Genomic DNA, 60,948 nt, shown 5'->3' with positions numbered 1-60,948 from the left:
CGATATACAATACAACGTAGTAAATTGTGATGACCGTAAAGTCTGAGTAAAAACTGACTGTGACAAGAATAGAAAAAAATCAGAATTCGATTACAAAAATACGATAAATATATTAATTAAGTACTAGTTTTATATGTTGTTTTATTCTATACCTATTTTATCTATCCAATCGCGAACGTTCATTTGCAACACGTGACCGTACAATATATTACAGTATTTGGATGCACGTGCGTACAAAAATCCTGTATTTTCTGTATTTGGACGCACGCGCGTACAAAAAATCCTGTATTTTCTGTATTTGGACGATTCAACAGTCCCATGTTAAACATACGATAAAGCCAGAAACCCGTGAAAATGTTCCGAATGTAAATCGGATGAAGTAGGCGCTCTATGCACAGAGTTTGATTATGCGTCTTGAAATCTGGATTTTATTTGAGTTTTTTTTTTTTTTGTTTACAACACACAAAAACGATTCAAGGGATAACAATGCTATCTGGTTTAGATATTAAAACGTTCGTTAATAATCAAAAACTTAAAAATACAGTAAAAAGGATCATCAGATGTTGGAATATTTGAAATGTCGCTAAAAGAAGCCGTTCCTGACGAAACCTAGAAATTGGTATCAGTATTGACTGTCTGAATAGCTACCTCAGCAGTTTTTATTTAACGGTTAAGAAACAAAATGGAGAATATTATGAATGTCAGCGGACGGGCGGTCAGCATCCAAAACTTGTCTGCTCTATAATTAAGTTTTCGTCGGATCTTCACCAAACTTGCTGACAATCTCGGCCAATTTCGATAACCAGCCAAATTGTACCAGACACTCTTTGATTATAGTCCTTGAATTACTCGAAAAACGGAGAATTTAGCCTTGTCCGCTCTTTTAAGTCGAACAGTTTTCATCCGATCTTCACCAAACTTGCTAACAATGTTTATATGCATAATATCTCAGCCAAGTATTATTACCACACAAACCGCCAAATGGCTGTCGAAGGGAGGTTGCACCATATACTTTTTTCAATGATTATACACAGAAAAAACAACGTTCAATGAATTACGTATATTACGTATGAAGTGAAATAAATATAGAATAAAAAGGTTATTTAAGGTCTAACATTGTTCTGTATAATATATATTTGCACTCATATCAAGCTGGGAAAAACTAGAAAAGGCAGGAATACAATATTCAGTGAAACATTTTTAATTGAAACTATTATTATAGTAAGATTAAATAGATATAGAATAAAAAGGTTATTTAACATTGTACTGTACAATACGAGATATATTTGGACGAGTACCCAGCTGAGAAAACCATATTGAACTCGCCTAGCGGCTCGTCCAATATGGTTTTCTCAGCTGGGTACTCGTCCAAATATATCTCCGTATTGTACAGAACAATGTTAAATAACCTAATAGTACATCATTCTAAAGTTTTTATGTTAAATAATTTTCTACTCCTTCCCCGTGATTTTGAATACCATTACTTTTGTATTGTTTACATTTATTTTGAACTTCCGTTTGTCATCATAGTCCTTTAATGCATTTAGACACAGGGGCAATAATCAAGTAGGAATGGCAACGTTCACAGAACGCAGCCTCAACAAAACTCTACAGCAGCATATGTATGGACATCTAAACAAATGTACAAATAAGAAGTTAACAAATAAACAACAATGACAATGCAAACACATAAAGAGACTCTGTGGTAAATTCCGCTACTGGGTAATATAAGCTAGTAAATCTCCGTCAAGGTGTGAGTACTAGACAATGTCAAATTCCCATATTTAAATACTACAGGTTCTTTAAATACTAGATTACAGCAAGCTATAATTTTTCCATATTAAATAATTATTACATGCCGCTTATTATACACGAATGGGAAACCATTCAATAAGATTTGAATATGCAAGGACAATTTTTTGTCAATATGAATACAGGATCTACGTAAGACGTAAATGAAATGTTTCCCAAACTTTGAAAAGCAATATTATGTTTCATTGAGTTGGAATGTGACTTTCATACAAATAAGTAAATTGAAAGTATGGGAAAAATCAAGTTGATGTTACGCATTTATTATTACATGGCTCCAAATATAAATCGCCGTGTCACAATTTGTGTTGTTGGCCGATATATAGTTCAACACTAAATTTTGCTGGGCTAAAGAAGAAAACATGAAGAAAATAGTGAACTTTTATTATTGATACCATTTAATAAAACACTTATTGGATGGCTTGCTGGTCAATAGTCAAAGGTCCGAATAACCGACAAGCCATTCAGTATGTGTATAATATATTGTTTAGTTTTTTGTATAAATTGTTTAATTCATTTGTCTTCCAGAACAATTACAGCTGCAGTGTTTCAACAGTTCATGACTTAATTCGTAACTCAAAATTCATAGTTTTCACAATAACGTACAACAACCTTTGTTGTCACTAATATGATAACACTAGTCAAGAGGGTGCTGAAATAGACAAAAAGACACGTAATAGTTTAGGTAAGCAATACGTATACATAATATTTCGCATTAAGTCATATTATATTTGCCTATTGACATTTGTATATCACTTTTGAAACCAAATGGGAAACCATTCAAGGCCTTTATGTTTACAAAATGTCTGTACTAAAATACATGTAAATTAAATGTGTATGTGTGGCGTGGGCGGGGGTGGTAAAGGGGTGCAGACTCGTAACTTTAGAGCTCAGGAGTCAAAGTCAGTTACATGTAGGTAGGAAATTATACTTTAATCTCAAAACTTTGCAAGGCACGGAACGGGTAAATGTTGCTTTAGTATTACGCATTCCTATCTCGTCTAATTAACATTTCATGATCACCCCATTAATTCTGAAAGTATTTTAAAAGCTGAATATTTCTAATGATTTCAATGCAGTCTTAAATAAAAGGCAAGTTTTAAAATTGCATGTATCCTCAACATTCATTTATTTATTTGTAATATAGCTGTGTTGCACAACCAAGACAAAAGGTAGCTAATAGCAGTTTTACAAGCTTGCATATTTAATTAATGTCCGCTAAATATATAACTGCCAATGCAAATCTTTGACAAATATATTACAATCGCATGTGTTTACGCTACGCAGCACAACACCACTAATTATTGTTAGTAAATTAGTTATTGAATTAATCTGGGTGAGCTAAAATTGTTTCACTACAGATATCAACAGGTAGATCTCAAGCTCTTGGACTTAAGATTTCTAAAGTAAACGTTTTCGAGTGTTCCATTCCATACTATCTACTGATTTATTGGTGGTGCTGGGATGTCTGCATATACAGTCAATTCCGTCGTCTGGAAAGATCTCTATTGGGAAAAGTCATCGCTGGTCTTCTTGACTTGGTGGTCTCTTAAGATAAGTGAAGTATCTATTTTTATTAAACGTTTTGGGTGGTGGGGGGTGGGGGGGGGGCGTGTGGAAGAGAAAATAGAGACCTTTGTAAACGGGATTTATTGGGAGGTGTTCTACAGCACAGGTTTGACTGTAATTGTTGATGTTAAGGAGCTATATGTGTTTCTTTGCACCATGTATCAACCATGTTTCAGGAGTAGGAATTGGTTAAAATATGTTAGAAAAAGGTGAAACATTTTCACCGAGTTTCCGAGTCCTCTACGAGATCACAAAATCCGTACGACGCTCGTATGAGTCAACGATGTCCGTACGGACGCCGTACGAGTTTGCCAAAATTCGACTGAAAACCTTCTCGCGCGGAGCTCGTAACGTTATTGTAACCAGGGTATTAGTTGTGAAAACATCAATAAAATCATGTTCTCTATATTTTATTTATTGGCAGACCATCGACACGAAATCTTGAAAAAGAAAATCTGTGAAATTGGCGGCCTTTATTTGTCGTTTTTTTTTTTTGTGCAAAATCTGTGGAGCTGCCGTATTGTATTTCATTCGACCCGGAAAACACGGTAGCACAACAACAACGACAAATAAAGAAAGTGGTGTCGTTCTGTTGTGTTGGCGGGACGATCACACGGTAATACGACAGCTCGACAAAATACGGACACCAGAACGTTAATACCCATAAAAAATTGGACAAAAATATTAGTCGGGTTGTTTACCTGTATTGAGGTTTTTTCGTGAATTTACGTATTATCATTTTTGTGGAGCTGTCGTTTTGTCGTATTTCACTTCCAGCACTAAAGCGACAGAAAGACAGTTTTTGTTTTTGTCAAGTTGCAATTTGTCATGAGTTTTAAGAAAATTAGCCATGGCATTACTTTGTTATGAAAGATTTTTGCCATGGACTTGCCATGGCAGTTTTTTTACCATGGCAGAATTTTGGTAGTTCTTTGTCAAAGAGCTGTCATGGCGGAATTTTAAAAAGTAAGATAATGATATAAACAGTGATAATTCTTCCTAAACATATGTCAAAAAATAGAGAAAGTTCGAATAAATACCATGGCAAAACGATAAAATGTCTTGCCATAGCAATGTATTTTGTCATGGCAAAAGACCAATCTGCCATGGCAATCTTTTCATATGAATTTACAAAAAATAAAGTACTGATATGAAATAAAATCATACTCACTTTGAAACAGGTTAGTTAAGACAACAATGTTAAACAGTTTTCATTTTAAATTTGTGAATAAATATTGGCCGTATTTGCCAAAAGAAACAGGCGGCTTTTGTATACAAATTACTATCATCATTTAAGGAACCATCACATGTATATTTCTATTTAAAAACACAATCGATTTAAATGGCTTACTAGTTTATTTTGTTTAACCTTACATATTTGAGCAGATATTTCAAACGTTTATTAGGCTACATAGCAAACATTTTTAATTCGTCTGAGTTCACTAGATTTTATTATAAAATGTTTCTGTAACTTGAGTATTTTGAACAATGTACTAGTATGCTAAAAATAAGTAAACCTCAAATTCTCGTTTTGTTAGCACCTCAGGCGAGAACCAATACTTGTATACAAGTAAGGTTATATCATATATGCCAATAAATAAATGTGACTAAGAATAATTTCAAGTAACGTAAATGTAGTGTATTTTTTACGCATAGATACATGCAATGAGCGCTCGGTCATTACTATGATTTACCTGTAAAAAGTTTGTCATATCACATGGTGTCTAGATTTTGTTAAACTATAATATTTGTCTAAAATTATTTCAGATAGATTATATCAGTGATAGGAAGTTCACCGCTTTACATTTATATGCGCGGACATATAAAGTATTTGAATCATAATTCTCAAAAAAGCAAAACAGGAAATTTCGTCGAATTCGTCTATGAATTGTTTGTAAGCGATTTGTCCTCTACGAACTTCAGAGAAAGAATGTCCTTGTCCTTGCCTATGAAGAACCCGTGAAATTAAAGCTTGTCAGACTACTATTTGAACCGGCATGAACATATATATATATATTCATGTGCGGGTAAGAAGTAAGGCGTCACATTGGACAGACTAAATTAATGGTATTTATTTCTTAACAGAATGTATAATGTCATCTATGATGCTGTACCTTTTATGGGTCGGAGGAAAATATACTCTTAACTCAGATGCTATGGGTGGAATTGGTTGAAAGCCATTTATAAAGGGAAATTATTATAAGACAACAATTAAAATGTTTATATACGGTTTAGGCAGGGTCTTTTGGAGAGATTGAGATTATGGTATAAAATTGTAAAATGATACATTTCGAGTGAAAAGTATGGTATTATTTATTTATTATTAACATATCTCTACTTGGTAGACTATTTGTTCAAAGTAAAGGGACTTAAGCGTTCAGGCCAAACATCTGGTTGTTGATACCTGTAAATAATGAAACATCACGCACAGGCAGAAGAGGAATTAAACTTAGAACATTCGAGGTGTTTAGGACGGATTTTATTACTGAACGTCATGTGAAAATTGAAATGCCTCCTAGTTAATTCCGTGGAATGTAAAATTCATGTTGCTGCACTTTCTATTATGTGTTCAATATAGAGTATAACTTTTGAATTATCTTGATCAAGTCAATAATGTGTTTTAATACGTTGCCTGGGAATTTTGCGTTATAGTTACAAATGAAAATTCAGTGAAATTTACACACAATTGCTGCTTTAATATTTTAAAACAAAGAAGGCTTCTGCTACAGTTTAACTCAACTATTTGAATTTTTTCAATTGTAAATGGTGTCACCCTTCAGCTAATATGACATAAATATAGGTCCTCAGCATCGTAAGAGGACCGCACATGAGGCGTTCTCTAACACTTGTTAATTTTCTGCCAAGGTTTTAACATGAAAATTTTGGTTGACTCAACCATGTAAACATTATGCATGTCTATTTTGCTTAGGCACTGGTGTAAATAGCAATATGCATATATATAACGTTCATGAAATGCTGTGTGACAGGCATTTTGTTTAAGTCTATTCATGTAGCGACATTCCGTGAACGAGTGATGTAGGTCACTGGCTTCGAATCACTTCCCCTTCGACGCTCTGGGTTCGTTCGGAATCTTGCTTCGGGTGTATAATTCTATCATGAAAGGAAGACATTCAGCTGGATTGAGGAAGGTTAGTGGTTCTATTAAGCGTCCAACCATGCCTGAATAATGCTCGGGGGGACTCCAGGGGACTTGCTCCAGAGGAAAGTCGGCTCATGACCTATACCTGTGTCTGTGTGTGCTAAACTTATCAAAAACAAAGAACAAACTCTATATATGAAAGTAAACGTCTATTTCTTGGTCAGAATTGTTGTATTACTCTAAAGTTGATTACAAGAAAATTTCGATGTATACAATCAAGATGCAACATTGTTTTCAATGATATGCAAACTAATGATACATCTGGGTTAATTTCGTTTCTTTGATTGTTAAAAGATATTGATCCACTAAAATGCATATGTTTACTCTTGATTACATGGAACGGGTTTATTGCAATGCAATATAAGCATTCAGCCAGCAAACATGTCCACAGCAATCTGACGAAATACACAACATTTTACAGTGTCTGTGAAAAAGTTGGATAAGTCCGCCAACAATATTCCAAATGCTTCTAGCAAAAATGATATTTAGGCAAATCACAGTACGAATACAACTGGATTCACAACTGACGTGATATTGTGAAAAACACATTTAATCAATAAAATATCTTCGCAATACTTTTCCAAATCAATTGCGAGTATAGTTCAGGGGTTCATATGTACAGGGGTGTATTATGTCTGTTTAAATTGTAATATTGACTATATTAGACATAACAGACAATGACAAAAACAATGTTACGAAACCCAGTGGAATATGGCGGATTTTGACAATAAAGCTAGTAAATCACGAATTTGAATAATCGCATCACTTTGTGTATTTGGGGGATAAGTTATTTTATTCTATATCTATTTTATTTATGAACGTTTATTTGCAACACGTGACCGTCCAATATATTGCCGTATTGGACGCACGTGCGTACAAAAGAAACTGTATTTTTTCCACATTTGGACGGTTCAACAGTCCCATGTTAAACATACGATAATGCCCGAAACGCGTGAAAATGTTCCGAATGTAAGTTGGCGCTCTATGTACAGAGTTTGATTATACATTGTTCTGTATAATATATATTTGCACTCATACCAAGCTGGGAAAATACAGAGAAGGCAGAAATACAATATTCTGTGAATCATTTTGAATTTAAACTAAAATAAAACAGATATAGAATAAAAATGTTATTAGATATATTTAGACTCGTACCCAGCTGGGAAAACCGCATTGGACTCGCCAAGCGGCTCGTCCAATATGGTTTTCTCAGCTGGGTACTCGTCCAAATATATCTCCGTATTGTACAGAGCAATGTTAAATAACCTAATAATACAGTAGCAGCAATTCGTTTTAATAATGAGGGGTTTTCTACTTATTTTATTCGGTTATTTTTTTTTAAAAAAAAAAAAAAAAAAAAAAAAAACGTTTTTATTACAATGTTTAATAGTGAAAACACATATTAAGGTATTTGACACATTTCTGATATTTCACAAGGACAAAACTGCTCCAAGATATACGGCGCTCATTCAGGTAAGAAATCTTCACCACATTCCATTTGCCGCCACTGTCAAGGGACAGTGTCTAATAAGTAAGAACACACAATGTTCTATATAATATTAAAATGTACCTAATTGTTCAACATTTTTTTGAAGTAGTAAATATGTCACAGATTTATATTTCAGAAAATGTTCGAAAACGTAGAGACACTTATTCTTTCCTATGAGAGTAATAACCTCCAATGTAATGATCGGTTGACTTTTAATCAATTATTTACCCAATGTATTTGAATCATACCGTGAAGAAGCGATTGATCCCCTACTGCGCAAATGAAGTTAGAAGTTTTATTAGCACAGTAGTGTTCTTATTTAAGTTCAATGAATATAAACTTAATCTTTTGTACGTCCAATAAAAAATTCATTTTCAAAAATAGATCGTGGAAATTGGATTCCTTTTGACAAAGTTTTCAAAAGATTTTCTTTACAATCAAAACGTCTACAAATAACAAATTAATTTCAAGGATTTATTACGGGCCTTTCAAATGTTATAAGGCAGAAAATGAAAACAAGTCATAATTATTGTGAAATGTTAATCTGAAATAACTCCTTTTTTTAGATTTATCGATACACAATATGGTTGTACACCCGCATTGAAAACGATTCGTTTTAAAATGACTTACGTTATGTTTTTTTTTTTAAATACCTTCAACGAAACTATATGAAGCTATAGCATTTCAATGTACATGAAATGTAATAAACCTAAAGACAGAATCGTCCACAGATAACAATGCTTTAATAGCTGCGTTTGTATTTACAGAACACAACAGAAATTTATTTTCATATATACTTTCATATAGACTTAAGCATAACAGTTCATCGTCAAACCAACAAATTACAATGTACATGCAGGCACATAAATGCAAATCATTATACCATACATATTTAAAACATATTTATACAGCGATAGTGGACTTATGTTTTCTCAAAATTATACTATTGATAATCTCGAAACATGTTTATACAGTCAAATGATTTATTTATTTTTGCTTTTGTTAATTTTATACAATGCTAGGCTAGTTTCCTTAAAATATTAATAGTCATATTCGGTGTTTATTATTCCTTCTCTTGAGAAGGAATATTATAGTTCAATAAGTCACACTTGACTGAGCTACTGATACCGAAAGCTGTTGTCTTACAAGCTGGCCAATATAACTCCGTGACTTTAGAAATAACCTCTGACGTTAGACTATTCTTTCCTAATTGAGACCACTCTCTGACTGAACGCGTTCCGTGGATTACATATTACTAAACCCGAGGATGTTATTTCCTCCATTCTTGAGGAATATAACATACATTCAGTCGACCAGATAGACATATATCAGCAAATTTAAATGTAAACAACTAAATATTATCGTTACCTTGAAATGCATAGTTAATATATGAAAACAAACCCCATTGCGACCCTCTAATTATGCGCAACAAATTCACGCATCGAATCGTAAATGATTAACCGGGTCAATGTCTTATTGTCGTATTTACTCTACTGAAAGTGGTAACAGATTCAATTTGTTGTTGGATTTAACAATTTATGTTAAATAACTAGCGTAAATACTTACTTGAATTTTTTGGCAGTATAAAACAGACATTGCAACCAAAATTTTACAAGATGATCATTTTATATTTATATAGACATGCCCTAGAAGGAACTTTTGCTATGCTTTAACTTGTACTAATACCGATGGATTTATTGCTGTCTTAGTACGTTAAATCATTCCTTTCGCAAGAATTACATTTATGCTAGTTTATTTCTACATTTCATTGACAGTTTCAATATTCAGTTGATGTGGTAACATTCGTAAATTTGAAATATTATTTTCATATTTAATGCAAATGATTTTTCTACATACTCAGACATTTCAAAACGTAAAGTACTTTCTCTGAATAAAAACAATAAAGATATTCTGCTAACATATTCTGTCTTCATTCCATAATAAAATAAAAAAGCGAAAAACCCAGGTCGCCCGACACGACATAAACATGATTAATGAAAATGTTGTAGGCTCAGTTTGAGTCTATTCATTGATGGTAGTGGAAGTGTAAGCTAGCGTCCACGTCCTCTAGCCCCGGGTTGGGCATAATTCAACAGTTACACATGTTATAAGAACCAGAATGTACTTTTGAGAGATCCGCAGATGTCAAGTATCATCAATCTTAAGAGTAATATAAAAATCTTAAAATACAGTGATGACGGATATAACCAGATTTCATAGAAGCCCAATCATTGTTTGTTAAAGATCATCGACCTTGAAAGCCAAATTTATAACAGCATTACAGTTCTCTGCCTCATTTCGGAAATTTTCTATCATAGTTGATAATAAACAAGTGGAACTTTTTTTTCGGTACAGGCTTTGAGCAAGTTTCTCTAAAATTCTGACATATCTAACTAGATACAAAGGGTATCTACCAAGTTAACCGTACATGGCTGCACTATTCGTTGAACTTTTCCAGTTAAAAACCTATTTCAGAAACCTCCTATGTAAACTTTCAAGATTTTCTGCCTTTATCAAACCGAAACCTTACATGAGTAATTTAAAAAAGAAGCGATATAAGAAAAAAATGATTACAAGCACTTATAAACGGTTAGTAACAGAAAAGAAGAAGCTCATGGCTTTAATACCTTTGCCATATAATGTTTAAGTGGCATTCATAAAAAATGTTCGGCCGTACTGTCGCGTACGATACCTTAAATATTCTGAAAAAGTTGTCTCCCTTTAAAAATGAATGTCATTTGTAAAGGAATGAAAATAAACAATTGCTGAAAACTACGTTCCATCTAATTTGTGAAAATTTAGCACTGGAACATTATAACAAATGCATTAAAACAACATGCGACAATTATTTGAAAAGGGCGTTGAACTGTACGAAAAATTCTTTGGGGTTTTGTTCATCTCTACCATGTAAATTGTAACTCTTTAGCAACTCTACGACAAATAATCATATTTCTTTGCATATAAAATACATTTGTTTTCTGAGCTTTTAACGAGATTAAAGTTAAGTAGAGCTTCCTTGTATTTTGCTTTTTATCATCTCTACATTCGTCATTAAACCGTTTTTGACTATTTATATGAGTATTTGTGAAAACTGTACATTGTTCAGTTTATTTCCTTTTTCAATAAGAAAACATTTTTAAAAAATGGAAACCATTACCTCAGGATAACGATGGTTGTCTCTACACGTAATTAAATCATTACACAATGAATCAATATCATTCGAAACGTCACTTATAAAGTTACCTTTTGAGTCCGGATTCCATTTGCGGTACACGGGCTGATGAAGACAGAAATTATGCGCCAATGTTGCTATTCTGATAGAAAACGTGAGCGATGCAAAGTAATGAATATCAACATGAAATTATATGGTGGCATATTTGTGAAAATGTCACTTTTTCAGTTATTATCTGGCAAGTGACAAAAACTGCTTGTTATCCACTTAAGTTAACAGGACAAAACTGCTTGTTAGTGCCCACTACTGTCATTAACATATCCACTTACGTTAACTAGGTATCTTGATTTTTGTCAGTTAGTCAGTTATGACACTGGGCATCGGAATACCATTCCAATGCTGTACCGACTGAGCTAGGCGGCCACCTATACATTTTTCCCCGTTTCAATATTCAATTTTTATACTGTGACAATTTCGTATAGGGGACGAAAAGTCTAACCTGGGTACGAATGTTAACTGGATATCAAGAAAACTTTCACAATAACCTCTTATGTTATGTGAATATCTGAATGGCAGAAGTGGGCACTAACAGGCAGTTTTGTCCTGTTAACATAATTATCTGGATAACACGCAATTTTGTCACTTGCCAGATAATAATTGGATATGTGACATTTTTAGAGAAAACTGTCTACATAAATAAGTGGGTATGTGGTAGGCAGAAATATGCCAACATAAAATTACTTTCAAAAGAATTGTGTAATTTAAAATATTTTCAATTTGAGCATGGTGTATACTAGTACGACTGTGTTTAAAGAGGGTAAAGAGGCCGAAAAGGTAAAGGGGTCCAGGCCCGCCGTTTTGTACTGAGTACAAATTCATTTCAGATATAATTGGAACGAAATCGCTTTTAATTTCTTTAAAGAATAATACTTTGCAATATCGAAGGGTCATGTTTATGTACAGTTTCTAACAGCGTAAATGTAGTCGATTCGACAACAACTTATATAAATTCTTGTATAAAAAAAAAAGAAAATTGAAACGACTCGATGAGTATTTACCAACAGCGTTCATGTACGAGAGCTTTTCTTTTCAGGATATTCGAAAAATTGAATAATGCTTCTCTGAATATTTCTTTCGAACAAACATTATGCCGAACATAACTGAAAAAACATAAATAAAGGGTTAATAATGTATCATAAAATCATTTAGATTCGAATTGTTGCGAAAAAGCATTTTCGTCCTTATTCTTGACCGTAATTTCCCTTAAGGTAGTTCTGCACGTTTGGATCCATTTTTTTCTGCAATGTAGAATTTGATTAAACTCAGATATTTCAAAACTTCAGAATATTATGAAAGCCCTGGAGGGACAATTGATTTCCGTACTTCCCACTTCTGACTTCTAACTTTTGCACTTCTCACTTCCAACTTTTTGACTACCTACTTCTAACTTCCGCACTTCTGACTTCTAACTTCCACACTTCTGATTTCCAACTTCCACACTTACTACTTCTAACTTCCACACTTCTGACTTCTAACTTCCGCCCTTCTGACTTCTAACTTCCGGACTTTCGACTTCTAATTTCAAACTTCGACACTTCTTACTTCCGACTTTTTGACTTCTTACTTCCCTCTTCTAACTTCCACACTTCTGACTTCTAACTTCCGCACTTCTGACTTTCGACTTCTGATTTCCAACTTCCACACTCCTTACTTCCGACTTCTTGACTTCTTACTTCCCTCTTCTAATTTCCGCACTTCTGGTTTCTAACTTCCACACTTCTGACTTCTAACTTCCTGACTTCCGACTTCCAACTTCCGCACTTCTGACTTACAACTTTCCCTCTTTGGAAGTCGGAAGTAAGAAGTGTGGAAGTTGGAAGTCGGAAGTAAGAAGTCAGGAAGTTAGAAGTCAGAAGTGCGAAAGTTAGAAGAAGGAAGTAAGAAGTCAAGAAATCGGAAGTAAAAAGTGTGGAAGTTGGAAATCAGAAGTCGAAAATCATGAAGTTGGAAGTCAGAAGTGCTGAAGTTAGAAGTGTGGAAGTAGGAAATCAAGAAGTTGAAAATGAGAAGTGCAAAAGTTAGAAGTCAAAAGTGGGAAGTACGGAAATCAATTGTCCCTCCAGGGCTTCCATATGATATACCTAGAAAATTCAGCAAACAAAAAGGATAGGGTCGTGTGCTTGATTTTTTGCTAGACAGATTTGAAACAAAATGGACCTCACGCAATTTTTCATAATGGAAGTCTATGGGAAAATCAAAAATTTCAAAACATTTTCGCGTACAATGTAGATTTTCATGGAACTTTCTACAATTGTAAATAAACATATGGCCTATAATGTTATGAAACAAAATGTATAGGTCCGTGTGCTTATTTTTCAGGTATCTGACCATGATTAAAGTGAACCTAATAATTCAGCTAATTTTAGGACATTATTATGAATTATTTAACGTGTCATGTGTTTTAATATCATATTTTGACTTTTGCAATGTAGTAACAGTGTCATTTTATTAAATGTACTCACAAGGTGTCATTATTTCATAAAATGATTTTCATTTCCGTACGCCGAATCCAGGCTTTATTGTATGTTTTCCGGAAAAATGACCATACGCCATTACTTTCGGTTTATCAAACATGCAGAATTACCTTAATCTGATGTTAGATGCACAATGGGATAGGGGTATTTATGTTGAAAAGGTTTGGTTCTGATTTTTTTCGAACTGATATATGTCAAATTGAGTTATAAGTAAAATAAAAGTTTTTCAACACATCACTTTATATTTTATAGGAAGTTTCATTTTAATAACAAAAAGAACTCAAAATATCAAATTTCATAAATTTTTAAACGTTTTTCTAAATACATTTTTGTAAACGTCTTTAATGTAAAATGATTCAGACTTTCTATTTTGAAGCATATTCATTTGTCATTACAGCAGCGAAATATCTTTAATGAATTCGCAAGACTTGAAATCACTATGTATTTTTAAAATACCGGGGGTTTCAAATTTCGTCAATGCCTCAATATAGTGGGTAAAAATGCTCAGTAAGCGGTGATCTGTGATTTACTGTTTACTGTTTTTCAAATTTACAATACGAAAAAATCAAAGGGTTGAAAATTCGACCCTTACATGTCCGATATAAGGAGCTAACAATTTAGAAATCTGTTTGCGTTTGCACCTAAGTATTTCACAACTGAGATAATGATTCATGCCGAAACGTAGATTAATCTAAAATCGGGCAGAGGTGTCACCGGGACCTGATTGCAAGGTCTAAGCGCAAGTATTTAAATATTGATATTGCAGGTTCCAAGACAGGGTCAACCTTTCTTGCATATCTAGGAACAAATAATAATTTATAACAATAACAAAATTATTTTAAAATAATTTATCGTTTGAATGATCAATAAAGTGAGCAAATGATTTATATGGGTTTTTTTTTTGTAATACGATATTACAATATTGATTCGACTATATTTAGTAATATGTGCAATGAAAGCTCTGGGCGTTTATTATGATTTGATTTTTTTTTATTAATAAATAGTGATTTCAAAATACTATCTACAATATTTATTATTGATTGTAATAGATACGTACATGCCTAAACGAATTAGGAAAATATCTTATTGTGGTATTCCACTTTGGGAAACCCATAATAGGCTCGAACCCCTCCCCCCCCCCTCCAGAAAAAAACAACAACAACAGAATTTTAGAACGTTTAAAAATTATTTTGTTTATGGCCTGCTATCCGTTCTCGTCTTTCCTTGTTTTCCCATTCAGTCCGTCTTTGAGATTGTTTTCTGTCTAGCATTCACATTCTTCAAACTAGGACACAGTGCCTGTGACTCTAGATTCGGCGAGTTTGATTACGGGCTTAACTCGAAGATTTAAACATATGTCTTTGATTTCTGTAAAACACCAACCAAAATACTAAGTAAATTCTAGCGGTATCAGCTATTTATATAATATTCAAACAGAAAGTTTATATTATGAGGATGTCGGTCAAGTTGATTACAGACAGAAGGTCCAGAGATATATACAGTTGCTGTTTCAAACATACTGTATTTCATTTCCATAAATCATAGTTCCTAACAATCTTGACATATTTGCAAAATGCGTATAAATATGAAATTTCAATCAGTTTCGATTATGAGTCATGCTGATATATTAAGACCAGAACTATGTACCCGTGATCTTAAAATAGAACATTACAATGTCACTCTAGAATCATATTTCTTCACTTATGCAATCGTACTTACTATATATATCCAGAGTTAAGTTCCGTTAATTGATATATACGTACCATCTTTCCTCTGGCGTGCTGTATGTGCGTCTGTCTGTTGGACTTTTGTCCTGGTTTGATATGCAAATTAATGTCTGAATGTTTGAGTGTGATCCGATTAAGATTACGTCTCTGAAAATTAGAGATTTAACTTGTCATTATCAGCAACTGTACCCAGAGGATCGACGTAGTGTCATTGTGGTCTCTAATATCAACATAATGATTTTAGTATAATATACCAAGACTGTTAATGTCAATTTACATGTATGTCAATCAAACCTTATGAGTGACTTTGAACCTTATCAGGAGTAATCTTACATTTTAAGCTAATAATATTTGATATTAAGTCACAAGTTTTTATAACAAGACAATAAAAAGAATAGCCACCACAAATTGTATTGTCTATGGAAGCCCTGGAGGGACAGTTGATTTCCGTACTTCCCACTTCTGACTTCTAACTTTTGCACTTCTCACTTCCAACTTCTTGACTTCCTACTTCCTACTTCTAACTTCTGAATTTCTGACTTCTAACTTCCACACTTCTGACTTCCAACTTCCTGACTTTCGACTTCTGATTTCCAACTTCCACACTTCTTACTTCCGACTTCTTGACTTCTTACTTCCTTCTTCTTGCTTCTGCACTTCTGACTTCTAACTTCCGCACTTCTAACTTCCTGACTTCTTACTTCCGACTTCCACACTTCTTACTTCCGACTTCCAAAGAGGGAAAGTTGTAAGTCAGACGTGCGGGAGTTGGAAGTCGGAAGTCAGGCAGTTAGAAGTCAGAAGTGCGAAGTTAGAAGTGAGGAAGTTAGGAGAGGGAAGTAAGAAGTCGAGAAGTAAGAAGTGTGGAAGTTGGAAATCAGAAGTCGAAAGTCAGGAAGTTGGATGTCAGAAGTGTGGAAGTTAGAAGTCAGAAGTGCAGAAGTTAGAAGTAGGAAGTAGGAAGTCAAGAAGTTGGAAGTGAGAAGTGTGGAAGTTAGAAGTCAGATGTGCGACAGTTAGAAGTAAGAAGTCAATAAGTCGGAAGTAAGAAGTGTGGAAGTTGGAAATCAGAAGTCGAAAGTCAGGAAGTTGGAAGTCAGAAGTGTGGAAGTTAGAAGTCAGAAGTGCGGAAGTTAGAAGTCAGAAGTGCGGAAGTTAGAAGTAGGAAGTCAAGAAGTTGAAAGTGAAAAATGTGGAAGTTAGAAGTCAGATGTGCGGAAGTTAGAAGAGGGAAGTAAAAAGTCAAGAAGTCGGAAGTAAGAAGTGTGGAAGTTGGAAATCAGAAGTCGAAAGTCAGAAAGTAAGAAGTCAAAATGTCGGAAGTAAGAAGTGTGGATGTTGGAAATCAGAAGTCGAAAGTCAGGAAGTTGGAAGTTAGAAGTGCGGAAGTTAGAAGTCAGAAGTGCGGGTTAGAAGAAGGAAGTAAGAAGTCAAGAAGTCGGAAATAAGAAGTGTGGAAGTTGGAAATCAGAAGTCGAAAGTCAGGAAGTTGGAAGTCAGAAGTGTGGAAGTTAGAAGTCAGAAGTGCAGAAGTTAGAAGTAGGAAGTCAAGAAGTTGGAAGTGAGAAGTGCAAAGTTAGAAGTCGGAAGTGGGAAGTACGGAAATCAATTGTCCCTCCAGGGCTTCCATAATTGTCTGATTGCTACGCAGCAAAATTTCTACAAGGTATTTTTCGAACAATTTTCTTTGGTAATTGTACAAATTTTCTTTGGTAATTGTACAAATTCGAAATAAACTCAAATGAGTGACGAAAGAGATATCTGAATTTTAGTGTTTTCACAACATATCATGTATCATATAATATCAATTCATCATAGAAAGTCTATAAACGATGTAATGTTCAACACACATTTTTTTGAGTCGGCTAAACGCTGTCAAGCGTTTGACGAGTCCTTGTATCGCACGATTTCTCATTCTTAAATGGCCTCACAACACAGCGAAGTGATGTAGTTCCATTAGATTGTCTCTAATTTCAAAGAGTTCATTGATCGAATGAAGTTCATTTATATCAATCCTAGATGCTATGACCAATATACGATGTAATCTGTCATATTTATGACTTGTAATTGTGCGATACTCGAATAAAGCCACGTATTTTCTTCCGCGGTAACTCATTAAGCATAAACACGCATAACGATTCTGCGGGATTTGGTAATACATTTGCGCATATGATTATGGTGACGAATTTTATGCCCTTTTGTCACAAAATAGCAAATATGATGTTCACAAATTCAAATAAAAACTGCATATTAACTTATTAGCCAAATTATCCATTTGTTACCCTTTCCGTTTCAAAAAATTATCTTTAACATCATTGCGTAAATAACAAATTTATTGCGCTGTGCATTTTATGAATTGCGTAGACTTACAAAGCTTGCGAAAGACAAAATGTAGTTCCAGAACATACTGCTAGTATTTTATTAAGTGGGTACCTCTGAAAGCATTTGAATGTCTCTTATCAAAGAGTTTTCCACATCGATGAAAATAAATTATGACAGCTTCATTTTAAATGACCCGAATAAGATATGTGCAGTACGTTAATTCTTCCGCGAGACTTCGCGGATGAATCCTAACTACAATCCGGACACTTGTCGGCGAACACGCGTGACCTGTTTATAACAACGCTTCTACGACTTTGCGTGGGTTGAATTTTGCAGTCAGTAAACGGATAAATTATCGGAAGAAGAAGCTCTTACTGGTTTGTTTAGTTACTACTGATACTAAAAATGATTTTATTTCTTATTTTTTTCGAGAAATAAACAAATCGGCGAAACATTTAATTGTATTTTCTTGTAGTTTTTGAAATCGAAAGTAGATCGTCTATGTTTGGCTGCTTTGACGAAACGAAACAACGTTTTTATGAAAAGATTTAAATAAGAGGTAATTTAACCGTAAACTTCAATGTCAGATACTGCCAATTGCTGCTAAATGTCTTCGTATCATCACAATTTGTAAAATATATTGTTGAAACTGGAGAAAAGTGTAATCGTATCCGGATATAATATTTTGGGTAAATATCGAGCTGTGTTATGAAATTTTAACATTCAAGTAACATACATGATAGATATTATTGTAACAGAAATGATTCAAGAATTTATTTTTATTACACCTACATATAATCTATATCAGACTCATATTATAGTATTGAGGCATGATCTGAAAGTAAAAAGATGAAGTGACAGTCATACTTTGGATATTGTAATACTAGAAAGAATCTAGGTAATATTTAGAAATTGAAACAGAAGACTTTCAGTTAAAATCGCACCAAAGGCTGTATCAAGGGTCTTTATAAAAAAATTTCTTGTGGTTATACCCCAAACCCTACTTGCAGGAGGGGGTATCCTCCCACACCCTTCCCCCATATTGCCACTTTACAGTTTGATACATTTGCCCTTTTACCACCTGCCGCAATGCCCATTTCAAGATCTGACTGCAATTTAAAGCGGAAAGAAACTCCTCTCCCCACACCCACCCTGCTACAGACCACGTAAAAATGGCTCAAACATTTTTTCTGCCCAGTCTGGGCCTGTCTGTCTACATGAATCAAAATGGATAATTGAAAGTGGATGGACTTGGGGATAACAGACATGATTTTTAAGGGGTTAACAAGTCTGAAATAGAATAAATGATAGTTTTAACTAAAAAAGAACTGCATTTATTAATATCGGTTACACTATATATTGACACTCAGCAACATTTACATACATGTATCTCTAAATGCAAAAGTAAGTATACTTTAAATTGACATCACTTATAATATGATTGAACAATACCTAACATATGACAAGGCTATCGCCAGGCCCATTATAATATCTGTAAAATATCAGTTCTTTCGTCCATCCGTTACAAATTGTATGTGGCAATCCGCGCTGTAAAATTTTAATATTATAAATTGTCATATTCAAATTTTATCATGTGCAAATATATACCAGCCGATAATTGCCTCTTTTGGCAATGCCGGAGGCAAATGTCTACTGGAAAATATATAAAGTCATGGGCAGTATCTTAGTGTCAGCTGTCAAATTGTAGTTTGTACTTTCAACATTTTTATTTCTGCGAACCACTCTTCAATTTTAGAGAAATATATTGGGTTTAAATTGCAAAATACTTGTATAATGTCAATCAAAGTTTTACTAGGCATCAACCGAATGTTCATTTCATTTATTGTAACAAAATCTCTCTTTAGTTGGGGAAAAAAACTAAAAACAAACTGAAACTGGTAGACTATACTGTCAGTACATCAATCATTAGCCGACTCAGGCCCTTCAGGCCTTTGATTTAAAATTTAGACTCAACTATTTGCATGTATTTTATACACAATCATGATAAAAATCTAAAATTGAGAATATTCGTTAATGTCTATATTTAACACATTCATAATATATGTATGGAATTCTTCGAAACAGTTACGTAAATCATATTTCAAGGAATTGTATTTTTAGTGGGAAATTTTCGTGACTTGTTCATTTTGTTGATAAAAATACGCTATGGACGGGTATATAAGCTGGTGTTACGCAACTATTATTCCTAAGAGAAGGTCCAATGGAAAAGCAGCGCGTCGTTTTGTGTATTTCGGTGTTAGTGTTAATGCTGAGGTCCGTTAGAAGTAACGGTATGTTGTTTTATTCATATCCATATGCTTACTTCTTGAAAAATTCATTGTGCAGAAAGCAGCTGTTTAATTAGATATTCTTATTTAATTTTACGTTTAAAATGATTTAGATTTACGAACTTATTCAAATACAACTAAACGTTTAGAACATGCGATTTATTTTCCGTGGCCGAGTGGTTAAGGTCGCTGATTTCAAATCACTTGCCTCTCATCGATGTGGGTTCGGGCCTCACTCGGGGCGTTGAATTCTTCCTTTGAGGAAGTCATCCAGCTTGCTTACAGAAGGTCGGTGGTTCTACAGAGGTGCCCGTTCATGATGAAATAATGCACGGAGGGGCACCTGGGATCTTCCTCCACCATTAAAGGCTGGAAAGTCGCCTCATGACCTATCATGTGTCGGTGCGACGTTAAATTCAACAACAAAAATTATCTTAATTCGGAATAGAAATTTCTGTACCTATACACTATTTTTTATCAACACATTAGGGTTGTTAATAGGTCCTTTATTGTGAAGTGTTCTTGGTTTGAAGAATGGCTAAATAGGCTTTATTCATGTGTCATAATTGAGAGTCCAATTCAAATTCGATCAATTATTCAATCACAATTGACAATCTAATAAAAGATAAAACGCATGTATAGGTTTTACCATGAAATAATTGCGTGAAATATTTTTTTCTTCTACCGACCGTGAACAATTTAAAAATTGCTTTGCTCATGAAATTATGTGCAGGTTTTCAAATTGTGTTTGATGATATATAAAGGGTATTGATATAATGATGAATAAGTACTTGATTAAAATGTCGTTAAAGACTAGTGTTACTGCAAATGATCTGTAATTCGATATTATCCATAGCAAATATTCTTTATCTAGCCATAGTGAATGTGTGGACAGCAAATGGGTAATATTTTGACAAAAACCCTGTGTTTGGAAGTTAAAACTTAATCATTAAAGCAAAAGTATTATATTTAGGAAACAGTTTAAGGGATAATAGATATATTGCGTTAAATATATTGCAGGTAAAATTCTGACAATTATCCTATGTATCTTTTATATATTTTTAACGCGTAACATTAGCAATGATTTACTATTAATTAAATCCTTGTATACTAGACATATGCTGTGCTCTTCTAAATGAATATGTAATAATTTATGTATCGGACCTAAAATCTGTGTACGGTATTTGTCATTAACTTTGAAGAGATTTATAGCTCAAGTTTCAGTTTCAATTGTTTTGCGAGGAGAGACAAAGAACACTCGTGAAGTAACAAACGAAGTAAGTTGAAATGATATGAGACTGAGGGAAATAAACAGAATCGCTATACAGAAACTTTGTCAAGATTGTTATATCTATTCTAGTCTCCTTTTTAGACTAGAGAGAGAGGAGAGAGAGAGAGAGAGGGGGGGGGGGTGGAGTAATAGTATTACTAAATAGATGTATATTATGTTGTTAAAATTGGAACAGTTAGTGCACCCCATTTCCACAGGCATGGCATATTGCAAACTGTTTATTTTCTAACTCCAGGTTGCGGTAATGTATTTCCTGGAGTACCAACCATTGGAGAAAACTGCCAGTATAGATGTCATTGTTATAACGATGACAAATGCAGCGAATCAAAAGGTTGTATAAACGGAAGATGTGAACATGGTTGGATGGGGCCACATTGTCAATACCGTTAGTTTCTTTATCAGATTTTTGTTGTGTCAATATCTGAAAACATTTTATAATATTTGTGAATAAGTTTTATTATTAATGATTGTTTATTGATATATAACATTTTTAATAAAGTTCACTATAAATATGGAGGAGAACTTAAATAAATGTATTTTAATTCTTCAATATAACATTTGGGGCTGTTTTAATAAAAAAGCATAAAATGATTTTTCTTGTGCCCATATGACATATCAGCTTCTAAGTCCGTGTGGACGATAACCACCAATTCAGTGTGTTACAGACCTAGGTTTAGGCTGCATATATCGGTTTCATATTTGGGCACACATTCGGATTAAAATGTATCCTATGGCCCATGTAGTTTGACTTTCTTGTTTTTATTATATTTGCATTTATAACCACTAGCTTCATTCTTGCAGCTAAAGATTGTTTGGCCCAGTAACGAATCGCTTCATTCGATCAATGAAATTAACGTTAGAAGATTAATTACATTATGACAGCAATTATGCACTGGTAGAGCACACTGCGGCTTAAATCCTTAGTCGGATACATATTGATGTAAAAAATATATATCTCTATTACAAAATATATATCCTTACATTTGTTGCAAGGAACACTATGTCTGTACTGCAGGTAATATTGCCAAAAATTTCAAGGAGACTGCGCAAGAAGGAGAAAATTTTATTCATCATTCGGACCTTGCAGTTGACGGCAATTTACAAACCTGCAGTGAAACAAATATTGCCCAATCCAATGGTAAACAAGCTTGGAGAGTTCAGTTAGACAGGACATATCGTCTTGTCGGAGTGAAAATTCATATACTGGACAACGATATTGGTATTGATTACTTTTTCTCAAATGTTTCTTTTTATTATTTCTAATTGGATATAACTTATAAACATGTAACTTATACATGTAATATATATGTAAAGGGCTGAGGATACAAACTTTTAATGGCTAAAATGATTGTGAAAATTGCTCATTTGTATTGTTGAAGTCGTTATTGAGTATATATTAGGTTTGACCTTAGATTACGTTTTTACTTGACAATGTTTCCAATACTTGCAGGGTTATTGTAACTATATATTACGGAAGGGCATTAGTGTCAAGTGCGTTTCATTTATTAACTCGAATTTTAGAGATACTAGCTAGAAATTCTGAGTTAAGTTACTCGCGAGTTAATAACACGAAATTTAGACTTCGCGTCTTGCCCTTTTATCCGCAAATTTTGAACGTCTGTCAAAGAGAAAAACTGTAATGGATGACGTTTGACTCTTCGAAGTGGAGTCATCTATCTACACATCTGTATATATATTGTACGCAACATGTAGCGACTTGAACACATACTATCATACATCAATATATGACCTACCCTATAGCCTTTAGAGCTACTCCAGATTTCAAACTGTATCCAGGATAAATCCTTCATTTACATGTTTAGCATGTTCAGGTGGTACGGACTCGAACTAGATCGAAAACCAACCAGATATGGTCCAAATAGTGAAATAATTTAAGTTTGAAAACTTCCCAGTCTCTTTCTATGACCTCTCCTCGAAATCTGGATCTTTCCAAGTACCCAGTCTTGGTCTGATGCATTAATTCACGTTGATGTAGAAGAACATCGACTTAAACATGTTTTAAATAGTGATATTCATTACCAGCAAATGTTGCTCGGTCATCTTAATCCTATGACACTGTACATCCAATGACATAGTAACTCGAAATTTCTACTTAATTACTCAAAATTTTGAGATACGTAACTAAATTTCGTCTTAGCAAATAACATACACTAAACACTAATGCTCTTCCGTAAAATATGGATAATTTAAAGGAAAATGAAAATGAATCCAATATGACATAATATCTTTTTCTGGCAATGAGCTCTGTATAATGATTGTTCTCATTGGCAAGCAAAATATTAACTGATTTTTCCTTTAGCACATGAGTTTAATAACAACTGAACGAAAATTATGGCAAATATCATACCTTAATTATAAAGTAAAACAACGAACTTTTAGGTGAGCTGATCATCACACTGTATTTGCTTATTATTATTATCATAAATGTATAAAAAGAATATATAAGTAAATCAATTTATTTCAGAAAATTTCGCAAGCTTTCGGATAGAGACAGGGCCCACGAGTTTGAGCTTTCCAAACTTATGTTACGAACAGCAAAATAAACCAGAATCCTCTGTGATCGAAATAATGTGTTTGGAGCCAGACGAAACACAGAACATCAGAATTACCCAATTGTCAGAAAATATTCCGCTGCGAATCTGCGAATTTGAGATATATGGAGGTATTGTAACAGTTTAGATAGTTTTTGTTTATATCATTCTTAGGCTCAGCGTACTTAACATTAGTGCATTTATTTAGTAACTGTTGTAGTCTAAATAATGAGACCTCGGGTAGACCGATTTTACATTTTGATATTTTACGTTGTCTACCTAGAGGTCTTAACCAGAAACAATCAAAACTGTGGTGGAAACTGTGGTCGATTGAAATTACGATTTTTCAGGAGTCACGATTTTTTTAGCCCTAACAGCTTACCTGTTGTTTCAAATCATAAATAGTAAATAAAAAAAACATAAGAACATGACATATTTATCAAGAATTTCTGTTGTAAAAAATTTAAACCTCTAACATTTCAATCGTCTTCATGTAATGGCGGTCGGAGGCGTGACCAATGAAAACGCTTCGTGTAGTAATGTGTTTACCTGTATCGGCCATTTTCCAATATGTATTTTATAATACAGTGAAACACCGCTCGCTCGAGGACGCAAGGGGATGAGCAAAATGCTCGAGATATCCATGGTTTCGAGCGACCCAAACATTGACCAACATACGAAGAAAAAATGAAATTTTATTTTATCAATTGTCATCGGGACCATTTGCAGAGGAAACGGTGATGCATAATAATAACAAACTCGTGACATTTGAAAAAACATATCACAAACGTTATCTATGATGTAATAAGTAATAACGTACTTGCTTTAATCTAAAGCAAACAGTAATTGATCAATATTTGATCAATAAAACTTTTCTTTAACCTTTCATCAATAATTAATCTCATTATTAGATCAAATATACCGACAAACAAACATTTAAGGTAGTCGGAGAATAGACAACGCAATTTTCACGGCGTGCGAAAATTTTTAATTAACCGATACATTCTGATCGCCGAAGCTGCGAAAAATTTTGACACCTCTGCTCGAGTTAGCCAGAAGCAACAAAGAGTAAATCAATACACAGGGACCAGGTGTCATGCTCGAGCGATCGAGTTATCGATGCTCGACCCAGCCATAGTAATTTCACATAGAAAATAGAAGGAAATCGGCCGGGACCACATGAATTGCTCGAGCGAGCCCGGGTGCTCGAGTCATCGATGCTCGAGCGAGCGGTGTTTCACTGTACTGAATTTTTTAACTGCCATAGTTTGAAACTTTTTTAAGGAATCTAGATAATATATACATCATTGGAAAGGAAACATTACAGGTTTTCTATGTATGTATTTCTTTTTTTTTTATCCGTTGCTTTATTATAACATAATTCCCGCCCAACGGATTCCGTTGGGTCTTATTTACGTAAAGAAGGGGACAGTGCTATCACATTCTTTTCCTTTTCTGGTTTGTACTCGGAGGCGGATATCGACAGTCAAAACAATATTAACGATATTCAACTCTCGAGTACAATTATTTGGACTAGTAATTGTTGTTGATCCGATTTTTGTCACAAAAATAGTTGTATTGTTTCAAAAAGGAAACACTCATACTAAAATGTACATATTAATAGACTATTTTTGGAATGTTTTAGATAACAATTAACATGTGATTTATTGCATATTGCTACATTTTTCTTAAAGAAAATCCGTATCATTTGATGAACACGTATAATCATATATATGCTGATAATAATCGCATCGCATACCGTTCGATTCCATATTCTGTTTAGACATCTGACAAAAATTTCCAATAAGACTTTTAATGTAATCAGGAAGAGAAATTGCATTCAACAAGCCGACAAACCAGTCGACAAATTATGAATCTTGGTTGTCTCATCGAGCCGTCGATGGTCGTTATCCTAATGAGGGTGAAGAACTGATTATTGAAGCGAATACATGCTCGAGAACAGACGGATTAGAAAACAATCCTTGGCTGAAAATAGACCTTCAACAAGACTTTAAGATACAAGATATGAGCTTCTATGGTCGACAATCAACATCAGGTATATATACCTCAACTTAAAATACTATACTTGTACTAAGTGTATTGTAACCTGTACATACTGAATAAACTCTGTAAAAAGATCCTTTGAAAGCAAGGAATGCAACCAATAATAATAATAGCAGACTTTGTTTGAGTTAGTATGTTCATGAGAGATAATGAAATGTGCAACACTTATCAAGCCCCCTAGCACCGGCTTAAGCGGAACTCTCCGAAACCGCTAAGAGAAACCACCTCTATTGATCTGATAAGATAATGCACACTATTGGCCCGTCATTTGATACTCTAATTAAGTATAACATTTACATCCTGTGAGATGCGATTCAAGATCTGTGTATATGTTGATTATATAATGCATATGGTATAATTCCTGAGTTCAGCATATATGTAGCCGCTTCGTGAAAACCACATTTACATGTCGTACTTGGATCATTATCTTATAAATGAAATGTCACAGGACATAATATAAGAATTGTCTAAGGTCTATAGTATCAGTGTATTTATATATTATATTTCAATATTTTATTATACATTCGCCTCTACGACATATACATTCCAATATAATTCTCCACTGACGGATGCCATATCATACTTATCCGATTACGTCACATAACCCTTCCCGTGAACGCTTTTGTTATTGTTTATGTCACACCTGTCAAAGTATAAAATTTTGAAATTTCACAATGCCTCCATGGCAGGACTTCATTCTGAATCCGTTGACGAAGACTGTGAGGGCTCCAACGACTATTGTGGCTTTCAAATACGACGACGGAACAAAGAATGCTGCTGAAAATGCCTTAGTTCGGGTATCCAACAATTCTAATTCATGCGCATGAGTCAATGTTTACAAATATAGGGAATTCCTATTGTCCGTATATAACTTTTTAATGGCTTGGTCAGTAAATATGATCTATGATTGTGACGTCGCTAGTCTATACATTATGTGGTGAATCCAGGTCTAACCTGTCCTTTTCTTGACTAGTCAATAACCTTGATATACCATGGTGTCGCAGGTTTTGCCCCTACTCCTTTCTTGAGCGCCAAATGTCCCGGGGGATTTTTTATGTATCTCTGACAAATGGGTTTTGTATAATAATAGTTACTACAATACAATGATAATCTATCATCTGACAATAATAACAAAAGGTTAACGTAAAACATTACATACGATATTTTTTTAATCATACTACAAATGCATTAAAAATCAATGTATGACTTAACTAAAATAATACATATATTGTGTGTATTATAATATATTTATTACAATATAATCATAATCTATCTATCAGATAATTGCGGACAACAATAACAAAGGGTTCACGGGAAGGGCTATGCGACGTTTTTGGATAAGTATGGTCGGCCACCGTCGATGGGGACTCGTATTGGCATGTAAAGGTCGTAGGGACGACTGTATTATAAATATTGGAATATAGTATTTAAATTTCACTGATACTATAGACCTTAGACAATTTTTATGTTATGATCTATGACGGGAAAACATACGACAAAACTTGCTCATTTAATATTTATATTTTGTATCAGAACAATCCAAGGGTTTCTACATATCAGTTGGTGAGTTTGCACATAGTGCAAATACTATTTTCCAAGATAACGTTGACGGGACGACCAATCCTGCCGACTATAGTCCCCGTAGCACAGAACTAACTACTGAATATGAAGCAAACGTGGTAAAAATTGGTATGCAACCATTCAGCGGGACAGCTACATTGTCAGTATGTGAAATGCATATATTTGCAGGTAAGATACATCATATTTTCTTTTCACACAGAAGAGCATAAAACAAATTAAAATTTTCGCTTCACCTTAAAACTGATACATTTCTATACCACTGAGTGTACTTTTAGGAAATCATTCAAACAAAGTTTAATGAAACAAGTGTTTTACTTAAGAAATGTTATGCATTAAACATTATTCAAAAACGACAAATATCGTATATGCTCTGGCGCATTCTGTCCTATCAAACTTGTTACAGATGTTCAGCATTTTGTTTTATATAACGCTTCTTGTTCTCTGTCTTCGTCTTTTGTTTAAATTTAAAACTTAAAACAAAATGTTTTTAAAATATGATATTCAGCAGTCACATAATTGCTTTAGAGTGTGTTGCGAATAAATGCGGCTGGAGCTGTGAAAAGAATTGTTACTGCAATGGAGAAATAACGGGGAAAATGAAAATAGACGGTATTTGCCCAAATGGGTGTTCTGGAAGATGGACAGGAAAAAATGATACATGTGATATTGGTAAGTCTAAATAAGATAAAGGTTAGGGTAGATTTCCCGGAAGCACATAGTACTCAAAACACAACCATAGAGTCATGCATCGTAAAGTAGGCCTACAACAAAGGAAGTTGTAACGGAAAAATATTGTAGATGGGTCGTTAAAAATCCAGCAACAAGTTATAAGTATATGCAAAATACAGAAAATAGGGGCTGGGTGGTAAAGAGTAGAAAAATGGATCGGATAGTGGGTGAAGTTGGAGCAATGATGAAAATTAAACAGAGAAAGCCACGCTCCCTAAACGTAGTATTCTTACTACGTCTTAGACACGCATGTACAAAAGGCAAACACACACACACACATACAACTAACATACACAGATAAACAGACAAGCAACTTGAGATAAAAATCACTGTGTGGCACTGCCCAGGACAAAGACGCATAGATTCTTACCTACACAAACATCAGTCGGTCATCGCCTAAGGACGGCCGGCGGAAGAAATTATGGTGGGCACGATAACTTACTCACGGTAAAAGGAGAGAGGAAGCAAATGCAAGAGACACGTAAATGAAAGGGAGCGGGATATGATTTGGCGATTGGGGTAAAAGAGGTGGAAGTGAGGGGAAAGCGAAAAGAAATACGAACAACAAACAAAACAACCTAAACAACTCAAGGTACAAGACGGACAGAAAACAAGTTGAAAATAGGGCATTGCCTTGGAACGGTCAGTAGCCTTTAGTGGAATCTAGGGGTTTAAATGCGTTTAGGGCTTACCAACCCTTACCCTATGTTTAACAAGTTAAACAAGGAGTCGCGAGTTCGATCGTCGGGCGGGGCGTATGTTCTCCATGACTATTTGATAAACGACAATGTGTCTGAAATCATTAGTCCTCCACCTCTGATTCATGTGGGGAAGCTGGTAGTTACTTGCAGAGAACAGGTTTGTACTGGTACAGAATCCAGGAACACTGGTTAGGTTAACTGCCCGCCGTTACATGACTGAAATACTGTTGAAAAACGGCGTTAAACCCAAAACAAACAAACAAATCATTAGAGACAAAATACCAGATGAAATAAAGTAAAACATAAAAATAGGGTTAATCTAAGGTATAAATACACCAATGTACTCAAAAACTTGTCTGAAGTCAGAGCATTTAAGAGCCTAACCTTTAAGGGCACGACTAAGCAAGATGCCAGACAAAATTCCACATCCTCCATCTGTTTGTATAGGATTTAGGAGAAGAACATAAAGTTGTCTTACACTTAATTACCCATCGCACCATCGAATAGAAAAGTGTAGCGATTTATTGTAGAGGGGTCAATCATCAAATATGCACTGATAATAAGGATTTTCCCATTGTATTCTCTTATGATACATTTGTTGACAAATTTTAAAAATATTTGATTATAAGAAATACGTTTACTTTTTCGAATTTTATAAAACAACATCTCCATAGCATACCGGATGGGTTAGACCAAGATTTAAAAGTTTTAAGATTTGTGTTATATTTCTTTAAAAGTTCAGACGAGATGTAGTAAAATAAAGTGAAAGCCTTCCTCAATTCATGATATCGGTGACCCTGTTGTATTAAGTGATATGTATATAGATTTTTTAACCATTAAAATCCTCTAACTTTGAGCAAGCTCTTGCATAACGAATAGATTGCGAAATATAGACAACGTGTGATGTTTGATTAGTAAGAATATGTCATAAAACAGAAAAGAAGGGATATTATCAGAGCGCCTTTTCTTATTGAACTTATTAATTTAAAGACAGTTTGATAAATTCATTGTGGGAAGAAACACAAACGTAATACTCTTCTTCTCATGTTACCTTTATAAAATATCTTCTTTCTTTACCTGTTATAGACCAAGTCAATACGTTCTTATACTTTAAACAACGTCAACGTTAAAGCCTTACTACACCAGTGGTATACCAATAAAACAGCTTTATTTCACTTCCACGAAGTCATCGTTATCGTTATACATCTTCATAAGTCATTCAGTGTACTTTTTCAGTCACCTATTGACTGGTATTTCGGATTGAGGAGCCCAAAGTTTCTGAATGATACAATTCTGCAAGTGCCAGGGACGTGTGGATTGCTACACATTGTGTTACTTTTCATGAACAGACATCAAACCTAGTCTGCTATTAGTTTGCTTGGTCATGTTCTATGTTTCAAAAAGATCTTCATAAAGATTTCAATGGATAAATCCTACGCTTGAAATAGAGTAATGCGAAACTATTAATGATATTTTTTACGAACGTTTGATATTGGTTTTAAATGAATAATTATTTAAACAATTTTATGTTCTCAGTGCAGATTTAAATAATATGTACTTTGTATAATAGAATGTAGTGAAACAGAATGGGGTGAAATGTGCAAACGGAAGTGCGGAAACTGCTTGAAATTTCCTTGTGATCTGAAAACTGGACAGTGTAGTGGTGGTTGCAGTGGACCCTGGCTTCCTCCGCTCTGCACACAGGGTAAGCAAGAGCTCTCTTACTTACATGCGTTTAAACTCCTTGCTTTTATGTAATTCATAATACAACTATGCAAGTTATAATACATCATAATTTGTCAGATAAAATCATAACGATATGGACTACAATTCAAAAGTCTGAAGTTATGGATTTCAAGTAAATCGTCTAATTTTGGATTTTTCTTGCCTACTGTAAGTTTGTCCAATGACTTTTTATCGATCATGATAACATTTTTCAGGAGAAGATTCATTCTTTTACTTTCCATCTTGATCATAACCGATAAATAGATACACATCTATTCCGCATTTAAGAAGCCTTTATAGGGCTTGTCTTTAAAGGCAGAATAATAGATAAACTATAGGGAAATCCACGTGCAAAGACCACAACTCTTGCAACTCTTGAAATAGTAACAAGGTCACTTTGAACGAAATTAAGGAGAAAGATCAAACCCCTTTTAGTTTTGCTCAGCTTCTTAACTTCTTTTCCTTATACTGAAGTAAGCATTGTATTGTGTCTTGATTGTAAAGCAGTTTCAAATAGTGATAATGCATATAAGTCCATGAATTTGTGCTATTTATAGTTTGTGAAAGCGGCACGTATGGCACAAACTGTCTTAAACGATGTGGACATTGTGTTAACGGAACTACCTGTGACATTAGGACTGGCTTTTGTCTTCAAGGTTGTGATCCAGGATGGCAGGGTGATCATTGTGACACAGGTTAATCAAGTGATATATATGTTATTTTAATGATAAGTTAGATTTTCAATGCATTTTACATTCAGTGTCAATATTTACACGTTTCAAACATGCCTCAAACTTTATAGGCAAAGGTTTATTCGTTTAGGTGATGTCGAAGTAAATGTATCGGTTTGAGATGTTTACCCTAAACGACATTTATCTAGTTACTTACTTCGCATAGCAATAATAAGCAACTTCGAGCTACACAATTACCTATCACTTTTAAGCTACATGGCTCATTGTGTCACAATATAACAAATAGTAATTTCAATAATGAAAAAACCATAGGCTATATAAATATTTTATAAAGCACTAGTGTCAGAAACTTACTAAATTGTCACAGTTTTCATTTATTTACAATAACGTTTTCATATAACTTCTTTCTGTATCTAGTTAAAGTCTGCTACAAATCTAAATGAATGACCTGTTGAGAGAAAAAGAAAGTATTTATTGATATTACTGTGAATCAATTTTTTAGCTGTTTTCTGTTCAATTACTGTTCAAATATTGTGGTTAAACCTATAGAATGCCCGTCACAACGTTTCGGATCAGACTGTAAACAACGCTGTTACTGTTATGACGGTGTCGATTGTAGTAAGGATTCAGGAAAATGCCCAGGTGACTGTGCCCCAGGATATAGTGGCATTCATTGTAATAATGGTAATTAGTTGTTTTTATTTCTATTTGTTTCGAGCACTGCAATATTTTACTACTAATCCTACGTTTTTTAAACATTATGCAGATCATTAAATTTGACGAAGTCAATATGTTATTGTTACTGATGCAAATACATAACATCGTTTTATATACTTATTATTTTATTTGCTGTAGTATGCCCTTCTGGTCGCTATGGACTTACGTGTGCGCACGCGTGTGGTAAATGTCGCAATGACCAGACATGTGACCGCATAAATGGGAGATGCAAGGATGGATGCAAACCAGGATATGAAGGGGCACTCTGCAAACACGGTTTGAACAACAAATTTATATGTAGAATCAGTTTGATTTACACTTACCAGATATACAATTAAAGGAATATAAAAGTGAAAGTGAAATGGTTGACTAGATATGCAACGAAATAAATATAGAAGTGGAAGTGATTTGATTTACTTAAGATACAGTTTAATAAGTATAAATTGGAAGTTATCTGAGTTAGTAAAGATACAATAAAGATAATAAATAAATATAATATTTTTATACTATCTTTACGTATGACAGTCTATCTAATATGTCTGGTTGTTTCTCGATATCTACTTTATAACATCAAATGTTTACTTTCTATGCATGTTACATTTGACAACTTTGTTATTTGACAACTTTGTTGAAGCAGGGTATTTTATCATTTTTTCAAAAGGCAACGATTGAAAGGCTCTCAACAGGTTTCTTTATTTTAGAGTACAATTTGATTGAAAGTATAAAGGAACACGTAGTTACAAGGATTTCATCAGTTGCAGCTGGTTGGGACGAGGAAAGAGCAATTGACGGTGATATTGGCCCGGATCCTAATACGTGCCAGTGCTGCAGTTCTACAGAAAATGCAGCTGTATCTTGGTGGCATATAGACTTAGGAAAACAGTATCCACTGAAATCAGTTGAGGTTTTCCCAAGAAGCAATGGTTTGTGTTGTATGATGCTGTGTTTTTAAAGATTAATATATATTTAGAGAGAGAGAATCTTGGGTTACTGTCTTATAAATTTAAATTTATTAAGTGACTCAAAGAAAATATAAAATTCGAAGCTCTAGCCTATACATTTAAATGCAGAAATCTAAAATTCTGAACAAACGCTATATGATGAGTCATTTTCCTGTTTCTCCGAGTGTTTCCGTTTTAGAAAAAGAACTTTTTATGGTAATTGCAAATAGGTAAGGAGCAGTGGTCTAGGGATAATGTGTCGACCGCTCAATCCAAAGGTCGTGGGTTCGAGCTCCTCTTGCGTCACGACCATACATTCTCATTTGACACCAGTACTGGTTTTTCCAGGGAGCTTACTCGAGAGTGGTTCCAATAAGCTTGAAGCTTTCGTCACAATTGACCTAAAACAAATTAGCATAATCCAAATACGGTATGCATACGTTATACCTTAGTGAAATGGTCTCACGTACCTAATAAAATCCCGTTTATAAAAATAATAGCATAAATATGTATTTAAGCAGTTATTCTAAAAGAATGGCGTCGTTTTGAAAAAAATGAAAAATAAAAAGGAAGCCCGACAAGCTTTATCAAGTAACTGACCTGTCATACCCCTTGATTTTTGCCTTTATTTTGCATGAAGGTAGGTTAAATGTCTGTATCGTTGTCCTGTTACTTCCTCACTGTTGGCCTTTAAGACATATCGAAGATTTGGTGCAGTGCTGTTGTAACTCATTGACAAATAGAATAACAAAGGAGAATCACTTGAGAACCAGGCATTCGATATGATAGTTGTATTGACTTGCTCTTTCATCATTGACACAAATGTACATACAACAGGTGTTTTTTATTTATTTTGTACATGAAAACACTTTTCGGTTTGAATGATTTAAGAAATAATAAAACCTAAATACTAGTAGGCATTTGTTGTTGAATAAAATCATTTTTGTAGGAATTCTAAAACAATACCATGCATGTGAACTTAAGAGCAATTAATTGTTTGAGATATTTTTCGATTCTAACACGTTGTCAAGGATTATTTTGTTCATCGTTGAAGGTATTAAAAGCTATTTGGTTGTTTTGTGTGGTTTTCTTTCCAAACGCTCCACTGTGACATTTGACGCTATATCGTAAAATAATTGTAACTTGCAAACAGAGTATGTGCTGCGTGACACACAAATCAGTCTTTTTTGTTTAATAGGGAAATAAATCAGGTCTTGTCAGAATCGAATATAACCCGTCAAAAAGCATATATGTTATGACTTATACATTTCAGAGAACATATTTCAGCAAACGCAAGGCTTCAACCTGACCTTGAAAAATTCAACACACGAACCTGGAATCGTTGTATATACCAATAGACAGATAGCAGACACTGAACCCGTGATTATTGATATACCGAACGTTCCAACGAAATTGATTGAAATACGCAGAGCCGGGAAACTCACTATTTGTGAAATAATGGCACGGGAAGGAGGTAAAATGTATTAAGATAAACCCTACTTAACATGCAAATCTGATGTACGTTCTAAATTTTGAAATTACCGATAAATACTCTTAGGTTTGCTGGAAAGTCTTTTGTATTTCCAATTCTGTTTATAGCATAACAAATACTGAATAACAGTCTAAAATAAAATTATTTTATACACAATGTACCACAATTCAGACATAAAACCTAATGATTAAGAAGTAATGTAATGTCAGGTTTGTACTATAACTTACACCAATTTTGAATATTTACTAGAGAAACTTACGTATTTAGATTCTTTCAACGGAAAAAAGTAAAATGCTGCTATTTCATTTAACAATAATGAAATAACTTATGTCTTGTTATGAGTCCAGACTGCTCCATTGGCCGTTACGGTGAGGAATGTGAACTGTTCTGCTACTGTGCCGACGGAAAACCTTGCGACAGAAGAACCGGAATATGTGCTACACCAGTTTGCGATGTTGGTTGGTCCGGCAAAGCTTGCAACACAAGTAACGCTTTTATTCAATATAGCAATTACTTTCAGTGAAATCATTAAAATTTGATTTATTGTTTTATAATGCTTACGTGCTGAAATATTAATTGCGCTAAGATCCGATTAATCCTTACTATACGAGAAAGTATATTTTACCCTTTTTTAAATTACTTATAGGGAAAAAATATATATTTGTATTACTATATTTGTTTATAATATCATTTTCTGGTATCTTTTGTAGCTGAAATGTTTTGTTCATAAGTGATAATCAGATAAATTCATACATTTAATTTTTCGCACTTTTTCATATATTTCCTTTGTACATATTTAGCAGCACAAAACACAAAACTTAACTAGGGCTATCACGGAATGTTATGAATGTATCCCTGCACACACTGACACGGCACATTGCACTTAGACGCACACACGAATGCATAATAATGTGGACTGTATTTATATAGTATAGTAACTGAAAATAAAGTCTAATAACACTGCATTTTATTTTTCTGAAATAACCTGACACGCACCATACACAACTAGGTTAACTACTGATCACTTCTGGTAAGTTTCATTAAATTATGTGTAAAGTTCAGGTGACTAGGCGCGCACAAGATTGCATATGCAAACTCTTTGTATATAGTGTAGTGACAAAAACCAAAGTCTCGTAACTCTGCATTTTTTTTTTCTGATAGAACCTTGCATACACTATTCACAACCACTGTTGTTACTGATCACTTGTGTGAGGGGGATGAGGATAATTGGTGCGCACAATATTGATTGTGTCTACTGGCAGACGGACGGACGAACAGACAGGCAGAAACTATTATACCTCCCTTACAACTTTGTTGATAGGGGGTACAAAAAATTACATGTTGAACTTTATTTGCATAATTTCAAAATGGTCATTACATGACATGGATTGTGTCTTTTTTAGAATGTCCCGAAGGTTATTACGGTCAAAACTGTGCTCTGAGATGCGGCAGTTGTAAACTCAATACATGTCACCCTGAAACGGGAGTTTGTGAAGGCGGGTGCTCTGAAGGTTTTACAGGGTGTTTATGTTCACAGGGTGGGCATCTTTTAACAGTGTCTTACATTATTATGATTTTATTGAGTGTACTGATGAATATATATTGACTGTATCATACAGTATTTTTCTATAGTAAACATTGCCACTGAATAAGGCGTATCTGCCTCCTGTCAGTACTAAGTGTCTAATTTTCTATTATGTTTTTGTTCAAAAATGTTAATCACAAGTTAAGGTATAAAGGCATCTAAAGTTTCTTTTGATTAAAAATTAAATTAATGATAATTGAAAAAAGAATCACTACCATTTAGTGATAATAATTCTTTGTATAACTGTATCAGAATGTCAAGCCGGATACTTTGGAATGGACTGTTCTAGTAAATGCGGAAAATGCAAACGTGGTGAAACATGTGACAGAATAACCGGAGTTTGCAACAATGGTTGTGAAACTGACTACGCTGAACCCAGCTGTAACGATCAAAGTAAGTCGAATGTTTCTTTCTTAAAAATGCAAAATCTGACTTTTAAAAAGTAAGTAAAAATAATCTAGTGACCGTAATGTTTAAGTAAGAAACAAACTTAAGTCATAGTATCTCTCTCATGTATCGTAATTTCGCCAATAGGTCCAGATTGCGATATTACAATACTGCGATTATAAGCTGTATTGTATTCTAATCGGAACTTCTAGCAACTCTGCGTTTAGCAATACCTTTCTTAAATTTATGAAATTTCTCATACATTTGGCAAAGTTTTGTTAAAGGATATGTGAAAATGTTAATAAAATCGAATAGTGCTGAGATAACATTTACTTATTTTACCCCTTTCTATCCGTTTTCAAAATGTCACAAAGCATGTTTTGTTCAACGAAAACAAATACAGTAGGTTGCAGTATTCAGAGGTGTAGATAGTTATTTCTCAGTGATATCTTGTCAAATATCAAACACAGCGAAATTTAAATATATTTCCAAGATATGACGGGATAATGAAGTTGCTTTCTTTGGTCATGATTTCCCTGCCTTGTACTGAACTTTGTTAGTTTGTAATTTCTAGACATTTCATTCAAACTTGTTTATAAAGACCACTCTTGGTAGAGCCAAAATGTGGTCTTTGTTTGGAGGTGGTCTTTATTCACAGGTTTAAGTACTCTGTAAATGTTAAAATGGGAAACAAAACATGTAATCTTTAGAACCAGGAGGTCTCTGTTCAGAGGTGGTCTTTCACACAGTTTTGACTGTGACTGTATGTCTATTTTTGTAATCTTTTAGAATCGGATTTTGATTTCGGAATAAATATAAATTATTAATAGTTTTTCATATTATTACTCATTTTATAAAATGTTAATGACTAATTTCGAATCTGATTAGTAGGTTTCAAAACCCTTTTGTTTATATATACCTTATTTTTTACTCTTATTTATTACACATAAAATTTGAATAATTTAAAGCTTCTATTTAGAAATTTGTAAATGCTCTTGACCTTTGCTACATACATATATGAAATGCAATATAGAAAATAATCAGGTCGCTTAAAGGGCTAAAGTATCAAAAACGTGGAAACAAAGGTGAAAAAAACGTCATTTTTTAATGAAAAACGGTCTTTTTGCGAAAAACAGAATGGAGTTTAGGGAATATGATTATGTTTTATCTCCATTTATGAAGAAAAAGACATTGTTTTTACAGGTACAAGCAGCTCCGCAGTAACGGTTTTCTCTGTGTCTTGCCTGTTTTGGTCGCTTGTACTTTTTCTATGCCAGTGAGGACATGTTGTTGAATTTTAAAGGACGTTAAAGTGAGTTTCCTGCACAATATAATGCATTAGGAAATTAATATATTTTGACTAAATGGTAATACAACACCTTTGATATATATGTAACGTTTGAATTTATTTTAAATGGATGATAACTTACATTTGCAAAAAAAGCTCATACTACGACATTTTGAACATCAGATTCCTTAAAGCTAGTACATTAAATAAAGCTGCTAGGTATAGCAAAATAAACAATTAATTATTTAATATCCATGTATTTATATCGAATAAATTTCAATGCACGCTTCCTTGTGCCTGTGTTCTATTCTGTAAAATAAAAATTTATATAATAAATCTTATATTTCAGACTTTTTGGATAGCAGTATTAACAAGGACCATTTTATCAAATGGCTTTGAAAACACTTCAGTGATTTGTACTACTTAAAAACTAGAAACAAGGCGTTATCATACAAATACTGAATATTTACCCTGTTGTGTGTGAACAAATTTTGTGTATATAAACTATTTTCATTTTGATGTTATATTAGCTTAAAATCTTTATGTTGAATGCTGCGTTTACTTTATATTATATGGCTGCTACATGATTTGAATATAATGAAGATTTTAGAGATGGTACCTAAAAATCAAATTCATCTTTTCAGCTTTTTATGCCCCCGAAGGGAGGCATATTAGTTTTCAACTGTCCGTCCGTTCGCTCGTTATTTCATTCGTTCGTTCGTTCGTCACAACGTTAACTTTTTGCATGAAGGCCATTTACTCGCGAACCACTGCACCCAGGACCTTCAAACTTCACATGCTGATAGTACTTATTGAGTACACGATCCCTATTGACTTTGGGGTCACCAGGTCAAAGGTCAATGTCACCAGGTCAAAGGTCGAGGCGCTGCGGGGGCATTTGTCACCATTAGTGACAGCTCTTGTTTTCAGAGTGAAATGGTAGCTAAGTGCACCAATATACTAAGTATATTTATGGTTTTCCTCTTCTCCATGTAAAAATAGAAATATTTGATATTTAAAATGAAATGACTTTCTCAAAATATCTCAGGATAACTCTTGTATTGAATGTTTTCCAATGATTTAAGGATTTCCCTAATTATAGCCTATATCAAAAGTTTCCACAGCTAAATGAATTCAATAGAGTATACTATAGTAGTATAGAGTAACTTTAGTCTACTTTCAACAGTTTCAAAGAGCCTATAGTGAACTTCCTTTTAAAATTTAATAAAATCAAATTCCAAGACAATCAAAGAGTCTAAATCTCCTGAAAAAAATCTGAGTGAAAGAGAATCACATGCTCTTTATTACAAGCTTACCAAAACATTACCAAACATTTACCTGAAAGAAGTTATAAAAGATTGTACAATATAAAGTTAACAAACTCCTACACCATTTTACCATCAGTATTTTCCACTTATGAATGCACACAAATCAGGTGATAATTGTTGATAAAATTGTAAATGAGGGGCCTCAACATTTTTTTTTTCAAGTTGTGTAAACAGTTCAAATTGTAAATCAATGTTGATTTCTGAAGTTACCCGCTTACTATGTTTACGACAATAAATAAAACGTCTTTTAGTTTGTTTAAGGTAGTTCACCTGTATCGGAAATCATCAAATAAAGTAATATCCATTATGCTTTTTCAGCATTTATTCGTTTTTCATGAAAAGCAATGATCGTGATAGTTCCATTCAGGGAATGTTGAATTGCTTAAAATACATTGCATAGAGCCATTTCCTATTAGGTCTCTTAAAATGTTGTAATTACAACCACTATCTTTAAACATTGTAATTTTATTTGATGACAATGACTTTTTGTGTTACATTATTTGCAGCAAAGTACTCTTGAACAGTTAGGGAAATGCTTTAAGATGACTAAAGTATAAGAAACACTTCCAAAATGAATCATTGAAGTGATGAGTATAAGCAGTCTAGCTATTTTGTTACACAAACGTGATACCAATTTAACTTTTTTATTTCTCATTGTTGGATATATGCATTTTATATTTCAATATATAAATTTTGTGTAAAACAATGTATCATCATTGAGAACAATAAATAACTTTGGCTAAAAGATGAAAACTTGATAACGTTTCACAATGTCTGAAAATTTCTTTGAAGGAATTTATGCATTATTTTACTTTATCTTCATGCACTACTAAACTTTCTATCAGGGCCTCACTACAACTTATAAAAGAACTGTCAATGTAAGCTATGAGAAAAGGATGCGTGTTGTATATTGAATACAATGAGATTTTAACAAATTTAAGTCTTATTTTGTCTGCCTGATCAGTCGTTGGAAGAAAGGATCTATCTGATCTTTCTTTCATTTTTGGCCAATGTTTTATGTTGGTTTCATTTTAAGAGCTGAAATAAGACTTTTCTCGAAACACATCACAATTAGTCTTAATAGTCATAAATCGATTGTATATATTATAAAATGATGTTTTCAATGCAAAATAATCATTAAATTTGAAAAAAATTGAATTTCGACCATATTTTGAGTAGATGCGCCTATTTCGGCAGCAATTTTTGCAATAGAAAGGCCAATATTTTGTCTCCAGAATGTGTGAAAATGCACAATGCATCCATTTGAGTCATATTCATGACGGAATGAATGATATTTCAGAATCAAAGTGAAAAATAATGCATACATGTGAAACTTTTACCAAAATTTACAATGAAGCGACCATAGAGCCTAAATTTAGCCCAGAAAATGTGTAGGGGGCGGCCTCACTTAAATGTCTATATTTCTCTTAAATCTCGAATTTTCACAATGAAACTTGTTAACATGTTCGGTATTACATCTTTCTTGAAAATAGAGATGAAAATGTTATGAAATTTGATAAAAAGATATTTCTTATAGGTTATAATGCAGTAATTCGGTCCAAAATGTGCTTCCGTGGTGTAGTCAAAGAAATCCCTAATAAATAGATCCTAATTTTTCCATTTTTCGCGCAATTGCGCGTAAATCGGGGGCCAAATGGACATTATTTCACTCGTGGAATGAATTATACATAAAATAGGACACGTTTCATGCTAATACTCGCATGTTTTTGAGTTGTTTACTTGAAAACGAAAGTAGGGTGTTTATTCTGCGGACCGCTTTCTGAAATGCGGCAATATGAGGGTATCTGACTTCAGTTGACTTGCATTTCACTGCATACTATTCAGCACCCCTTTTTCTTTTCGTTTTCTTGAAGCAAATGTATGGATATCTTGTGGAAAATAGGTCTACGACGGAGTGAAAATCTAGAAACTGTAACAAAATTGTTCTGAAGTAGCTGAATTTTATATGAAACAATAAACAATTTCTTTTATTGGTATATAGCCTTAATTGGTCAATTCAGAGTTGTTCCCCTTAGATTTTCTTGGGTAGGTACCATCTCTAAAGATTATGTTCATATTTTTCCTACTAATTGGGAATCGTAAATTGATAGTTTTCATGTACTTCTGTCTTTGCATTTTGACTTTTAATATAACATAGTTTAAAACTTGGTATTTATCACAGAGTTACAATACTTACCTTTACCATAGACGTACGAATCGAAATTTTTTCTACAATGTAGAATTTGATTAAACTCTGATTTTTCAAAACTTCAGGATATACTTAGAAAATCCAGCAAATAAAAAGATAGGGTCATTTGGTTGTTATTTGGCTAGTCTGGTTTGAAAAAAATTTGCAAATTTCAATAATGGGAGTGTATGCGAAGATCATATAACGTTCATTTCATTTTCGCGAGTAGAAATTTCCTACAATGCATATTTCAGTGAAACTTCTCACATTTGTAAATAAACATGTTACCTGGTACAATAATGTAGTTACTTTGCCGGCCGATCAATACTAATCGAGAACTCTAGTATAACAGAATAAAATAGACAGCGTTTTTTTCTGTGGGATGTATCATGGATGTTCTCCGGACCGTTAAGTTTGGGAATGATCATCATCCGGAAAGTTTGCATGCTGTGATGCATTTCACAGGCATCATACTGGCCAATTCTGTCTGTTCAAAATGTAAGATATCTTTGTTGTATTCTGCTCTATCCTGTATCTTTGATAGGTCAGTTAATGTTTTACGATATTGTAGTTTGTTTCATGTTTTGATCTGCTTACCTTTAATTTAGAATGCTAGGTACCTTATTACTGTAATGTAATTTTAAATTCTTTTTTATATTAGTTCAATTATCATTTTTATTGAACATCATATAAATGTTTTATGTAAAGCACTTTGGAACGTATTTTTATATGAAAGAGTGCTATATAATTGTGGTATATAGTAGTAATAATAATGACATATAGCCTATAATGTGGTGAAATAAAATGTATATGTCCACGTGCTTATGTTTGAAATATTTGTCCATGATTAAGTGAACATCATATTTCACGCTACTTTTAAGACATCATTTGAATTCTTTAACGTGTCAGATGACTTAATATCATATTTAAACTTTAAATAGATTGTTACAGTGCCATTTTGATAAATCTTCACACAGGTTGATTTTATTTCACAAAACGTTTTATTTTCATTTCCATACAGGCTTTCTAGATAAATGACGTAACGTCATCACTTCCGATTTAACAAACGTGCAGATCAGTCTCAATATTTCTGTTTGTAAATAATGTTTATTTTATATGCAACATGAAACATTAATGCAACAATTTATAACCCACGACGAATAAGCTGTTTTGTGATTAAGGGGAGTGTATTTTGAAAGATATCTAATTTCCAGTTGTATACAAGTTATGTGCAAAAGGTTGGTACAACGGCTTGTTGATTACTATATTTGTTATGAAATTAAAAGAAAATCTCTGCTCTATATTTATCTTTAAGTTTCATGAAGATCCATTAATAGATTGTTGTTTTGTTTGAATTGATAATTTTAAAAAGCTAAAGGGCAATTACTGAACACATTCTGATGAAAGACTCTATAATGATCTATATTTGTATTAAATGTCATTAAATTGAATAAAAACATTACTTTAAATGTTGGAATTTATATATTGTAAAAAAAGTAAAGGTCCATCAGTCTAGTTAGCTAAGAGATCCTGACGGAATCTAGAAGACAAAGCATCAAGATCAGCACCCTTACTGACCCTAAGAAACAGGCCACACGACATAAATCAAAACAGTGCAGTCCTGGTGGGATTTAAAAATGTATATCATCATATACTTTTGGACCTTCAGAGTGATTATACTTCAGGGATTGAAAGGACATGAAATTACCACCTGGTTTCTTTCCTGTCGTTGTAATATTTCTGTGCAAGTTATATTCGGCGTGAAGCCACATGACTGGTTAAGTTTCCGGACAAACTTCACAGAATGCAACGCCAATAACGTCGTTGTTTCCAGGAAAATCTTTTTCATTCAATCATTACCATTGCCACTTAATTTATTGGTGGGTGCTAGGGTATATATATATATATAGTCAAACCCGGCTGCAGAACCTCCCTTGGGGACTGAAAATGCTGGTATTTGTGAAAACATATATTTTTTTCAAGACAGGTGACGTGTGACCATAGTAAGCAGGTTATATTTTTTGGAGGCTGTCTACAGTACGGGTCTGACTGCATAAGGGAGTTCATCGGTTCTAAGACAAATATTAATGTACTAAGTAATATAGCAAAAACAAAACAAAACAAAATTATGTGGGATAAGGCCGTGACTTTATTGTAAATTTTCAAATGAAAATTATGGCATATTGTAATTATATAGCATGGTATATATGAAAATGATGAGAAAATATGAAAGACAAAGCTCCAGCTAAAATGCCTGGAAGCAACATAGCAGCGCGAAGATGCAGAAAACTATGAAAATAAGCGCAAACCATACCAGACCGAATAGGAAATTGTAGGTTCTAGTACTTCGCACTAATGAGAAACGAGGCAAAGATGCTCTCAGAGATCTTTATATGACATGAGATGATATATCAACAAAAATATTCTTCCTAGATTAGGTAAATACGAAATGAAAAATAACACCAAGATCAAAATAAAATCTGATGTAAGTCAAGAAAGTCTTCAGCAAACAAACGCACAAAAATATTAAAATATTGAAAAATGTGTTTCAATGTAATATATGAACAAACGGACCGGTGCGAGGGATTTGTTATAGCAAACTGTGCTACAATAATAATATAATCCATCCAAGCGATTGACTGAGCTAACCGACAGACTGGAAACGTAAGAAAACAGGGGGGATTTACATGTCTGTTTCAACATAACCCATGTGTTAGAGGTTTGTAGCAAAGTGATCCACACATTATAATAATATGTACGGACCTACACGTACATATAATAAATGCAACTTTCGACTGATCACTAATAATCGTATGGCCGATAAGTTGAATAACCCTGTTTATATAAGACACAGTCAATCCATGGACCTGGTGAATGGCCGACCACATGGTCAAGGCCCCCTGTAACGGTTAAAGGGCGCCCGCCCAATAACACCAATAATAAGAGATGACCAACCGAGCGCGAGGTTGCAGATACGAGAAGGTCAACCTAGACAAGTGAGCTTTTATTTTGATACTGCCGTAGTATACAAGAATAAAATATTTTGTGGATCACTAAATATTGCTCACAACACGGACAAAAATTAAAATGAAATTAGAATTGACTTGAGCCAAACATTTTAATAAAGAAGTCTTTCTTTACTGTACCCCGAATAAAGATTACAATTTGTAAACGCCATTTAAGTCACGACAATAAAATAATTATAAATTGATGAAATCAGATCAATGCAAGTAATGTATGTTTACTAATAAAATCAAGTTTATATACGCGTACACGCCTTATTTTTGGCCTCACTTCGTTCGTCCGAAAATAAATTATTTCTTTCCTTTACTATATAACTAATACCAAACAAACAACTTAAACTGGTTTCATTGGTGATTAACTACTGTTCATATAACAAATCAATATCCCAATAACACAATGCATCAATAGAACGCCTTCAAAATATACATAGACAGAAATACCATAATTCTTTTCAATATGCCGAAAGAAACATAAAATATACCGAACATATGCAGTAAGACAGAATACAGAATGGCAATTCATATGTAATATGACAATACTTGTCATGTTATCTTAATCTTTACGCATTATTATTATTATTATTTTTTTTGTTTTAATTTCTTCTAAAAACTACCCAGAAAGACAGGTTAATCGTATGCTGCGAGCCGGCTGCCCCAACCCTATCTCTTTTTTCTATTTTTTATTATATTTTTATATAAGAGGGGGGAGGTAGGGAGAATCCGAGGCTCTGACCAGCGAAAAGGCTCTCTCCACCCCCTGCTTTCCGAATATTTACTACCATCAATGTTTCTAGTAGATAAAATAAATGTGCCAAACAGAACAAAAACAACACGAAAAACTGGGTAATGTTCATGAGTTGTCATCGAATTATAAATCGATGAACAAAACAATGTCCTACAAAAATATTTCAATTAGGTTGTTTTTTTTTACAGAATAAATGACATTAAGACCATCTCCTCATATTTCTGCAAATACTATGCCAGACTATGGCGAACCTGCATGCTATCGCTTTGTGTAGTAAACCCGCGCTAATTCATGATATCCTCGTGCTTAAAGTCAAACCAAATTTAACAAAAAACAAGAAACAAAGTACCAAAAAGAAAAAGATAGTAACATTCGGAATGTTTATAAATGAATACATGCAGTTTAAAATCAAGTCGGTTTCATTCAACCGTATTGTTCCATGATGATTAAATGTACCAACAGAAGCATACTAGAAAAATTGAGTTTATACACACACACTGTAAAGAGTTTGTTCTCTAATATACCACAGATTACAGAAGCGGCGTGACATGTTTGGTGCAGCAGTACATTTTGTGGCAGGGTTCAGCAGTATGGTTCACCATTGTGACCCTGAAATAGATTAAACTTGACGGCAGAAATATGTTAAAAAAATAACAAAGTTACTGTAATGGGAAGGGTGGGAGGGAATTTGTGTAAATGATCTGTCCTCTACGGATTTCCGATAAAGAATGTACTTGTCACTGCACTAAATTTGCCCATGAAAATCCCGTGGGATTAAAACTTGTCAGACTAGTATTTGAACGACTATAAATACAAATACAGGTGCAGATTAGCAGTGAGGCGTTATGTTAGGCAAGACGATACCCACCAAAATTAAAACAATTTATTTCATAAGAGAACATAAATTTACTTAATTTCTACGTCTTTAACAGTATATTTTGTGTTGGATCCGGGCGGTTTTACTTCATCTTAGTAGAATCTGTTTTATCGTCGACTGTTGTAACAGTAATAATGGCAGCTATTTGTAGAGATGAGATGTTTCAAAACACTGATTTTTATTGAATGACCTCTATTTCGGATTGCGCTCCAGCAATCTTCGAGTGACGTCACGCTCTTTTTTAATAAGCTGATGTTGTCTTACTCCGGTCGCTCAGAATGAAATAAGGATTTCGAAAAACTGGTTGGACTGCTGTCGGAAACACAATACGGAAAACTTTTACCCGATTAAACAAACAAACTTTCTTAGCAAATTCAGCATGTACTATGCTTTTGGATAATTTTAACAAAAACGTATACCGGGTATTATGCCAAAACAACACACACTGGCGTTATATGCCAAAGTACAATCATTATTACAATTATCAATGTCATATATGTGGACAAACAGCTAAATACCGGAGATAAATATACATCATATTAAATTATTTTTTCTAACTTAAAACTCTTCACATATATTTTTGAAATCAGTACCAGTTTTAACGGAATTTAGTTGACATTATATTGTTAAACTAGGCTAAGACAAGCCTTGCAGTGTTTGGAAAATATCCCCTGCGTATATCAGAGTAGTTCGGGAAAATTAACGGAAAATGATATTTACTTTCTACTGCATAAATATTCACAATATCCACATATTATATTTTGTCTTTCAATTCCAAGGCCACAACCTGTTTAAATGCTACTACTTAATATTAAGGACGCAAACTGAATTACTTTCTTGTTACTTTTGATTTTGTGAAAATATTCCTAAGATTGAAAAACTATTTAATAGTTCATATAATATGACAGCTTAGGTATATCTCTAAACTTGGTATGTTCATATTGAATAATTTGATCTCTCATTCTTCCTGATAAAATGGATGCGAAAATAGTTGACTTCTTTGAAAAGTTAAGCCATAAATCACTGAGTGCTAGATCGTCTATCACGTTTTTTAACAGTGACCCAAGATTTGACAATTAGCACTATCACATTGAACAGTAAATAACTTGAACATTATATTTTTTTTTGTAATATGTTGACAAATGAGTGAGAGGATGAACTCCATACCTAAAATTGCACATTTTGGTGTTTGTAACTTTACACCTAACATAGTTTTGCAAAATTTGATATGTACCTTATCAACCTCTATTAAAATATAGATGCCCCATTTTTCAGCTGAATAGAGAATAATAGATGATACAAATGACAAATAACTTGAATATTGTTTTAACATCTATAGCAGATCTTTTGATAAGACTTACACACACCCTTGTTACCCGGATAATACAAAATGATACGATAACTCCAACATGCTATAAAATGGCCGATCAACGATTTTGAAAATTTCACATTCTTCGGTAAGTTGCTGTGGCTTGATAAGAGATTTTAACCCCCAGGTGTTGCAGAAAGAACGAATGGCGATTTGTTTCCATGGAACTCAAACTATTTTACTGTATTTTTGTGAATACAATACACAATATGTTAAATAGTTTACAAAAACCATGTAAGTTTAGTTTGAAAAATCATAAAAAAATATTTAGAATTGTTTCTCATGCTTGTAATTCACTGTATATACGACTCTACCATTTCACTATCTAATATAGTTTACAGAAAGTTGTTTACTTTTGCCGTTTTAATGTCAAACCCATTTTTATTGATCTGTGTATGAAAAATGGATAATAGCCAAAAATGACCATGGATAATGCCCTACATATGTTGTCTTTGAAAGTGGATAATAGCCAAAATTGATTTTTTTCATTGACATCCCATTACCAGTTTTGTGTGCGTGGACATGTTTTGATAAATTACTTTGTAACAACATGATGATATGAGCCTGTTAACATTTTTATGCTTGTAACAGGCACAGTGTACAACTTGCACCTTCCTGGTATCAAGTACACATGTGCATAAGTATTATTTCCCCCCCCCCCACCCCCATGTCCCTTTTTACCCCACGGTCTCCATATTCCATATAAAGTATACATGTATTTGATTGTCAACTACCTTTTATAATCACTAATAGCACAAACCCTGTTCACATTCTGAATGCCTAGGTGTACATATTTAGGGTTGCCAGCACTCTGGGTGAATAAAATTCCCTGACTTTTCCCTGACCAATTCATGTTTTTCACTGACCAAAACCACCAAACATTTAAACGGCTTCCTGACCTCCCATATAGCCGTCCAATCCTCCCATTATTTTTTTCCAAATGTTTTGTATTTATTTTCCAATATATTAAACATAAACATCAAACACAATGATAATAAACATGGTTTTCTTTCTTGTATGACTGTTTGGTGGTCAAGTCAATGAAACATAATTGTGACTATTGGTCAGTGAAACCTAATTATTAAGAGATATGTAACATATCAAAAGCATCTTTGCAAGACATGTAACTATCAAAAATCTAACATCTTTTAAGGTACACTTTCCTCATGGTAAAACAATAAAGTATGGTTAATAACAAGACCATTGGAACCCTGCTAGTATTAGCAAAATATCATTCTCAAAAATCCAAGATCTGTTATTATACAGTTTCCCAGAGACAAAAACAATAAAATACCATGACTAATAGCAAAACCATTGGAATCATATTGACAAAGGATCACTCTCAAAATCCAAGATCTCTTAATATACAGTGTCCTAGTAGTCACTGTGGCAAAAGCAATAAAGCATCATGACTAATACTGTAGTAGCAAGACTATTGGAATCCTATTGGATTGGCAAAACATCTCTCTCAAAATCCAAGATCTCTCAATAGTTTCCTAGTGGCATAACTTTAAAGCATTGATAATAACAAGATCATTTGAAGCATATCTGCAAGGCATAATTCTTAAGGCACACTTTCTTTGTGGCAAAAACAAAGCAACAAAACACAAAACAATAAAGCATAGTTAATAACAAAAAGAGTTTTCACAATATTCATGACTAGAAAATATTGTGTTAGTCTTTAGAGCCTGTTTGCCCATGTTTCCTAATGAAAATGACCCTCCACCACAAATAACACATCTTGCTTTATTCATATTTTTTGGATTTTTTCCTACCCAACTCTTAAACTCAATGTCTGTCAGCCAACTGTCATTGAAAGATGTCTGTTTACTACTCATTATTGGATAGTTGGTTAGTTTGTCATGCTAGTAGGGAAGTGCCTGAAATAGTAACTTGTTTATAATATATGCCATCAACAATGTACTTAGATGTGTTTGTTATGATATTATTTAACAAACAGAAAACACCTGGAGTACCTACAACAAAAAAGTGTATTAGAATAATGTTAGTTGTAAGATCTCCTCATGTGTCACTTTCCTACAAAATAACAAAAAAATGTTAGTTAGCTCTGGAGGCAAGGGTTGCAAAACCTTTCAGTCTTCAAGCAAAATCAGTGTTTAAAGAAAAATGGGGGGTTTAAACAAATTAAATGCTTGTTACAGTATTACATCATTAAACTTTATTTTTAATTACTTAAATTTAATGCTTGAAGACTGCCATAGCCATAAAAGTTTAAAATGATTAACTTCTTCGAGCTTTGAAATAATTTTTCCCTGACTTTTCCCTGACATTCCAGGATTTTCATTTTTCACTGACTAAATTTTAAAATTCCCTGACAATTCCTTGACCTTGAAAAAGAAACCAATTTCCCTGACTTTTCAAGACTGCTGGCAACCCTGAATTATTGGTACACCAAGATCTCTCTTACACGCTCACGCACACGCAATCCACGTCACATGTTGTAATTGGAAATCCCGGACGACCAATTCACCGTGACACAGTCATAAATTGTTTCCGTAAACGCGGGATTCATTTCCATAGTCCAGCTCGATGTCAGGCTCTTGACATCGTCAAGATAACCAACGCTGGGCTCTAAATAACGGACGATGTCAGTAGGGAACTGTTGTATTTAGCGACGAATCAAGATTTAATCTCCATCACGGTGACGTATAGGTCAGAATATAGAGACGCCGCGACAAACGTTTCGCAAATAACTGTGTGCGTGAGGTTTATCCGTACAATGGTGGCAGATTCATAGTATGGGCAACAATAAAGTCCACCTTCAAGTCCACCCTTGTATAGGCTGTCATACAGAGAAATGGTGGCTATACGCATTATTGACTGCACTGACGTTGAAGCATGGAAAGAAATATGATCTCAGACGATATTCATTTTTTGATGATATTTTTTTTTCTGTTATGTTTACTTTGATTACACATATAAATTTTTATGGCTAAACATCAGTAGGTTATAAATATTGGCTATTACAATACTTGTTGCGTTTCTTTTTCGTGTCAGTTGACTATTATCCATATAACATTTTGGGCTTTATCTTCGAAATTTCTGTGAACACTTTGGTCAGTATCCATCGACTAATACATATGCTTATATATTTGTAAATTTGGGTTATTTGATCTAAGATAAAAACTTCCTAACATGTTCATATCATTGTTTATATAATAACTGAAAATTACAAAATAACATTCATTACCAAATCTCAATTAAATGAGGTTGACAACGGTTTGAACCGCCAAACTCGTTCTCAAAAGCAAAATGTAAACATTGTTAAAGGGTTTCCAAAGTGAATAATATGTCCCATATGCAAATTGTTTAGTGCAAATGGTACAGCTTGTAAACTAATTTGAATCAGTTATAACACTTTAAACGATCAGAATGAGTAATTAGAAAAAAATGAAATAAACAATGTCCTTACCAAGTTTGACAGTTCATCCAGTTTGTAGTATTTTGGAATTATCATATCATTTTGTATTATCCGGGTAACAAGGGTGTACACAAGTAATACGTAGATAAAAGAAACTAAAAACAACTTCGATAGTTTCATAATTAATGTGCCATCGGAGCCAAACCAGGGACTGGCGTTTCTCAAATGTACGAAATCTGTCTTATTAACTTTTACCTTTAGGCCCAATTAGTTAGGGTATTTATTAATATGATTAGATATTAAAAGTATTAGCATCAATAAAAATCTTACCATATCGTCTTTAAAAAGTAAAATAAATACACATAACTGGTTCAGATCGCAAGCAAAGATCAGCATTGGTAAAGATATGGAGAAGAAGTTTTCTCCTTATTGCAGTTCAACATATACCAAAGAAGTCAAATGAATTACAGGCAGTTTTAACACATGCTACAACTTTATTTTAACTTGCTCTGATCATATATACTATTTTACAATTTTCATGGTCTATTTAAGCACATTATAATTTGCTGTTATCATATAACAATTTCTTAAGGCCTATGCTATTTTGACAATGCAAAATTCCTATGTAAAACCGAGATTGTCGTAACAACGCGAGAAATGCACGGGGATCAAAAATAAACTAATAATAATAAAACAATGTATCTTTGAATAGATTATAAGGTATCAAAATGACACTCAAAAACATGTCCCAACAGTGCACTAGAAGAAAATGCATAGAAATTTTTGGGGTAAGTATTTGGTACCGTAAGTCTCATATATATACAATATATATATTCTTCAATCAAGGATATGTCAGTGTAAATGAGCTGAGCGTTCGTTTTCTAAGAAAACGTCGTTAAACTGTGTTACACGAATCACACGTGCACCGCGTTTTTACAAAAATATGTCCGCCATGTTTTCTTCAGTGAACGAAATAAAAGAGTATTTTACCTTAGATTTCCTTGTTGTAGAGTACGACTGACTTTCTAATCTAAATAAAGCATCACTTTTTATAACATCCCACTGTCCGATCTTTCCGATCACTTAACGATCACTCACAATTACAAAATAAAACCAACGTGTCATCAAAATTATCACTTTACACGGCTTCATGGACATCACGGCCTACTAACATTAAATTTATAATCATGCGCCAACCAGACAAATGATGAAAGATCGGGACTTTTTCAAAGATATGTTTTATTTCCTGTAATTTTCTGATATTCTAATCTTTAAACAACTGAATTGTATGCACAGAAATAACGAAAAATTTATGCAATATAACTTTTAGTTTAAAAATATGGACCTATCTTTTTCAGGCCCAACAACAGACATGTATATGTCACAAACCCGGCCTGTCCTCGAAATCAGTGTCAAAGGTTACTAGAACATAAATACAATAAATAAACAACCGCTTACTATGTTCTTGTAAGTCCTGTAAGATGAAACGGCTCGCGTTTATACATTCATATATATTCCGTATCGGGAACATTGACAATCACAAATCGATCCTTACCACGAAGATGAAAACAGTTACTTTTATGCCTTTGTTCACATTTCAAACATGACGATTCACATATACGTTGAAGAACGTAAATTTCGTGCTTTCCGACCCACATGGTGTGTAAGCTTCTGTAATTAAAAGTATGGTGTATTCGGCAAACCATTTGTAATTTCCGACGTGGTAAATGTCATTGAGAGTATCAGTTATGTTCACGGAATTTAATTGAATATTTATGTTTTATACTTGCAAAAGAAAAACTTGATGGTGATGGTCGCTTGCTTCGAATTCCTCGCCCATCACCGACGTGGGATCAAAAACTCACTTGAGGTGTAAAACTTTTCACGTAAGGAAGCCATCCAACTGAGGTTAGTTGTCTCGATCTAGGTACTAGTCTGAGCCCCCAAAAATGTCTGGAGGAGCACCTGGAGCCTTTCCCCACCAACAAAGCCTGGGAAGAGTTCATAGTGTCGTTTCGGTGTTACTCTCAATCAAACAAAATAAACATTGTTCCCGTTTTTATTTGTTTGTTTGTTTATATTGTTATATAAATGAATATTCAAAAAGGGTTTGTTTGTTTCAGTGTAACGTCAAAATATAATATTACAATTATATATCAACAGTGAACGCCACATGCATTATATTTTCACGAGGGGTTAATGCTTTAATCTTACATGTAAAACAAACATATTCCTAATGTATAAAAGGTAAAGGTAAATATATATGTAAGTGTGTGTACTCGTGGAATTAAATGTTAAGTGCAAAAAGTATATATTCACTGTGCAAATCATCCTTGCTAAATAATACGTACGATATGTTTGCTTTCTCACTGTCTAACATGTCCGAAATGATCTATTCTTATCATAGAGTTCTAGTTTATTTTTCACCTTAAATTAAAGCAAACGTGTTCAATATAATTTTAAACATAAATTTTGAAGTTTAGTAGGCTGTAGCATTCTCTAGGTCAAGGGTATTTTTATACCTTTCTGTAGTCAGTCATTATCTATTGTAAAAATCATTTTTAACCAAAGTGGACAATTTCAAGTACTTGAAAATGCAGCTTTCTAAAAGGTCCGTTAGAACTCTCGATGTCATTTGTCAGACATACATTGTAAATAAATAATATTATTACAAAATTAATACTGCTATTTCTTTTGTTGCACTTTGCGGACTTATGATAAAGTTATATATATATATATATTTATCTGAGCAGTACAATCCCTGTAAATGAGCACTACGTAAGCGCTCAGGCCCTTCTCGCACAACATACCTATAGTTCGGACTTCTTTCATGTGTAAAGGCATGTGCACAAAAATGACAAATTTTGCCAACACCTGGTAAATTGTAATGTGTTTTTTTAGAAAAGTAATAAACGGAAATAGAAAAAAAGCTCTCATCTCATTTACACGGATAGTTTAGCTTTATTATGTATGTTATAGTTTTTCGCAGTTATGCACGATGGCATAGAATACTTACCCCGAAAATTGTGACACGAACATACTGATAACTTTTCCCACTTTACTTTTTTAATTAAGGTAAGAGTTCAGCACTTCATGGTTTTGATGTATTGTCACATTGGAATAACGTTTGTTTTACAGTAACTTCGAAATTCCTCAGAAATAATATCATGTACCCCACCCACTTAATTCATAATATCAAAATAGCATAGGCCTTAATGGTTTATGATCAGTGAAGCAGAAATATACAGTCAGCTTTCTTATCTCTTAGGCTAAATCCAAACAGGTTATCGCTAAACAAATGTTCTGACTCACACAATTTATTTAACCTTTTCTGTGAACTAGGGAGAACACTTTCGCACTGCTGTTTACAAAATAAATCCCCTTCTGTAATAACATTGATTTGATTGGTCCCCTTTCTTGAATAAAGTTTCAGTGATTCCCTTCGTCCATGATTCAGGCTATATACGTCTCCCGCAAATGAAATTAAACAGCCGAACAAGATATGTTGTAAAAATCTGTTTCGAATCAATGAAAAAGTCAAGAAAGACTTTATTACTGATGCTGTTTTGTTTTTGGTACATTCAAAATTTCGTCTTCAGTTATAGTCAGTCTAAATATTCGACAGAAATGTTCATCGTTTGTAATAAAATTATCACTGTCAATTTCAGTTGCACCTGCAGAATTTGCAAAATACTTATTAAATTCATTCAAAGAAACTTCCCAGCAGTACTTTTAGGTTTTTTACGGAATCTCTTTAACACATTTTTCTTAAATTTACGAGATGAGCATTTACTTATTTTAGAAAAAAAAAAACAATCAATCTTTCTTTTTTTTTTAGCAATGAAATATTTACATTTACCTATTCGTCAGAAGATTCAGTTTCCATACAAGTTTTTCTTCCCGATTTCCGTGTTAAGTTACTCTAGTAAATCGTGTCAGATAGAATTCAATAGTGCAGTTATCATAAACATTTGTTTAAATGTAACACATTCCTTTCTCTCCTTCACAATTCTGCAATGTTTTATTGACAATTATCGTACGTTTCGGAGTGTATAAGCAAAATGCGTGTGCACGAACTAAACGCAAACAAAAATCTGAAATTAGAGCGTACATTTAAGTGTGTTGTTCTTGAGAAAAACCTGAAGACGGATACTCAATGAACTGTATACTTCATGTTGTCAACAATCAATATCTTATCATATGAGAGACATAAATTATTGCCCAGTCTCAATTAATATTAATGAAAATGTTACCATTAACAAAATTTCGTACATTGTTACTGGGTCATTATAGGGTCAAACACTTTGCCACTAGGTCAGATCAGGGAAAAGCCTTGCTAACATTCTATAGAGACCATATGTTCTACCTGATCTTCGTAATACCTCGACTGAATGATTTTCTCAGAGAAATCTAGGATATAACTGAAACTGAATTATTTCAGGTAAAAAACTATGTCTATCAAATAATAGAAAAAACCCGTTACCACTCAACAGGTCATATTTTCTGCCTGATCATTATACAACATGGTCATTATTATACATTCTAGGTCATGTTTGAGTTTTTTTAGGGTTAAACCTAGGCCACAAAGCCAGGTCGTACAAAACTTTGCCAGATAGTCTTTTTTATAAAATCTAGGTAAAGTTAAAACTCGAGCTGTTTAATGTCAACATAGATCACTTTGTTAAATGCATATGAAATTTGGTGAACAGGTTCTATCTGATTTTAATAAAACTTGATCAGGATATTTGATTTAAAGTGGATACTGAGGCACCTGGAATATGCAGTAAGTCGGGTTAGTGATACAAGGCCTTCTTCGTCATCTTGTTTCAAATGTCAAGGTCATAAATATCATTTGGTGTAACAGGGAACTTACTTATTGAGCTACAGCCACAACAACAACAACTGTTGTTCTCTTCAATAATCATACTGTTTAACAAAATACGATAATATATTATATAGTTATAAATGTCAACAATTCTTAAGCATAGTCTAAGTTATTTGAAAAAAAAATCTATATTTTAAAATAAAGTACGAGCTTGTTTCACACCGTTTTGCATTTTTTATAACAACTTTTCCCGTCCAGTTTTTGAAATTTTGTATAATTTACGATCGTTCCTCAAATCTCAAACAGACAGATTTCAAAGTGAAGCTATAGAAAAACTGCAGACAATTCAATTTACCAATTATTTTGATAAAATAGCCATACAAGTTGTATTGGTAAACAACACTTATAAAACACAAACAAGAGATCACAGAGTGATCTTCACGCCAACTATTGAGTCATTTTTGAACGTTCCAAATTTCAAGACTAGCTGAAATTCCTTATATTATAACTAATAATAAACCTATACCCTAAACAAGAGAGACGGCACCATTAACGAGTTATATGCAATTATTATTGCTTTCTTATTATGGAAACAAAGAATGCACATATAATTACTTATATTATAACTAATAATTAAACCCAGAAGTTTGAGTACTAAACAAATTAATCATCAATCTTCTAGGGTAGTCCATTCACTGCTGAGGTGTAATAGGAAAATAATGAACAACTTGAATCATTATCTCATTAGTGTTTGCAGACTTTATGACCCTTCTACAGGTAAGGCCATAAAAACCAATTAACTTATTTGAGGGTCACTGGATATAAAATTATATTAGAAACCAAAATAAACAATGGGCCATAACTCATTAAAATATGTTGAGCCAGTCTTATTTTCAGGGGGACACAACTAGGGTACCAATACATCATTCTGACAAAGTTTGGTCAAAATCCCCCAGTAGGTTCTGAGGAGATGCGATAACGAGAAATTGTTAACAGACGGACGGACGGACCACGGACGCCGAGTGGTTTGAATAGCCCATCAACTGATGATGGTGGGCTAAATATATGTCAATAACACGTTTTGCTAGGGATTGTATTTAATTTAATGAAAAATTATATCTTTTAAGAAATAATTTATTTATAAGTCATGAGTAACATTAACAGCCAACTAGTAATAATATTGCCTAGCTTTTATAAAATACGACCGTCAGGGAAGTAATTCTAAAACTAAAATTTACGCCCACGAAAAGAAAGGTCTAAGTCCACAAAAATCTTTACCAGGTAGGGACAAGTCAAAATATACCTAGAAATTGGAAGTAGCATCCATGTTGTACCACAGAAAACGGGTCTCCATTTTTCACTACGGCCAATAATAACGAGGCGAAAAAGGTCAATACTGGATAATTCAAGGGCCATAATTTGTTAAGTGCCAGTGACGATTTGGCTCATTATTGAACCTGAGATATAATGCTCATAAACATTGTGATTTCAAGTTTCATGGTGATCGATGAAAAGTGATCGAGTTAGAGAGCGGACAAGGCCCATTTGGACAGTTTTGTTCTATTCAAGGAACTTTTTCAGGTCCAACCATTCTATTAGTTTGTTAGTCCTATGCTCAAGCATTGCCAAGTTTTAAGGGCTATTTGCTTTATGTCAAACAAATGACCCTGGGGCGCAGCCTCTTTTCACCCAAGGGACATAATTTGAACAATATTTTTAGAGGACTACTAGGCAATACTACATACCAAATTTCAAAGGCCTAGGCCTTAATCTTTTAAACAAGAAGATCTTTTGAAAGTTCTTTTCCTTTATAAGTCTATGTGAAACTTTGGACCCCCGGGGCGGGGCCTTTTATTACCTAATGATAATAATTTGAACGATTTTGGTATAGGACAACTAGGTTATACTGCAAAATATCTAAGCTCTGGGCCTTATGGTTTCAGAGAAGAAGATTTTTAAAGTTTTTTCTATATAATTTTATATTTTCTAAAATAATTCAAAGTGCACAGTAAGCAGTAGGCAGTAAGCAGAAAGCAGTAGGCAGTAAGCAGGACACTGTCGTTTACGGTTTGTCCTGAGTTAGACAGTCATTAAAAGGTTAACAAATTATATCCCACCTCAACGGCCACCATCAAGAATAATTAAAACGCATATTAAAAGGCTGGTTGACTGATTGCAAACACACGGAGAAAATTAAACTAAACCTATAATGTTACTTAAGGTACATTCTATAGCCAAAATATCGACATTTTAGTGCTTGTCTTTACAATCATTTTGCGATTTTTTACTGAAAAGTTACACAATTTGATGAATGAAACACCTATTGAAAAAAAAGCTCTCTTTTGAAGTATATATCTTGAAAAACAAATGCCAACTTGTACCCGAAATTCTGGACAGAAGAAAGAAATTATAATTTTTAGGAGGTCATGCTTTTTTTTTCAAAATCGATAGCTGCTACACATAAGCGTTATTCTGTCTAAAATTGTGACCAAAACTTACCTAGATAATTTATCTACTTCCTGCAAGCAATCAAGTTTTAAATAAATTCGATGAAAATGCCTGTTAGAGCCGATCATTTCAGATAATTTTTAGTTTCTCTTTTTTTTTTTTTCATGCAGACATCATCGTTTCACTACTAATTTGAGATAAATCTACGTATTTATGTCAAAAATCCATAATATCATAACAAGAGCAATACACACAAAAGTCAGATGTGTCAATTTTAGTTTTAGAAACGGTTGCAGTCACAAAGTAATTGACAGAAAAAAAATGTAAATTTCAGCATATTTTTCACACTAAAATGAGATAGCGCGTAGAAATGTGATCAGGCTGAGCACATGGCCTTATGGATAACATGATTTTCAGCGCTTAACGTGAAAACAGTTTAAGAACATGATTCACAAATATTAAATTTATGCTTTAATCTATATGCGATACATTATGCATATGAGCATAATTCACGATAATATCGCTTATGGAAGTAACTGGAATAAATTTGGACTATTTCCTTCGGAGGTTTACATGACTGTGCTGTCAAAAGGCGTCATGTGTGTTTACATAATTTGACAGGTAGAGTTGCTCTGGTAGGAACGATGGTAAGTGAAAAATATATAGATTTATGTAAATGAATTATTTTTGCAACGAGTTCAGACAAGGTTGATAATCAGTCGACTCTGTTTCAAGATCTGGGGATGATTTGCCTAGTCATAACCATTTAGACGTATCCTGTAGATATGTGGCGGAAAACACACTCTGACACTGTGCACAGTAGCAAATGCATGTATCACTGTCACTTGAGTTTATCATTAGATCTACTGGTAGATGCAGAATTAACGCATTGTTTCATAGATAGTGAATCGATCAGAATAGATCATTGTCGAATTGACTTAAGTTTAACTTAGACGGCCAGAAACCCTCAGTATGCCATAAAACATGTTTGACTGGAAGTGCTGAACCATCAAGATTTCTAAAGTAAGGCCGACCGTGCACTTTATTGAGTCGGCTAAAGGCTGAAAGCCTTTTGACGAGTCCTTGCTGTTCAGCGATTCTCTAAATGGACCGAATAACACGTGAAGGGATGTAGTTCCATTAGATTTCTCAAACTTCAAACAGTTCACTGCATGAATGAAGTTAAGTTGTGTCAATTCCCTTTGCTATGACCAATATACGATGTAATCTGTCATATTTATGACTTGTAATTGTGCAATACTCGAATGTAACTCATTAAGCATAAATGTGCATTTTAAGAATTGCGCAGGCTTACAAAGCTTGGGTAACACCCAGCGAAAGACAAAAAGTAGTTCCACAGGGCTCCAGATAAGATGCGTATTGGCGTAAATTACGTATAGAAATAATGCAAATACGCATGTCTAATAATTTCTAAGCGTATAAAAACGTATATAAAATTACAGAAACGCACACAATGCTTTTTTAAAAACAAAATCTGAATCGTCTGGATGCGTTAGGTAACATAGCCGATCAGCCTTAATTCTCCCACATTGAACGTAAACACGCATCGTATGATTTCTATAAACTTTGCGTGGGTTGAATTTTGCAGTCAGTAAACGGATAAATTATCGGAAGAAGAAGCTCTTACTGGTTTGTTTAGTTACTACTGATATTAAAAATGATTTTAATTCTTATATTTCGAGAAATAAACAAATCGGCGAAACATTAAATTGTATTTTCTTGTAGTTTTTGAAATCGAAAGACGATCGTCTATGTTTGGCTGCTTTCACGAAACGAAACAACTTTTTTATGAAAAGATTTAAATAAGAGGTAATTTAACCGTAAACTTCAATGTCAGATACTGCCAATTGCTGCTAAATGTCTTCGTATCATCACAATTTGTAAAATATATTGTTGAAACTGGAGAAAAGTGTAATCGTATCCGGATATAATATTTTGGGTAAATATCGAGCTGTGTTATGAAATTTTAAGAAAAAAACTAAAAACAAACTGAAACTGGTAGACTATACTGTCAGTACATCAATCATTAGCCGACTCAGGCCCTTCAGGCCTTTGATTTGTCTTGTGCTTGTTTCAGATGAATGAATACCTGCACCATGGAAATAATGTCATTTGTAAACTGTTTGAACCTGTGCTAGACGTGCACGTTGGTCAACATTTCTTATTCAACAGGAATAGCCTGTATGATGGCGACCAACAACAGTACTGACAGGTAAATGTCAATATTCTATGTAGAATCTACCATAACTTTGTAAAAAAAGAAAAATGCCTGTTAGTAAGCCAAAGAAAGGACACCTCTGCTTAGCTGACAAGGTCAAGGGTCTGAATGAAGCATTGTCATGTTATGATTTTTTTTTGTTTTTTAAATCAACTTTCTCAGAATCTTTATATAATTATGTCTATATACCCAACAATTTCACCTGTGCACCTTTTCAGTTAATAAGTGTCAGATTTCTTTTAATATTCTTTAAATAAAATGTTTTTTTTTCAACTTTATTTCCCTTGAAAGGGAGTTTTATTGGATACAAAAGCAGCTTTAAAATTCACATGTTAAAGACTGCTAAACTTCCACAAACTTTAAGCCAAAAGTGATGTCCCTTGTGCACCCTTTTTTGACATTCATCAATTATCACAGCATTACTGTTATATTTGGAGGCAGTTCTATATTTAAGCATTATATAAGAAACCCGGGACAATTTAAATTCATTGTTTGTATTTTCTCCCAAGTTACCAGTTTTCAGGTTTAAAAGTAGAAACATCAATTTTATTGCTTCTAAAGCTCTTAAGTTTACCGAAATATGTATTAAATGTTCACTAGTAAATATCTTACTTACTATGAACACATTCTATGAGTATATTTTTTTCTGCAATTTGTCCCCTATGCATCTTCTTAGTAACATTATAAAGTATGTATGAATTTCACTATT

The 60,948-nt window shown here is 33.6% G+C and overlaps 1 protein-coding gene across 1 annotated transcript; it reads left to right on the top strand.

Moving 5' to 3' along the window:
• Positions 1–21,072: 21,072 nt before the first annotated feature.
• On the top strand, positions 21,073–42,800 carry LOC128555597 (protein draper-like). Its single transcript, XM_053538375.1, has 18 exons — positions 21,073–21,090; positions 21,597–21,746; positions 22,377–22,580; positions 23,847–24,044; positions 25,739–25,969; positions 27,511–27,726; positions 28,084–28,227; positions 30,559–30,693; positions 31,271–31,408; positions 31,955–32,089; positions 32,261–32,398; positions 32,824–33,045; positions 34,337–34,537; positions 34,903–35,040; positions 35,959–36,093; positions 36,393–36,533; positions 37,731–37,839; positions 38,165–42,800. The coding sequence occupies exons 2-17, from the start codon at positions 21,725–21,727 to the stop codon at positions 37,805–37,807; spliced, it is 2,475 nt and encodes an 824-aa protein (XP_053394350.1). The 5' UTR covers positions 21,073–21,090; positions 21,597–21,724; the 3' UTR covers positions 37,808–37,839; positions 38,165–42,800.
• The last annotated feature ends 18,148 nt before the right edge of the window (positions 42,801–60,948 follow it).

The sequence above is a fragment of the Mercenaria mercenaria genome, chromosome 3 (assembly GCF_021730395.1).
Source record: "Mercenaria mercenaria strain notata chromosome 3, MADL_Memer_1, whole genome shotgun sequence".
NCBI lineage: Eukaryota > Metazoa > Mollusca > Bivalvia > Venerida > Veneridae > Mercenaria > Mercenaria mercenaria.
This window is presented reverse-complemented; position numbering and strand designations above follow the sequence as displayed.

Bases quoted from the DNA above. Each gene is read 5' to 3' on its own strand.
- LOC128555597 (XM_053538375.1), top strand. From the start codon at position 21,725: ATGGGGCCACATTGTCAATACC. The intron at 32,399-32,823 runs GTTTGAACAACA...TCTTTATTTTAG, and splicing joins AGGGGCACTCTGCAAACACG to AGTACAATTTGATTGAAAGT. The intron at 36,534-37,730 runs GTAAGTCGAATG...TTGTTTTTACAG, and splicing joins ACCCAGCTGTAACGATCAAA to GTACAAGCAGCTCCGCAGTA.